Source organism: Lasioglossum baleicum, unplaced genomic scaffold (genome assembly GCF_051020765.1).
Source record: "Lasioglossum baleicum unplaced genomic scaffold, iyLasBale1 scaffold0065, whole genome shotgun sequence".
Classification (NCBI taxonomy): domain Eukaryota; kingdom Metazoa; phylum Arthropoda; class Insecta; order Hymenoptera; family Halictidae; genus Lasioglossum; species Lasioglossum baleicum.
In genome coordinates, this window is record NW_027469125.1 from 51,112 (window position 1) to 123,200 (window position 72,089).

The 72,089-nt window shown below is 41.1% G+C and overlaps 3 protein-coding genes and 1 long non-coding RNA gene across 4 annotated transcripts; 1 reads left to right on the plus strand and 3 right to left on the minus strand.

Moving 5' to 3' along the window:
• Positions 1-653: 653 nt before the first annotated feature.
• Positions 654-1,479, minus strand: LOC143219753 (uncharacterized). Its single transcript, XR_013011446.1, has 3 exons — positions 1,254-1,479; positions 789-982; positions 654-707 (listed from the first exon to the last, which is right to left on the minus strand). It is a non-coding gene; the product is annotated as an uncharacterized LOC143219753 (long non-coding RNA).
• A 2,287-nt stretch (positions 1,480-3,766) lies between these two features.
• On the minus strand, positions 3,767-4,842 carry LOC143219721 (uncharacterized). Its single transcript, XM_076445597.1, has 4 exons — positions 4,836-4,842; positions 4,469-4,557; positions 4,252-4,375; positions 3,767-4,155 (listed from the first exon to the last, which is right to left on the minus strand). The coding sequence occupies exons 1-4, from the start codon at positions 4,840-4,842 to the stop codon at positions 3,953-3,955; spliced, it is 423 nt and encodes a 140-aa protein (XP_076301712.1). The 3' UTR covers positions 3,767-3,952.
• On the minus strand, positions 4,540-16,206 carry LOC143219752 (uncharacterized). The gene is made up of 2 exons (XM_076445631.1): positions 16,053-16,206; positions 4,540-7,890 (listed from the first exon to the last, which is right to left on the minus strand). Exons 1-2 carry the CDS (start codon positions 16,181-16,183, stop codon positions 4,989-4,991), a joined length of 3,033 nt encoding a protein of 1,010 aa, XP_076301746.1. The 5' UTR covers positions 16,184-16,206; the 3' UTR covers positions 4,540-4,988.
• On the plus strand, positions 11,414-20,415 carry LOC143219722 (uncharacterized). The gene is made up of 6 exons (XM_076445598.1): positions 11,414-11,538; positions 14,147-14,249; positions 16,537-16,690; positions 19,773-19,959; positions 20,047-20,223; positions 20,311-20,415. Exons 4-6 carry the CDS (start codon positions 19,777-19,779, stop codon positions 20,413-20,415), a joined length of 465 nt encoding a protein of 154 aa, XP_076301713.1. The 5' UTR covers positions 11,414-11,538; positions 14,147-14,249; positions 16,537-16,690; positions 19,773-19,776.
• Positions 20,416-72,089: the final 51,674 nt, after the last annotated feature.

Sequence of the window (72,089 nt, forward strand, 5' to 3'; positions counted from 1 at the left end):
CAAACAATAGTTTTGGAATATTCAGCTGCATGTTGCCCGTCGGAAAAGCTATGTTCGCCGGCGTGACGTAACAGTATGGCTGACGATGCTGCAGCGTCGGTGTGCTCAAGAGTCAAAGTAGTGGTGCATACACACCGCTCGAGCGACGTGTATGTACAATGTACGTGTGCCTACGGCCTACGCCTACGAGCATCGCAAGGGTCCGGGATTCGCGTATAAAAGAAGTCCGTATTTATAGATACCCCGCTGGCTCGAAAAAAACATAAGTTGCTGCTTCTCTCCTTCTCTTGCTAGCTAAGACAGTCCCCACCACGTCCACTCCGCTAAAGGGGTAGCAGCAACATGTGTTTTTTGAGCCAGCGTCGCCCAGGTCTGGATTACGGGAAGGGGATACATAACGCAAAGGGTACGGGATACATAACACAACACAAGTGTAGTAAGATTTGTTAATATTTATTTCGTCATTATAAAGTTTCTTTAGTAACAGTTGTTGACTATAATACTTTTTCCTCCCGCGCTCCTCCGCGTCCCCCGCGCTCGCCGCGATGCCGCTCTCTCTCTCTCTCTCTCTCTCTCTCTCTCTCTCTCTCTCTCTCTCTCTCTCTCTCTCTCTCTCTCTCTCTCTCTCTCTCTCTCTCTCTCTCTCTCTCTCTCTCTCTCTCTCTCTCTCTCTCTCTCTCTCTCTTCTTCTCTCGCAATATTCTTGTCTGTAACATATAAATACAACATTAATGCAACGAAGACTATATAAAATACGTATATGTGTATGTAGTTAGAAGACAACTCACTAGTTGATTATCGGAGAGCTCCGGCTCCCTCCCAATGAGCACAGGAATATCCATGTTCGTCCAAGGATCATCCACGAACAGTACATTTTCTTCTTACTTCCGACTGCTGTAACTTCTTGGTTCCGCTTCCTGCTGTCTTCTTTCAAACTCTCTGGGTCTGTTTAGAGTCAGCAATTCCCCGCTGGAGGCAGTAACTAGAAATAAAATATGTTTTTATGAAAAAAGATATACTAATTACAGTAATAGGATGAGATGTACAGCTATGATTATGAATATAATAATTTATATAATATATAATATATAATATAATAATTTAATGTTCAATCCTAAGTGGCCACGTACGTCCCTAAAACGTACGGTTCACGTCCAAACGTCCTACGTCCATTCTGCGTACGTTTTAGGGACGTACGTGGCTACTTGTGGCTACTTGGGATACGTAGAGCGATTCTTTTTGTATCTACATACCAATCTTGCTGATGCAGCGGCCAGTGTTCCGATATGGTGCATCTTTTCTCGTGCATGCGCGACGATTTCAGGTTAGATTCGTAAAGCGGCCCTGCTCAAACGTCCAATTTGGTAAAACCTAAGAATCGGACATTCCTAAAACGTCCAAAATTTAAGTCCTAGAGACAATCTTGGAAAGTACTGAATGGACGTAGGATATTTGGACGTGAACTGGAACTGAAACGTACGTTTTGGGGTCGTACGTGGCAGTGATGCAAGAATCGAGGACGCGAGGACGCGAGGACTGAGGACGTTTCCCCTCCGGCACAGGACCCCCCACTCTGACGGACCGTGGACGTACCGTCCTCGCCGTTGCTTCTGCTGCGCACGCGCTACACACGAACGTACTTCTACTCTGCCCGTGCGAGTATCTGCTCGATTGCACGCGCGCTACACAACAAGCGTACCTCTACCACATCCTTAGACAATATCTAAGACCACGTCCGTGTGACTAACCTGCTCGACTGAACGATGCCGACGCGTTCCTTCGATTTTCACCAATTTTCACGTTGCCGAAGTTTCGAAAGCATGAGTCGGAAAGTCGGCATCTGGAGACAGCGCGCATTTGAATCCCGGGACGGCGCGGCGCGGTGCACATTTTGCTATAACTTTTGAACTAAAAAAGATATCGAAGCGAAATTTGGACTAAATTTTTTTTTAAAAAACCGGGTTTAGTGGTCTATACTAAAATATGTTTTGTATTTCTTAAATAATTTTTTTCGTTGATTTGGTCCAGAGGGCCCCCACCACAAATTGATTTTTAGTCGAACCATGCTCAATAAACAATTACGAAAAAATTAAGAAATATTCTACCTAATAGCACACATCACCGAGACTTTTTTCAAATTTTTCAGATCATGCAAACATGTTTTAAAAAATTGAAAATCTTTAAATATTCGAAGAAAATGCATATTTCGTATTGAAATTTTCGAGATACCAGTTTTATAAAAATTCAGTAGTCAGATATTATTGAAACAATTGTCCTCAATTTTTTTCAGAATTTTTTATAAATTGTATCGGTGTTAAAAAAATCCAAATCAATTTTTTCGATACCTCTTTACTTTTTTGTAGATGTATTATGTATTATTGAATATTTTTATATTCAGAAAAATAATGTACAGACTTAATAATGCAATACAAAACATTTTATTTATATTATATTTCAATATATGAGCGTAGCTTCCAACACTTTCGGTTGGCGTAGGCGGTAAAGTCTTCGGCTGCGAACTTTTTGGCATAATTCTTTTTTTCCTTTACACAATTTTTTTTTGTTCTTTGTTTACATTAAATTATTGTAGCAACATTTCAAATATATTTTCAAAGTGTTTTAAAAATGTTTTATGCAATAGTATCTCTAACTACGAAAATCCATCATGATGGCTCACAATTAGTTGCAATGTCTTTGACATTATGTACTACTTTCATTTATTGATTCTGCTGAATGTCAAATGGTATACAACTTCATATTTTACTATTGCCGTATGTTAGTTTCTTTTCATTTATCATTAGAAGAAATCTTAATTTTCAAACATTAGAAATTTGGTGTTATGTTATCTTTGCAATGGCAACTGATGTATCATAAGCCCACAAAGTTTGATGTCCTACGATTTCGAACCATTTGTAACTGTTGTAACACTCAAGAAACGGCAAAGTGCCAACGGAGAAATAGATGGTCATGTATGGTATTTATGTGTAAAGTGAGGTCTTTGAATTTGATGAACACAACAATAATGCTATAATTAGATGAAGAACAAAGAACAAAAAAATGTGTTTAAATGAAAAAAAGAATTATTCGGTGCGGGATTCGATCAAGGGCCAAAAAGTTCGCAGCCGAAGACTTTACCGCCTACGCCAACCGAAAGTGTTGGAAGCTACGCTCATATATTGAAATATAATATAAATAAAATATTTTGCATTGCATTATGAAGTCTGTACATTATTTTTCTGGATATAAAAATATGCAATAATACACATAATACATCTACAAAAAAGTATCGAAAAAATTGATTTGGATTTTTTTAACACCAACACAATTTATAAAAACTTCTGGAAAAAATTAAGGACAATTGTTTCAATAATATCTGACTACTGAATTTTTATAAAACTGGTATCTCGAAAATTTCAATACGAAATATGCATTTTCTTCGAATGTTTAAAGATTTTCAATTTTTTAAAACATGTTTGCATGATCTGAAAAATCTGAAAAAAGTCTCGGTCATGTGTGCTATTAGGTAGAATATTTCTTAATTTTTTCGTAATTGTTTATTGAGCATGGTTCGACTAAAAATCAATTTGTGGTGGGGGCCCTCTGGACCAAATCAACGAAAAAAATTATTTAAGAAATACAAAACATATTTTAGTATAGACCACTAAACCCGGTTTTTTAAAAAAAAATTTAGTCCAAATTTCGCTTCGATATCTTTTTTAGATCAAAAGTTATAGCAAAATGTGCACCGCGCCGCGCCGTCCCGGGATTCAAATGCGCGCTGTCTCCAGATGCCGACTTTCCGACTCATGCTTTCGAAACTTCGGCAACGTGAAAATTGGTGAAAATCGAAGGAACGCGTCGGCGTCGTTCAGTCTGCTCGACCTGCTCGGTAGTCACACGGACATGGTAGAGGTACGCTTGTTGTGTAGCGCGCGTCCAATCGAGCAAGCACTCACACGGGCAGAGTAGAAGTACGTTTGTGTGTAGCGCGTGCGCAGCAGAAGCAACGGCGAGGACGGTGCGTCCACGGTCCGTCAGAGTGGGGGGTCCAGTGCCGGAGGGGAAACGTCCTCGCGTCCTCGATTCTGGCATCACTGGTACGTGGCCACTTGGGCTTTGAGTCGCCAACCGCGACGACCCAGTATCTTCCAGTCTCTGCAACATACAAAATATCAATTATTGATAATCAATAGTTAATAATGTTAATATTAATGTTAATACCAAATGGTTAATAATGTATCGTATACTCACCGGCACCTTTCTGGCCCAGCTGATGCTCATTGTCCGTGTCGGCCGTCAACATCTCGCCGATCGCCACGTCTCCGGGTACCACACCTGTGGCACATTCGCGGCAAACAGTCCAGATGATTCGTGACTATAACAGAAACAACACACAAATAAATGGAAAACGAAAAAATGCTCATCAAACTTCAAAGTATGAAAAGTAAAATTTTATTTCTCTGCTTACATTGTCAGCTGATGGTGGATCTGCTGTCGCCTCGGAATCTTGCACTCCATTCTCGTTTCGGTCATCGTCACCATATGGGAATCTGTACTCTGAAAAATATATTTTAATTAATTTCGATATTTTTGCGGAACTGCAATTCTGCACACTTGTTTGCAAGTGTACAGCTCGACGTCGGATTGTAATCACTTTACAATGTTTTGTCGCCAGCTGATCGAGTCAGTGGCCTTGTACGAGTACGTTTAACTCGACGTCGGAAGGTTGCAACTGTTTTCGGTACTTTGGAATTATCCCGTCGACCATTTTCACTCCCCAAACACGAAATTATTATTAAATTATTATTAATTATATTATTTATTTTGGAACTTGCTTTTCATTATGATGGCGCGATAGGTCGACGGGATAATCCCAAAGTATCCTGTTTTCAATCACTGAAATGTATCAGCGATTGTGAACACTTGTTTGCAAGTGTTCAGCTCGACGTCGGATTGTAATAACTTTACAATATTTTGTCATCAGCTGCTCAAGGCGGTGGCCTTGCACGAGTACGTGCAACTCGACGTCGGACAGTTGCAACTCTTTTTCTCATTAATTCTGCATGTTCGTCAAGAAGATATTGAGGCTCCCGAATGGGCCTGCGTCTATGACGTCTGGGGTCGACTAATTCGGGCAGCATACAATTTAGATAAAAGCGCGACAATTTTGGCTCCATTTGAAGTTTCCAAAAATCGTCGTCTCTATGAACTCGAATTGATTTTATACCTTTCCTTGTCCACACACAAAATATGCAGTACTTTCTGCCCGTTATGTGCAATTGTCCTTGCACTTGGTAGAAGTACCTGTGTGTTTTGCGCAATGCGGTACCCGTACTATCTGTAAACATCGTCTTGACGGCTTGTACGCTTTGTATTGCCTCTTCTGGCGTTACATTTTCCGCAGTGTACGGGCATTTTATTTCGACTATTCCGTCGTCGTCGATCAAACCATCTGGTGATGCTCCCAAATAGGGTATCGATGCGTCGATGAAAAGGCCGCATTCTTCTATGGTTATACCTTCCCTACTCGCCAATTCTTCGCGAGCAGTATGTTCGTACTTCCGTCCGTATCTTATGGCAAGATTCTCGTCTAGCTTGCGTGGGTAGAGCAGATTCTCTACCAGCTTTTTACACAGCGTTCCTTTCAGTCGGCTGCACACTACGCCAAAGTTGGACGCTGTCAAAAGTTTTGACTTTTTCATCAGCCACTCTGCGCTTTTCCATTGTCCAACTGTATTCCGCTGAACGTTGTCCCTATCCTTTTGCCAATCGCTTAGCATTTTCAAATGATTTTCCCTTGCTAGAATATATATAGGTTCCTCCATGTCTGGCGCCTGTGCATTTGGTCCGTAATCAGCATCTTTCGTTGCACGGAACTTGTTGCATGTTCTCTTCGTAGTCCTCTGTCTTTGGTTATTTGCCAAGACTCTCTTTCTGCGTCGTTTCTCCATCTTTAGCAAAACTTTTGGCGGCTCGTTTTGAAACTCTCTCTGTAAACAAGACAATACATCCTTCGTGTTGTACTGAATTACAGCAGCGTGACATCTTGCAGTGTATGATCCCCTTTGGCCGAAATGTAATCTCTTTCCGCCAGTGTACTTCGGGATTATGGAATTGAAGCTCTCCACCATGTTATTGTTGGTCAGGTAGAGGAGACTCTCTGCATGCGCCGCCAGGCGTCCAATGATATCCTCTATCTGTTGATACACTCCTATGTTCGTTAAATCTGGAACAATGTTTTCTTCATCTTCCTTCGGTGTCCCATCGCAGAAGTATCTTATTTCGTTGCACCGTTTGTGCTCTCCAAAAACATGACTGGGTACATTCGTTATATCTTCATATAACTTCCTTATCTTCTCTGCTAGCGGCAAATCCTCATTGGCTCTGTGTTCTGCAGCTTTCACAATTCCCGTTCGCATCCGCCGAATACATGCTTCCACGATTCGCCTGTAGTACCCGGCTGGAGTCTTCTTCACAATTTCTTTCATTTTGTTGCAGAAATTGCGCAACAAATGATTCGTGCATTCTATTTTCTTCACGCGAACCAACGTCTTGTATGGATCACAGTCCAGAATTGTTTTGTAGACGCTGCTGTCGCCGTCACCAATGATCGTCGAATATATCAATCCTCGTTTTTCAATACTTGTCCTGAAGCCTTCTGCGATGGCGTCGCTCTCCATTTTGGTGGACGTTTCGTTTCTGCTCCAATTCTTGAAACATTCGTGTTCCCGCGGTTCTTGATCCTTCTTCGACGCTTCACGACAAATGCTGCAGTCTTTATTCCTGACTCCCACGAATAAAACTTTCTTCGTGTAATAGCCTATTATCACGCCGACACCAGCTATGGAGTCATATTTTCCTGTTCGGTAAGATCTCTTCATCCAGGTTCCGTCACACACGACAGGAATATGTGGAATTCCGTTTATGACATCGCCTCTTTCAATGGCTAGTCTTATCTCCTCTGCGGCCGCTGCTAACATTACCTTTTCCGCAGCAGCAATTACTTCAAGGACGACGACGTCATGACAACTCTGATATTTTTTCTTGCTCATCATGGGGATGTTCAGGGCCGCCAAAAATTCTTCCGCTTGTGCGTATCCGCCTCCGGTGGTTATTGTTCCGGCGACTACACCGTGGTTGATGTTCATCGCTTTAGTATCACCACGTTGGCTACGGACATTTGCTCTATGATCGCACATCGTGCATTTCAGAACCATAGTTGTTTCCAAGCCCGATCTAAACATCTTTTCTATTTGCAGATTCTTGGTTGTACATCCGTATTTTTTCGAATGCTCGCTTGCCTCCTGTACCTGGTGAAAGACGTGGCGCATGTCAGGTATGCTCAACCCTTCCGAAAGGGATGATACTTCCTCTGGTTCGGTCGTCGTTTCTTTTTCTACGACGAAGTACTCCTCTTCGTCGGTGGCAGTTTCTGCCTGCACGTTGCATGTTACTTCTTCCACGACGAAGTGCTCCTCTTCGTCGGTGGCAGTTTCTGCCTGCACGTCGCATGTTACTTCTTTGTTTCTTATGGACTCTGCCATGAAATTTTCGGTGTTTGCGTCGCACACCATTTCCACTTCGTCGGTGGCAGTTTCTGCCTGCACGTCGCATGTTACTTCTTCCACGACGAAGTGCTCCTCTTCGTCGGTGGCAGTTTCTGCCTGCGCGTCGAATATTATTTCTTCCACTACGAAGTACTCCTCTTCGTCGGTGGCAGTTTCTGCCTGCACGTCGCATGTTACTTCTTCGATTCCTTTGGACACTGCCATGAAATTTTCGATGTTTGTGTCCCACACCATTTCCTCTTCAAGTGCACTTGATACCGGTACTGCATTTTCCGCTGCTGTACAATGTTTCTCCGTGGCAAGCTTTGCTAACTGCTGTCTTCTGCAAATAGAATACAAAAAAAAACTTGTTGTAGGGATATGATCTCCCCTTTACAGATCTGTTTTTGAAAATGGTGATACTTAAAAAAATCGCGAAATTAAAATTATTTCAAGTGAACGCTGCTTCGCCTGTCGCCGAACTATCATTCACCCCTTCATCTTGACTCTTCGATTTGGGGCTGCAGTCTTCTTTCTTGACTTATGCACTTGTTTTTTGTTGTCTTCCACAAATGAAAGGATTCTTCCGTCTTCCGTGACGACACGTCCTCTTCGTAAATCTTCACGAAGGTAAATGCTCTTGCGGTCGCATACAAGAAAGTACACGGAGGGTGGCAAACGTAGCCGTCCAGCGGCTATACCGCGCGCTGGCGGCCGTCCGAGGCTGAATATCGCGATGCAGCGTTCATGTAAGATAATTTTAATTTTGACAACTTTAAATTATCAACCTTTTTAAAAACAGGTCCGTAAAGGGGACACTTGCGGCTATATACTCGTTTTTGCCCTTGAGACGAAGTATATGGTCGATGGAATCAATTAAAAAGCAATTATTTGCCTTCTCTAACATTCAGTGAGGAAAGCAGATGTTCCGATACTTGTAAAAGTAAAGCATATATAGAAAGACCAATTTTCGATGTTCCATTATCTTTTATTATAGTATAGTATAGTCAAAAATAAAAAACAAAGAGTCAATCAATTAAAAAAAAATAGTCGAATGATCCATCGGGCATAAAATTCGGCTCAAGGACACTTTTCACCATCTTACCCGGTTACAAAGGAATTAAATAATTAAACAATATTAATATTGGTAAAATAAAATTATTATATAAATTTTTTCTCGATCCCCCCTATTTGTAAAAACATTAAATAAAATATAACATTATACAAAATAGATATTTAAACAATTTTGTTTAAAAAAAACATTATCAATGAAAATTAATTAAAAAATGCTGTTTAACAAATGCAAAAACTATTTAATAACCTACAGGTAACAACGACTACTTTGATTCACCCCGATTATGTTAACATTTAAATATAATATGTTGTGCCATTCAATATTCTGAACCACTTTTCCCTACATATGTTACCGCTGCTCGGTCTTATTTTACGATATATTCGCGAAGAACTGGAGTTCCCACTCCATTCAATTTTGCCTGTATGTACATACTACGTACACGTCTGAGAGTCCGTGGCAAGCGTGTGCGTCAGCAATTTAGGGCTGCAGGCGAGCTCAAAAGTGCGAGCCGAGTGCGAGACGAGTCGAGTACTCGCACGAAACGAGTGGCTCGCATGAAGGAATCAACTCGAATTAAATTCAAGTGTGATACGACATTGAAGTTCTCGCAGTGCCACGTTTAAATTTTTATGTTGGATGTGTCTTATCGTTATTATTAATGTATATTTTTTCAGATTTTACAGACTTTGCGAACAGGTTTTAAAAAATTGGACATTACCATAAATTCTAAAAAATATCAAAGTTTGGGAGATACCAGGTATATAAAAATTCAGTAATGAGATATTGTTTAAACAACCGTTTTTTATTTTTTTCGGAATTTTTTATATAGTGCATCGTATTTTTAAAAAAATAAAAATTAATTATTCCGATATTTCTTTACCTTTTATAGGTGTATTATGTAATAGTGAACATTTTTAACAAACGTAAAAATGCAATATGAATATTGCTTCGACAATATATTTAGAATATCACTATAACAATTATATGGTTAGGAAAGAAGAAAAAAAGTGTTTAACGAAACAGAAAATCAATCGGTGTGGGATTCGTTCTAGGGTCCAACATTCGATTCGCAACGGGAGACCTTGCCGTCTGCACTAATCGTATCTGCTGGAAGTCTTGTTCACATATTAAAATATAGGCAAATAAAATATTTTTAAAATGATTTTTTTAAAGTTTGTATATTATTTTTCTGAATACAAGAATGTTCACTATTACATAATACACCTACAAAAGGTAAAGAAATATCGAAAAAAATTGATTTTTATTTTTTTTAACACCAAACCTAGCGAGGACTAAAAATTCTATTTATTTACATTTCGTGCAATTTTTATTACAATATGTACTTGTGTGGATAAAGAAGTTTATCGAATCAATGCACTATACAACGATGCACTACATAAAAATTTCTGAAAAAAATTAAAAACGGTTGTTTCAACAATATCTCATTACTGAATTTTTATACATGTAACTGGTATCTCCCAAACTTCAATAGGAAATATGCATTTTTTCGAATTTTTGGTATTTTCCAATTTTTTAAAACCTGTTCGCACACAAAGTATGTAAAATCTGAAAAAATATACATTAATAATCACGATAAGACACATCCAACTAGAGCTAGTACCTTTACCCGAGTATGTATATGGGATACCCGGGTACTCGGGTAATTTTCGTTTACCCGGGTATCTCATGGCTTACCCGAGTAGCCGACTATCTCATAAGTCACAGTTCTACATCCAACATAATAATTTAAACGTGGCACTGCGAGAACTTCAAAGTCGTATTAAGCTTGAATTTATTTCGAGTCGATTCCTTCATGTAAGCCGTTCGTTTCGTACGAATGGCACGCTCGGTGCGAGCCGAGCTAAGCTCGACTGGATTGATCGAGCCGATGAATAGTCAGCATGGTGCAACCGTTCATCAGCTTCAGGGACTGAAAACTGTTATGATATCGGTTCCGGTTCTGGAAACAGTTATGAAGAACCGAAATGATGTTATAACTGTTACGAGAATATCGGTTCTGGCTTATATCGGTTACGGTTACGGTTCTGGAGAACCGATATTATTTCGGTTCTATAACTGTTATTTTTCGGTTCTGGATTTCGGTTCTGGATTTCGGTTCTATCATTCTGTATTCTGTATTGTGTTCGGTCAGTTCGGTCTTATATATTGTGACGTGGCAGTTTTGCCAACGTCACCCGATGCCGTTTATCGGAAGACCGGGTCACCCTCTGGCAGCCTAATACGCGAGAGGCGCCGTGGCGAGCGCTCGCCCTGGGTGCGAACGAGACCCATGGGCGAGTTCTAATATTTTTGAGCGTCGCGCCAATTGCGCGACGCGTATCTGCAGGACCGTAGTCGGGCCCCAGGGGGGGACCCGAAGCACCTCTCCCGCCGAGGAAAACACAGAGACCGGCGCCGGCGACAATTACAACACCGCGAGGAAAGAGGAATCGACGGGGCACAGGAAAATCAACCTGGAGGCGCCGACAAGGACGGACGATGCCAAGCAAGGAATCTCAGCTGTCTTGCCGTCGCCTCATCCGGAGAGAAACCGGATCGCTGCCGGATTGGCTCCTGTCGATCACCTCTGCGGGAAGCAGCCAATACCTACGCGACGCTGCCGGAGAACCACCGAATCGCCGAGCGCCAGGGACCGTCACGCAGGGCTAGGCCCTGTCCGAAAATCTATCCGCGATAGGTCGAACTGCGTGCGGGGGGATCAGAGCGGCAAGGGGGGGACGCTTCTCTTCCGCGTTCCCGAGACACGCAGCGAAGGGTCACTCTTTCGTTGGCTCGAGGCATAGCAAGTCGCGAATAGAATTTGTACGACTCCGTAATAACAAACCTTTTGTAAACCTGACGAAGTGAGCTGCCGGTCCGAGGGACGAGGACACTGACGAACCATCGTTGCCCTGGGTAAGCTTTCGCCAGTTCTCGTTTCGATAGAGTGATCTTTCTCGCGTTGGCTCGGTAGTGTGTCGTGTCCGCGATCGCGTTGTAGAAGCACCGACGGAAATTCGTAGCTGCCGATACTCGAAACGGATTCGAAGTAATCCGCGAGGGGCGAGAATTCGGTGTGTAACGGACGCGCGGTGACTATATTTTACTGGTGCCCGTGCTAGAGGTCGGATGGCGAGGGCCCGCGTGTAGACTTGACCTCGCTACCCGCGGCCCAGGAGAAATTGGAAGCATCGGGCACTATTCGGTTTTCGGGGGATCCGCGCGTCATTGTCGTTATAAATCGAACCTCGAGTCGTCCCACGGTGCGACGCCGCCACGTGCTCTCGTCGTATTTCCGCCACTTGTTCTGCCGACGGGAAGCTTATAATAACGCGTATTCCATCCGAATTCGGGCGTAGAACGCGAAGATCGTGAACGCCGACGTTAAAATCACGTTGCTGCCGGATTCAGAGCGTAAAGAGAAGGACCGTAGACGGTCAAATCGCGCGTGCGACGGATCGCCGTCGCCGACCACCTGTCACGCGCCGGCTAACCTCAAAACGCTGCCGGTCGTTGTCGGCAGCCGTCCTGTAATCATCGTCGACCGAATAAAGTTGTGTTAGCCGAATCTCTGAGTCGTTATTGCGTGAGAAACCTTCTCGCCGCGGGGAATGCCTCGTGTTCCACCCGCGTAGAATCCTGCGACCATTCGTATTTCATCTTCGCGTAATATCGATTGTCGCGGGCTCGTATGGTCGTCTCTCATCGTGTTTGCTAGCGAATTTAGCGTGGCATCTTCTGTGCCTGGCGCCCGAACTTTGCGTAAGAGATCTCGAGAGACGACGAGCCTGCGTACAATTTTTGTCCCGGGTGGACCACGTTTCGCGCGGCCGAACGTGGCCCGGCGGTATCGCTTGTAAATACCCGGAGTCGCTATCGTTTCGCTAAGAAACGAGAAACGACGTGACAATATTTATTATGTAAGTAGATATTTTTCGTTATTTATAATTCAAACAATCTTTAAATAAATAAATTTTTATAATTTATTCCTATATTCGTTACTTAAATTGTTATTTCAATCATTTATTGATAAAATAATTGTTTAAACAAATTTTTATAATTTGTACAAATTTTTATAATTTGTTTCTATATTCGTTACTTAAATTGTTATTTCACTAATTTATTGAATTTCAATAATTTTGTGTACAGATTTTTATAATTTGTTTCAACAATTATTTTAACAATAAATTATTGAAATAACAATTTAAGTAACGAATATAGAAACAAATTATAAAAATTTATTTATTTAAAGATTGTTTAAATTATAAATAACGAAAAATATCTACTTACATAATAAATATACATATAAGACCGAACTGACCGAACACAATACAGAATACAGAATGAAAGAACCGAAATCCGGAACCGAAATCCAGAACCGAAATCCAGAACCGAAAAATAACATTTACAGAACCGAAATAATATCGTTTCTCCAGAACCGTAACCGTAACCGATATAAGCCAGAACCGATATTCTCGTAACAGTTATAACATCATTTCGGTTCTTCATAACTGTTTCGATCAGAACCGATATATAACAGTTTGAAACTGTTAGTTCCAGAACCGTTTCAGTCCCTGCTACAGAACAGTGACTCGGAAAAATATTCAGATGCTTTAAAAAAGACGATAACTTTTTAAATATCGTACTATACGATATGAAGTTTTTTGGGAAGCTAGAGCAATTAGTTTACTACAGGATGTGAAAAGAAATTTTTTCAAAAAAATGCAATTGTTCGGAATTGAAGAAAAAATACGGAAAGTTGGATTTTACAACTTTTTATGTGGGCCCCCCCTATATTGAGAACTCAAAAAATACGTTTTATAGATATGTGTCAATTATATGCACTGTGAAAGTTTCATCAAAATCGGTTGTTGCGGGAAAAAACGACAGGCATTGAAAGATGTAAAAATTCCTTAGATATACATAGACCGAAAATCGTGCAAATCTGCAATTTTTACCATGTTTAAACGTTTGTAGCTCATTGCAACGTCCACCGATTTTGACGAAATTTTCAGAATATGTTTAATTGATGCAGATCTACGAAACGTATCTTTTAAATTTTCAATAAAGGTCCACATAAACCAAGCAGCACATTAACAAATGAAGATATATTTTATGGACTCTTATTGACATCTGATCCGCACATATCAGCAATGCGAGTAAAATCGTCTAAGAAAAAAATACAAAATTTAGATCCGGAAGCTGAAGCATTGATAATTAAATAACAGACAAGGCAGGCTTTGAAATGCATGGACTATAAAAAATAGTGCTTCACGAAACCAATTGAGAATGAAGAGACTGACAAAGTTATTGATTATATGATTATATGCTGACATGTTATTCATTATATGCTATTATTGTTATATTATAAAACCGTTATTGTTATAGCATTTGTTTCTTAACCTACTAATAACCCATCACTGCTGTATTATTCATTTCAAATGTCATATCAAAAGTTATACAAGAATGTCACTAAATTATTATAAATTACACACAATATTATAAATATTATAAATTTTTGTAGGGATGCAAAAGCACGCGATCGACGGTTAGGATGTCCCGAGAGGCAAAAACGAATGGCGAGTAGGACACACGCGGATCACCGATACAATAAACAGCTGAGACAGGTGAATGCCCTAGCGAGAGTGTACGAAAGAGTGAGAGCGCGAATGTGCGAGAGAGAGAGAGAGAAAGCGACGACGCACAGTGCGGACAAACGTGGCATATCTCACTACACGTGTATATCACGATGTACGATAAATTCCTTTGGCAAAACGTTTGGTTGTCGATTGTTGCCGGCGCGCGGCCGGCTTCGCATATTCTCCGGCCTTTATTCTTATTCGCTGCCGTCATTTAGAACAGGGCTCGAAATTTTTTCATCGCGACGGCCGAGAATCGGAGACTATGCGTCCCGCGCGTCTCGCTCCCCGGACTGGCCCTAGTGCTCGGAACTGCTCAGACGCGTACCATTTCATAGGCGCTATTCGTGGTGCATCATGATGACACTCGTGTCAATAGGTTTCCTCATTACACGTTGTCAATGCGTTTTTTTTTGTTAGTGCTATCTCCTGTAGGCCTACTCTACTATGTCGCACGATAATTTCGGACAACAGCTGTAGAAAATTAATTAGAAAAATAAATTCATAAGATAAATTAAAAAATTTAAAATTTAGTAGGCCTACAGGGGATACCACTAACAAAAAAAAAACGCATTGGCAATAGTACCTCAAAGGTAATGCGGAAACCTATTGACACGAGTGTCATCATGATGCACCACGAATAGCGCCTATGAAATGGTACGCGCCTGAGCAGCTCCGAGCACTAGGGCCGGGATTCTCGGCCGTCGCGATGAAAAAATTTCGAGCCCTGTTCTAAATGACGGCAGCGAATAAGAATAAAGGCCGGAGAATATGCGAAGCCGGCCGCGCGCCGGCAACAATCGACAATCGACACTCGAGGCAGAGCCCGAGACGAGCTATGGATTGATGTTATTTAGAATAACGAATAACGAATAAAACTCCCGGGATTCATTCGTGACTAACGAATAACGAATAAAGCGTTATTCGTAAGCTACGAATAATTTCCAGCGAATAAAATCGTTATTCGTTATTCTCGAATAAATCCTGGGATTTATTCGTTATTCTTTATTCGTTATTCGAAATAAAATTTGCCCAACTCTGTCTAGCGATTCTGACTACTAAAAAACCCCGTCCTTGCATTATCGAGAAATCAGAAGTTGAATCCCGCATCCTTGCAATCCTCGCGTACGTATACATGGTCTAGCGGTGTATGAATGTTCACGCGTGAGCGTCGTTTGTTTGGAAAGAAATTGCAGCTACATTGCACGCTTCGCAGCAACGTGAGCCTGTCCCGGCGCGGCGCGGCGTTTGTTTACTTTCTCACTCTGGTCATACATATATAGGGTGACCTTTCAACTTTGAAAGACTACATACTCCTTGATTTTCGAATGCGTGGTCGGGCCGGCCCTCAACGCCCCCCCACCACCTAATCCTAACTAATTCTGATCGCATGATTTTTGCATTCTATATAGCCGTCATCTCCACAGCGTGTTTAGAAACAAAAAGTAAACAAACGCCGCGCCGGGACAGGCTCACGTTGCTGCGAAGCGTGCAAGAGTACGGAAAATTCAATACAGTATCAGCGATAGTTGTTTGTGAATAGAATCTCGAAAACTAAAATCGAGCGGCAATACCATGTATAGGAAAAAGTTGTTCAGAATGAAGACCCTAATGTAAATATTTGCCGAATTATTTACTCGCGACAGCCGATTTTCGAAGACTACGCCCCCTTGACCCCATCGCTTCCTGTGGTGCACCGTCAATGGAAATAATTTTACTTTGACTCGAGAGAATCTTGAAGAGTATGAAAAATTATGTCGAAAATCATGCATTATATGTATGTACACTTACCTATTTCGTTGTAATTTTCTTCTGCTGTATCTTTTTGTGGAGCATCGAAGTCGTTTTGTACTGCTTCTTCCTTTGGGTGCTCGACTGGACACCGTTTGCTCCGTAGGTTGCGATGAACTAGTACTCTCCATAACTAATAATCACTAATCACCCACTAATCCCTAACTACCGCACAATGCCGCGCAAAGACTAATACTGTGAATGGCTCAAAGAACAATTCACGTCTAAACGCGTTTGTGTTCGCCAGTTATAATGTGGTTATCATGAAGGCTTCAATTGTTCCGATATCGCGCACCGTTTTTCGTACGATGGATGGCCGGTAGAGGCGCTTGCAGCCTCAATAACCGGATACACGGTGAAAAAAAAAAAATTTGAAAAGATTTGTATGATTTGATTCTGAAAAATGAATGTATATATAACATGTGCATTTGTGTATATTTTGTAACTTGTAGAACACGTCCTGAAGTTTTTTTGTCCGGAACAGATTGTTTCGGTACTTCCGCGCCAATATTACTGCCTCAGATATGGCGGCTCAGATATCGCGCATGCGCGAGCAAAATTGTGCAGAATCGCAACACCGTCGGGAAGATTCGGCCATTTGAACTTTGACTCTGTGACGGACAGTTCCAGACACAAAAGTAAGTATAACAAACCTCGATAATTTTTATAAAGTGTTTTTACATTTGTTTGTTGGAAAATACAAAAGATAGTTACAAAAATGGCAAAAAGTAATGGAACAGATTCGGAAATATATTGGATAAATGTATGAATAGATGTCTCAATTCGATCGATAATTGTGCATAAAAGGCCACACCTCGCCGTAACCACGAAGATCTTTCAATATGTTATCAGGCCGAAGATTTCGTTCAACCTTTTCTGACAGAAACTAGAAAAAAGCGAGCTAATAAAAACGTGGTAAAATATGAAAATTCGTGAATTCGTGACTATCCGTAAGTAAATTGTAGAACGTGCTCTTGCAGAATCAGTGAATAATAATGATTTGGAAAGCGTACGTTCGGTGTCATTTGAGTGGAAAATTGGTCATTGCTATCGAGGCTAGATGCATAATGAAAAATAGATGTTCTAATAAATAGATTTCAATAATTACGGTACAATCATGGCTTGTTCGTCTAGTGGTAAATGAAGGATTACATATATCGTGGTATTTAGAAATTATTCTAATATTTAGTTATAGTGAGAACCTTGTTTGTGTTACTTTGAAAAAATAATAAAATTTGTATTCATTCTCAAGGTTTTAGTTATGTTCTCAGCGCTTTTGAAACAATTCTGCTTTGCAAAATGTCGAGAATTTATCTAATTTTAATACCTTTGAAAGAAAAAATTGCAACTCTTTTCTACGTGTAGAGAAATTACATTTCTCTTTTCGCGCGCGGGCGGTACCATCAGCTTACTGAAATTAATTACTTAAATTTTACTTTTATTGTTTATATTTCTAACGAGAATTGTAATACAAGATGTAATACAACTCTTGTAATGTAAGCTGTAATACAAATGTTGTATTACAATTCTTGTTATAAATATAAACAATAAAAGTAAAATTTAATGGTCATTTGTAATTCTGATTCGAAATCTGATATGCTTGTGTCTGCGGATTCCTCATAAAACATGTGCATCGACATTGAAGCGTCACGGTCAAGTTTGCTTACAAGAGAACAAATATGTATCGTTGAAATACATATAAATAGACCGATGGTACCGCACGTGCACGTAAAAAGATATGTAATTTCCCTACATGTGGAAAAGAGTTGCAATTTTTTCTTTCAAAGGCATTAGAATTAGATAAATTCTCGACATTTGGTAATTGTGCATAAAGGGTCCCACCTCACCGATTTTGATAAAATTTAAATATGTTGTAAAACTCAACATTCTGAACAACTTTTTCCTATACATGTAACCGCCGCTCAGCTTTCGTTTTTGAGAGATTTGCGAAAAACTGCAGCTACTACTACATTGAATTTTGCCTATACGTGCACGCCAGTGCTGTGCGTATGCGTTAGCATGATGCGACCACTCGTCAACTGTTTCTACAGATATATCACTACGATCGTTGAACGATCTATATACCGCGTGAACTTTTCAAATCATATGATGATGATGAAGAATGAGTACATATTATATTACGACGACACCACACACATCCACAGAGTGTTTCTGAGCGGACAACCCGAAAAATCCATTTTCACGCATACGGAAATATGGGAGTAGTCTTTCAAAACTGAAAGCTCACCTTAAAAACCAAGAAAAAAATAAACAGAGATCGTTCAACGATCGTAGTGATATATCTGTAGAAACAGTTGACGAGTGGTCGCATCATGCTAACGCATACGCACAGCACTGGCGTGCACGTATAGGCAAAATTCAATGTAGTAGTAGCTGCAGTTTTTCGCAAATCTCTCAAAAACGAAAGCTGAGCGGCGGTTACATGTATAGGAAAAAGTTGTTCAGAATGTTGAGTTTTACAACATATTTAAATTTTATCAAAATCGGTGAGGTGGGACCCTTTATGCACAATTACCAAATGTCGAGAATTTATCTAATTCTAATGCCTTTGAAAGAAAAAATTGCAACTCTTTTCCACATGTAGGGAAATTACATATCTTTTTACGTGCACGTGCGGTACCATCGGTCTATTTATATGTATTTCAACGATACATATTTGTTCTCTTGTAAGCAAACTTGACCGTGACGCTTCAATGTCGATGCACATGTTTTATGAGGAATCCGCAGACACAAGCATATCAGATTTCGAATCAGAATTACAAATGACCATTAAATTTTACTTTTATTGTTTATATTTATAACAAGAATTGTAATACAACATTTGTATTACAGCTTACATTACAAGAGTTGTATTACATCTTGTATTACAATTCTCGTTAGAAATATAAACAATAAAAGTAAAATTTAAGTAATTAATTTCAGTAAGCTGATGGTACCGCCCGCGCGCGAAAAGAGAAATGTAATTTCTCTACACGTAGAAAAGAGTTGCAATTTTTTCTTTCAAAGGTATTAAAATTAGATAAATTCTCGACATTTTGCAAAGCAGAATTGTTTCAAAAGCGCTGAGAACATAACTAAAACCTTGAGAATGAATACAAATTTTATTATTTTTTCAAAGTAACACAAACAAGGTTCTCACTATAACTAAATATTAGAATAATTTCTAAATACCACGATATATGTAATCCTTCATTTACCACTAGACGAACAAGCCATGATTGTACCGTAATTATTGAAATCTATTTATTAGAACATCTATTTTTCATTATGCATCTAGCCTCGATAGCAATGACCAATTTTCCACTCAAATGACACCGAACGTACGCTTTCCACATCATTATTATTCACTGATTCTGCAAGAGCACGTTCTACAATTTACTTACGGATAGTCACGAATTCACGAATTTTCATATTTTACCACGTTTTTATTAGCTCGCTTTTTTCTAGTTTCTGTCAGAAAAGGTTGAACGAAATCTTCGGCCTGATATCATATTGAAAGATCTTCGTGGTTACGGCGAGGTGTGGCCTTTTATGCACAATTATCGATCGAATTGAGACATCTATTCATACATTTATCCAATAATATATTTTCGAATCTGTTCCATTACTTTTTGCCATTTTTTTAACTATCTTTTGTATTTTTCAATTCTAATATTGTACGATAATATGTATATTGATTTATATTTTGTTCAATTTTAGGAAAATGAACAAAATCGAAAAGCCTGAAGGGGAAGAACGGGAGGAGGCGGCGACGGCGACGGCAGCGGCCACGGCAGCGGCGACGGCAGCGGCGACGGCGACACCAACGGTGCCGACACCGCCGGCTGAAGAATATTTTAACTTGGCGACGGCCGTCGCCAACTTGAATTTGCGGCATCGCATGCCGGTGAGTAACTATTCACTACTATTAATTAATAGTGTGTATGTTACTACATTGTTATTAATAATGGATATTTTATATGTTACAACACAGGTACATAATAGGCCGATGAGCGTGCCGGGCTCCATGCCGGGGGCCATGCCGTGGGCCATGCAGGAGGCCGTGCAGGGCACAATGCCGGGGGCCATGCAGGGCGCCATGCAGGGCGCAATGCCGGGCGCAATGCAGGGCGCAATGCCGGGCGCCATATTCCTTACGAAGCAACAATTGGTGAGTTATTACAAATGAACTGTGTTATTTTTAATCTTCGATGTACTAAAGTAATACCTATAATAAATAAATATTGCTTTGTTGCAGACAACCATAGCAAGGGAGTGGCGGCGCCAATTTTATTCCGGCCGCGGAGGACGCGGAGGCCGCGGAGGCCGCGGACGCGTGGTAGTCCACCACAATTATTATTAAATAATACTTTTTTTAATAAATATATATACAGAAAATATATAGTCTCTTTAATTTAAATCGAGCGAGCTTCGCATGCCCAGCGCACTCTTTGAACAGTTCCTACATTTGAGATAGAGAGAGAGAGAGATAGAGATAGGAAAAAGAGTAAAAGAATATAGAGAGCACACGTGCAGAGAAAGTAAATGAAGATAGAGATAATTAGTGTTAATAAAGTTAGTGTAAATAAAGAGAGTGAACAATAGACTCTAATTGTCGTATCTTTACAGAGAAACAAATTTGGTCTGTTGTTTTAATTACCAACCCAGGATACAATATTTAGACATTATAAAACGACAATTAGAGTCTATCTATACCCGATCTGCTAATTTCGCGCCATACAGTCTTCCACTACTTTCCCCCCAATAGTTCCCCACTTTCGGACGTAGACGTAGATACGGCCCTGACGAAACTCGCGCATGCGCGCGAAAAGCGCCAACGATCCCATCACTGAGGCCGTAGGCACACGTACACGTCGCTCCAGCGGTGTGTATGTAAGCACTATACACAGTCTCACTCGAGCACACCAACGCTGCAGCATCGTCAGCCATACTGTTACGTCACGCCGGCGAACATAGCTTCTCCGACGGGCAACATGCAGCTGAATATTCCAAAACTATTGTTTGGAAACCTAAAGGAATGACTTTTGAAGCAAACAGCGCACCAGATTGATGTTTCATCTAACGGATTTGATTACGAAAAAGCCCCATCGTTGCGTTATCGAGAAATAGAAGGGCAATCGTCGCGAAATCTTGTCATGCTCGTAGGCCGTAGGCACACGTACACGTCGCTCGAGCGGTGTGTATGCACCACTACTTTCACGCTTGAGCACACCAACGCTGCAGCATCGTCAGCCATACTGTTACGTCACGCCGGCGAATATAGCTTCTCCGACGGGCAACATGCAGCTGAATATTCCAAAACTATTGTTTGGAAACCTAAAGGAATGACTTTTGAAGCAAACAGCGCACCAGATTGATGTTTCATCTAACGGATTTGATTACGAAAAAGCCCCATCGTTGCGTTATCGAGAAATAGAAGGGCAATCGTCGCGAAATCTTGTCATCCTCGTAGGCCGTAGGCACACGTACACGTCGCTCGAGCGGTGTGTATCAGTGTGTATGCAGTATGCACCAACACTCTCTTGCTTGAGCACACCAACGCTGCAGCATATCGTCATCCAAATCGTGACGTCACGCTTGCTTACGAATCCTACCTTACCGACAACATATTTTCTGCTTCCTCTGTTTTACCGATACAGTGATTGCTGACGAGTCGTCAGTGACGACGACAATGATAAGTAACCATCACTGGGAAGCGGATGTCAACGCCCGTAGCGGAAAATGTCGGAACTGTATTTTTACATAAACCTCACTTTGGGACGATTTCCAGTCGAAAATGTCTTACAGTTTGTTTAATACTCAAGTAAACAACGTAATAGATGTTGCATTGACAATGTATATGCTCCTGCTAGTTCGCTGTTTGCTTACTTTTTCCATAAGAGCCCTAAATCTCTTCATATTCATGAAAATGAAAGCTCTTTATAATTTACGAAAATTCGTCAGCTGCAACGCTGCAGAATAATGAAAATTACGCGTCGTAATCGTAAAAGAACGTCTTTTGAAGCAAACAGCGCGCTAGATTGATCTTTCATCTAGCGATTTTGACTACTAAAAACCCCCGTCTTTGCATTATCGAGATCTCAGAAGGCCTTTCCCTGACCCTTGCAACCTCTCGTACGTATACGTGGTCTAGCGGTGTGTGAGTGTATCAACACATTCACGCGCGAGTGTCGTCTGCTAGGAGACGGCCCCCTTAAGGGTGTGGGTCCCCAGTTGACCTTGACAACTTTTCGATGGTCACGCCAAAAACGAAAGAGCGGCCGCTAGTAGAACCTAAGTAATAAGATTTTCGTCCAGTAGGGGAGCTGGGTACATTGTCTGCCGACCTTAGACCATATATACCAATAGACCCGGCATAGGTATAGTATGTGTATAGGAAAACCGAGAGTACAGCTTGGAAAAGATAAAGGACGATGTGACGTCACAAGATAAGTTTTAAGCAGTCTTAAGATAATTTCAAAATGGCTGAAACGGCAGACCGACGCCGACACTACGCCATCATACACTTGCTCCGTGTAAATTTTGTGTAGCAAGCTGGTAGCAATACATCGATGGCAAGAAATAGAAATTAAATTGAATGTTATTTCTTCCCTGAATGATTGTAATAGAGCAGAAATCATGTATTGACATTTTCAATTTTTCAACGAATTTGAATTTCATCTACTCAATTTTTTTGTAAATGCATAAAGATCCGTAGTCTAGCAATGCAATACCTAATCACAAGCGAGGTAAATGTAAATTGTGTAAAACTAGCAGTACTACCTTAAAATGTTGTAAATGTGATCAATTTATATGTAAAAAAACCATTTTGTAACCTGCATAATATGTCTTCAAAATCAAATATCGCGCGATTCCTAAAATAGTTAATATATATAATACTATTATTACTTTATATCTTAATAAAACATACAGAATAAACGTCTGTATCTCAAATACAGTTTATAATAGATAATTTCATGATACAATGTCAAATTCTTTGAAATTATCCTGTCCATTCTTCCTGCGTACTGGGTATGTGCATGTACATGGCGCACCCGGTGATCCCCCTCACCCCCCACATAAGCCAAGCGTAGGCACTGTCGATGAGCATAGCTTATACATCTTTCGAGAACGTGACGTCACACCGTCTTCATCTTTTCCGAGGGCCAAATTATCTGCGCCGGGTCTATAGGTATATATGGTCTAAGCTGCCGACACTGCATCAGTAAATGTTGCTGGTAAGTCAGGAGCAATAGTGACGTCACACAGTGTCGGTGTGCTCGAGTGAGAGTGTGTAGTACACCCTCAGCCCTCGGGCAGCGTATACGTGTGCCTAGCCGGATCGCAAGGGTCCGGTTCTAGTAAAAGTACGTCTCGCTAATGCACATTTGGAGCCCCTACGTAGTCTCAATCGCTAGATAAAAGATCAATCTACTGCGCATGCTGTCTAAGATGGCCTACTTTTACGTTTTCGAGGCATAATTTTAATTATTCGGCAGCAAGATGTCTGTTCGGGAGGCTCTGCAAGCAGGCTTGACTTTGACCAGCCATACCGCGCGGCGCACTGACACAGTAACCGCTCGGGCAGCGTGTACGTGTGTCTAGGCGGATCGCCAGGTTTCGGGAAGCTTCAAATCATTTTTCGTCCTTCGCCGCCTCCTGCACTAGGTATACTATATCTATATCTATACCATGTAATACCTTCCTATACCTGGTATATCATAGAGCACTATAAGGGTCGTTACGGGGAGCGAGACGCGCGGGAAGCACGAACACTGGTTGAACAATGCTGGCGTTGCCGACAACTGCTGCAAACCATTTCTCGTCCTCCGCTGCATCCTCCGCCGTATCTACCGCCGCATTATAAATTGTTATTATTATTCTATACATTATAAAAATTCAAGCAATTATTTTAACAATTAATTATTAGATTGGAACGAAAGTTCGTAGCGTTTTTAAATAAAAATTCTAAGATGAAATTAAGATATTTATGTATTCATAGGATCATTGAATAACAAATACATTATAAAAATTGATTTATTTATTAATAGTATATTTAAATATATATATGGTTTGTACGCGCGCCGGTGAATCTCCGGGGAATGCAAAGTGCACATTTTATAATTTATAATTTATTATAATTTATTGTAAATGTAAAAATTATACGGGCCGCCTCTTCGGCCTCCGTCGCGCCGCGCGCTGCCCCGCGTCCTATCAACTCTTTGAAGACTTCCTTCAGTGCCTGTCTCCTTAGTATTTACTGCAACATCTAAAAAAAATTAATGATAATAAAAATAACATAGGAGGCCTAGTTGGGACCAGGGATTGAAAACTGTTATGATATCGGTTCCGATTCTCGAAACAGTTATGAAGAACCGAAATGGTGTTGTAACTGTTACACCACGAGAATATCGGTTCTGGCTTACATATGTAAATATCGGTTACGGTAACGGTTTTGGAGAACCGATATTATTTCGGTTTTATAATTGTTAATTTTCGGTTCTGGATGTCGATTCCCGATTTCGGTTCTGTATTCTGTATTGTGTTCGGCCTTATACATATGTATATTCATTATTCAAGTAGTTCTTTATTGTTATTCATAATTTAATAATTTTTAAATTAGTAAATTTTTATAATTTGTCTCTACATGCATTATTTGAATTATCATCTGAATAACAATTTATTGTTGAAACAATAGTTTAAAGAAATCAATTTTCATAATGTATAGTTTGTTTCTATATTCATTGTTTAAATTACCATTTCCATAATAATGTTTATTTAAACAATTGTTTTAACAACAAATTATTATTGGAATAATAATTCAATTAATGCATGTAGAGACAAATTATAAAAATTTATTCATTTAAAAATTGTTTAAATTATGAATAACAATAAAGAACTACTTGAATAATGAATATATAAGGCCGAACACAATACATAATACAGACCCGAAACCAGAACCGCTATCCAGAACCGAAATTTAACAATTATAAAACCGAAATAATATCGGTTCTCCAAAACCGTTACCGTAACCGATATTTACATATGTAAGCCAGAACCGATATACTCGTAACAGTTACAACACCATTTAGATTCTTCATAACTGTTTCGAGAACCGGAACCGATATCATAACAGTGTTCAATCCCAGGTCCCAACTAGGTATTCTATGTTATTTTCATTATCATTAATTTTTATTATATGTTGCAGAAAATACTAAGGAGACAGGCACCGAAGGAAGTCTTCAAAAAGTTGATAGGACGCGGCCGAGGAGCGTCGTACCATTTTCATTTCTACCAATAATAATAAATAAAAAGACAAATTATAAAATGTGTATATTTGAATTACCCACAAGTTCCTTTGAGTTCCCCTGCTATTCCTCTGCGCGAGTACAAAATATATATTTAAATACTTATATTATAATTATTATTAAATAAATCAATTTTTATAATGTACATGTTATTCTATAGACGTATGAATAAATATCTTAATTTTATCTTTGAATTTTTATTTAAAAACGCTACGAACTTACGTTCCAACCTAATAATTTATTGTTAAACTAGAGGGTTATTGTTGCTCGCTCGCTTCGCTCGCTCGCGAGTAGGGTTGTTTTTGCTCGCTCGCTTCGCGAGCTCGCGGATAGGACTGCTCTTGCGAAAGGGTTAGTGGTACGCATGGCTAGTAGTACCTATAGCTATTAATGTTTTTTTGATTTGGTGTGTGACTCTCCACGAGCCACACAAAGAACTTCCCGATTCGTTAGTTGCAGTATATTATTATCATTATTTTTAGTACGTTTTAAGAAGATTATACGTTTTCAGGGAAATTCAATAGTTTTCTACTTATCAAAATGTTTGCTATATGGCGTCACATTAAACCAGCATCGTATGCTCGTTGCTCGCTTGGTTCCTTGTTATAGCATACTAATGTTGCAAAATAAATTGTCTTAATTAGTTTTTCGCAAACGATACAACTCCTCATTATCCGGGTTTGCAGTAGTGATCTTGGTTTTCTTCGATACTGTTAATTTAAATTGTCCCAAAATATATAAACTGCGCTCAATTTTGAAACTCTGCTCAGTGCTACATACAATATTTGTAAAGTTCGCCTTTCTGATTTTTTAAAATCCAAACATACTTTCTCGTATGTTTGTCCCTGACTTTTATGAATCGTAATCGCTTCAGCAGGAACCACTGGAAATTGACTACGTGTGATTTGATATTTTTCCTCACTCGACATATTTACTTGATTCGATATTTTTATTATTGGTGTAAAATTTTGATCAATATTTGTGCATTTTTCATATAATCACGATAACGAGTTCTTACTTTCACTCCTACTCTGGCCAATTGAAAATCTAACCACAATATAGACGGAATTTTAGTATTTTCTTGAAAAGTAATAAATTTTAATATTCCGCATGTGTGCTCCATTAACCAATCCGTTTTCAACATTAATGTTATTAATAATTATCATATTGTTTATATTAATTTTCAATTTAATCTCAGTTAATAATTCGTTTTGAACTGATTGTTTTTTTAAAGATTGTAATATAAATTTTTTTTGTACTTTCATCGATATTCTTTGAAAATGTATTCTCGGGAGTAGAGATGATTAACTCACTCTTGCATTGGGATAATTTTCGATTATTGTAAGCGGAAACATTAGCGTAAGGTACAAAAAAAAATTTTTTTTTAAATTAAAAAAATTTTTTTTAATTTAAGAAAAATGAAAAAAAAATTTTTTTGTGTAATTACGTTTGTTTCTTCGGTGGAAACTTTCCATTCTCTCGTATAAATTGCATTGTAGAATCAACTCCGTTCGAAAAAAACTAAAAATCTAAAAAACTACTTGACCAATATGGACCAAAATCTAATCAGCTCTAAGTTACGACGGGGCACATCGATTGCATCATTCATCATTCTGATCGCGTTGTTACTTTTTCAGAAAACGTTAACGAAAAATTTGATACCATAGAAACAGACATACGCACACACGCACACACACACACACACACACACACACACACACATACGAACATTTTGCTTAAAATAGTCTAGAATGACTGCAATGACCATGAAACGTGAAGATCTGTTAAAAAATCGATTTTCGATTTTCGGGGTCATTACAATAACTTCCCTATAAAATCGGGAAGTTAATTAATTGTTTCAATTTTTACAATATGTAGGATAATAATAATAATGCGGCGGAAGATACGGCGGAGGATGCGGCGGAGGACGAGAAATGGTTTGAAGCATCTCAAAACCTTGCGATCCGCCTAGACACACGTACACGCTGCCCGAGCGGTTACTGTGTCAGTGCGCCGCGCGGTATGGCTGGTCAAAGTCAAGCCTGCTTGCAGAGCCTCCCGAACAGACATCTTGCTGCCGAATAATTAAAATTATGCCTCGAAAACGTAAAAGTAGGCCATCTTAGACAGCATGCGCAGTAGATTGATCTTTTATCTAGCGATTGAGACTACGTAGGGGCTCCAAATGTGCATTAGCGAGACGTACTTTTACTAGAACCGGACCCTTGCGATCCGGCTAGGCACACGTATACGCTGCCCGAGTGACGAGTGTGTGAGTGCGCCGCGCGGTAAAGACATCTTGCTGCCGAATAATTAAAATTATGCCTCGAAAACGCAAAAGTTGGCCATCTTAGACACCATACGCATTAGATTGATCTTTTATCTAGCGATTGAGACTACGTAGTGGTTCCAAATGTGTATAATAGAGAAATGGTTTGTCAGTTACACACTGACGCTGCATCATCGTGAGCCGTATAGTGACGTCACGTTTACGTATGAAGCCTAACTTACCGGGAACATGCTTTTTTCTCGTCCACTGTTTTACCGATACAGCAGAAACAGATATTAGCGCCCCGTAGCGAAAAATGCCGGACCTATACTAGTATCCTAACCCTCCGTTGAGGGGTATGTTTCGGTTTTAGTAAAAGTGTGTGTTTAAGGGGCTAGTATACCCTCGATTTGTAACTAGAAAATACCTAGAATCTTACTAGAAAAATGGCTCGAAACATGGGTTTGCTGGTTTTCACTTAGTGTCCTCATTTGAGCAAATTTTGGGCTGGGTGAGGGCTCATTCGAAAGAGGAAGGTTCACCGCATGGGGCTCTGGTGATCCCATCAGTCAAAAAGTCTTTTGGAGACAGAAAAATGCATTGAAATCTGCTGGTTTTTTTCCTAGATTTTTACTCTACTTTGGACACTTATATTATTAGATATAAACATATTCTCGTTAACCTCATGACCAGAGCCCCCTGCGGTGAACCTTCCTCTTTCGAATGAGCCCTCACACAGCCCACAATTTGTTTTAATAAGGTCAATCAACGTCTGGATGCAAACCCATATTTTCGACCCAAAATCTAGTAAGATTCTAGGTATTTTCTAGTTACAAATCTAGCATATACTACCCCCTTAAGGGGGAACTATACCCTCGGAATGTAACTAGAAAGGAACTAGAATCTTACTAGAAAAATGGGTCGAAACTTGAGTTTGCGCGCCTCGACTTTTCGTCCTTATTTGAGCATATTTTGGGCTGGGTGAGGACTCATTCTGTAGAGGAAGGTTAAATACAGGTCGCTCTTCTCATGATTTAACGAGATTATGTTTATATCTAATAATATGAGTGCCCAAAGTAAAGACAAAATCGAGAAAAATAACCGCAGATTTCAACGTATTTTTCTGTCTCAAAGAGACTTTTTTGACTGATATGATGAGAAGAGCGACTCGTGATGAACCTTCCTCTATCAAATGGACCTTTGTGCAGCTCAAAATATGCTCGTATAAGGACAAAAAGTCGAGGCGCATGATTTCATTCACATTAGCATAGATTTCCCCATGAATACAGAGGTCCTCTCGGATGCAGAGCCAGTCTAGAGCCAATTTTAGTTCAGTTCGTTTAGACGAGATGGCGCCTAGTCAGGAGGACTGTCAATCAGTGCTGCGATATCGTGCAACATTTCACTGCTGCACTGCTATCAACTTGGAATCATAGCAAAACTGACACAGACCAGGTAGATAGTCTCATCGGTGGCACTAATATTAGTGCGACCTGCCCTGTATAGCGGCATTCGCGACGAGCTGAATAGAATATGGAAATAGCAAGCAACTCCATCTCGTGTTCATTAGGCAGTTGCGTGTTTAACAATGTTACCAAACTTTTTTTTGCACAGAGGTTTATAACATTGATAAATAGTTCCTTTCTAGTTACAATCCGAGGGTATAGTTCCCCCTTAAGGGGGTAGTATACCCTCGATTTGTAACTAGAAAGGAACTAGAATCTTACTAGATTTTGGGTCGAAAATATGGGTTTGCGCCCAGACGTTGATTGACCTTATTAGAACAAATTGTGGGCTGTGTGAGGGCTCATTCGAAAGAGGAAGGTTAGACGCAGCGCGCTTTTCTCACGAGGTTAACGAGATTATGTTTATAACTAATAATATGATGGCCCAAAGTCGAGAAAAAATCTAGGAAAAAATCCCGCAGATTTCAATGCATTTTCTGTCTCTAATAGACTTTTTTGACTTATGAGATGAGAAAAGCGCGCTGCGTTGAACCTTCCTCTTTCGAATGAGCCCTCACACAGCCCACAATTTGTTCTAATAGGGTCAATCAACGTCTGGGCGCAGATCCATGTTTCGACCCATTTTTCTAGTAGGATTCTAGTTATTTGCTAGATATTTGCTATTTACTAGAATCTTACTAGAAAAATGGGTCGAAACATGGATCTGCGCCCAGACGTTGATTGACCCTATTAGAACAAATTGTGGGCTGTGTGAGGGCTCATTCGAAAGAGGAAGGTTCAACGCAGCGCGCCTTTCTCATCTCATAAGTCAAAAAAGTCTATTAGAGACAGAAAATGCATTGAAATCTGCGGGATTTTTTCCTAGATTTTTTCTCGACTTTGGGCCATCATATTATTAGATATAAACATAATCTCGTTAACCTCGTGAGAAAAGCGCGCTGCGTCTAACCTTCCTCTTTCGAATGAGCCCTCACACAGCCCACAATTTGTTCTAATAAGGTCAATCAACGTCTGGACGCAAACCCATATTTTCGACCCAAAATCTAGTAAGATTCTAGGTATTTTCTAGTTACAAATCGAGGGTATACTAGCCCCTTAAAGACTGCCAGCAGAGAGTATATGAGAGTGCTCACGCCGGGTTTTGGCCGTGCCCATATAGTGCTGCCCCCTACTCTAGTACTTAGCCTGGATCAGCTCCTACATCATCTTTATCATGGACAAGATCCTACATCATCTTTAGCATGGACAAGATCCTACATCATCTTTAACATGGACAAGATCCTACATCATCTTTAGCCTGGATCAGATCCTACATCATCTTTAGCCTGGGCACCGACGAGATACTGTTAAAGACTGCCAGCACCGACGAGATACTGTTAACACAGACTTAAGATTTGTACAGACGTCTCATGCTATTGTTCTGTCACGCCGGATTTGCTGGGGCCAAAGCGGCCCCAATACCACTTCGGTGTCGCGCCCAATGTTACCGATAGCAACGTATTAGCAAGTACCGGATATTCTGTATACCCAATTTCTACTACGGATACTTAATATGATTTAAAGATTACAAATGTATATGGCGCGTGTATTTGAATGGTAAAAATTATGTAGTAGGATAATTATGAAGTACTACATACAAGTAATGTAAAGTAATAGATTCATGAGCATTAATATCTTTGCGTACATTTATATGATTGTTAAGAATGTGATCCCGTTTCTGTTAATTACAAAATTACAATAAAATTTGATATATGCAATAATATCTGATAATTCTACGCAGTTATTCAATATAGTTATGCAAGTTTGTTTCTTGCATTGTTAATTTTTTTAACAAACTTCCACAAGTTTATGGTGTTTACTTTGATTATTTCTGCATACGTTCACATGTATAAATTTTATTTGATTTACAACATTATTAAACATTATATATTTAGCCCACTTTGGGCAAAAATCGCTTCCGATTTTTTATATCTGGCCCGATTGAACTACATTTTTTTGGTTGTATTCGGAAAGGATTGAGCTATTATAAAATAATTTTTTCAGCCTCGATAATCGACTTTACAATGTCGAAAAATTTAAATACTTTCTTTTTTTACGTTTTTTAGATGAGGGGCCAGAGTGATTTAAATTTTGAAAAAATATGGTAAAAATATATTCCTTGAAGTTTCCCCTTCAAAAAGAGCACTTGGAAACGATGGCGATTCGAAAATTGGTGTTACAATGAGCTGGGAAAGTACGCGGTGTACCCCCGTTTCAGGTAGAGGCGAGTCGAGCGCACCGCTATTATGGTCCGTTGTCTATACCGCAGGCCTCGAGAAAATACCAGCAGACTGTTTACGACTAAATGATCCTAGTTATACCTCGAGAACAATATTCCCTAGTAGCATTTACGGTTGGCCAACGGTGGCCAACGGTTGGGAGTTTGTTGGGGAATGGTGGGGCATGGTTAGTGGTTTTGCCGATAAATCCCCAACCTAGGGCCAACGAAGAAAAATTACGTCAGTTTGCCGACGAATGCCCAACGTTGGGCCAACGACGAATAACCAACATAGGGCCAACGACGAATACCCAACATAAGACCAACGACGAATACCCAACGTATAACGACGAAAAATTATGACAGTTTGCCGACCAATACCCAACGTTGGGCCAACGACGAATAACCAACATAGGGCCAACGACGAATACCCAACATAAGGCCAACGACGAATACCCAACGTATAACGACGAAAAATTATGACAGTTTGCCGACCAATACCCAACGTTGGACCAACGACGAATAACCAACATAGGGCCAACGACGAATACCCAACATAGGACCAACGAAGAAAAATTACGTCAGTTTGCCGACGAATACCCAACGTTGGGCCAACGACGAATACCCAACATAGGGCCAACGACGAATACCCAACATAGGACCAACGATGAAAAATTACGTCAGTTTGCCGACGAATACCCAACGTTGGGCCAACGACGAATACCCAACATAGGACCAACGATGAAAAATTACGTCAGTTTGCCGACGAATACCCAACGTTGGGCCAACGACGAATACTCAACATAGGGCCAACGACGAATACCCAACATAGGACCCACGATGAAAAATTACGTCAGTTTGCCGACGAATACCCAACGTTGGGTCAACGACGAATACCCAGGACCAACGACGAATACCCGTCGTTCAAGATATATGTAGCGTCGATCGTCATTTGGCATTTGTCGATTTTCACTATTTCATTCTTCTGTGCTGTGTCGAACTGTCGAAGTGGTCGTTCTTTGTGTCGCGTGTTTTACTTCATTTCATTAACAAAAAATTTTGATAATGTACAAAGTGGTGGAATTTAATTCAACACCATTAATTTAATTCAATTCAGCACCATCGTTCGGTAGAACAGCAGCCATATGGATGCAGCTACGCCAAATATTTGTAAGTATATTGTTAAATTAGTAATGAGTGGTTTAGTTTAACAATTATTTATACCAATACTTAATTATACGTGTTACCACGTATTGTAGATACTTTCTAAAGAATGTGTGTAATTTATGCATGCATTCAATTGCAATTAACAATTTTGTTTCCTTTTGCTTTTCTTGTTGTAAGATTAATTTCTATGTCATGTTTCAGATTTTACTGATGCACAAGTGTTCGATGGATCATCAGCCATGGATGCAGCTACGCCAAATATTGGTAAGTATACTGTTAAATTAGTAATGAGTGGTTTAGTTTAACAATTATTTATACCTATACTTAATTATACGTGTTACCACGTATTGTAGATACTTTCTAAAGAATATGTGTAATTTATGCATGCATTCAATTGCAATTAACAATTTTGTTTCCTTTTGCTTTTCTTGTTGTAAGATTAATTTCTATGTCATTTTTCAGATTTTACTGATGCACAAGTGTTCGATTGATCATCAGCCATGCAGCTACGCCAATATCTATAACTGCGAAAAACAGTTGTATTTTAAGTACGTCTTTATCCGATTCTTGTTTCACCATCTTAAGCGGAACTGTTGTAATTATCAGAACTATTGAAGAGGTGTAATATGAATGTGGGTGTGTGTGGGTGTGTGTGGTGTCAGGCTGGCCCTTTCCACCCCCCCCCCCTGTTTTCTCTCTAACACCACACACACACACCCAGTGCTTAACACGCACTCAGTGTTTTTAAAAAGAAGGTTTCCGTTAAGAAATTAACATTTGCACCAATTTTCACTATCATATTTGTAATAAGCACGTGAAAATACGTAAGAATCTAGAGTATAATTTAGAAACAGTGGGTGCGTGTTAAGCACTGGGTGGGTGTGTGTGGTGTCAGGCTGGCCCTTTCCGCCCCCCTGTTTTCTCTCTTATCTCTACAGCGTCAAAATGTAAACAAACGCCGCACCGAAACAGTCTACGTTGCAGCGGAGCGTTCAGGAATACGAAAAATTGAATACAGTATTCGCGATAGTTTTTTTCAAATATCTCGAAAACTAAAAGCGACCCCCCTATATTGGAAACGGAAAAAGTTGTTTAGAATGTGTTGCTGCATAACATATATAAATTTCATCAAAATCGGAGAGGGTGGTGCTTTTGTAAATAATTACCCCGAATTTTTCCGATTGGCGCGTGACGCGTACGCAACATCTTAGCGACCAGGATCGTCCCTACTAAGGTCCTTGGGCCCCAGACCATAGCGCGAATAATCGTATCGGAGGTTCTCCTCCTTTTGGCTGCGATCGCACCACCCACGCCGGAGCTTCAGCGCGATGAGGCGACGTCGGGATCACGAAAGGTCATGATAACCAGCTGTTTGTTGTAAGCTCCTGTCCCTTCGACGCCTCCGGGTTGATTCCCCGGGTGCTCTCGGTCCAAATCGTTATTGCTCGTGTACGGGGCTTCCGCAATATTGGCCAGTTCTTTTTCTGTGGGTTCGTCTGGTGCTCTGTATCTGTCCCTCGGGAAACTTCGGTCGCTCGTGCCTGTAATACGGCCCTGTAAACTTGGCCGTTCTCGGCACGTACGACAGATGTCAATCATCGATGATCGATAAGTACGGGATTTCCTCGAGGAATGCTCTCGAATCCTGTGATTCCGTGTCGTGACTCGTGAGAGGGCGGCTCTGTCCCTTTTATATGTCACTTTTGTAACCGTAATTAACGGAAAAGTGACGTCGCAAGATTTGCAACGTCACAATATATACATAATTTAATATTAGTATTAGAGTGAGTTATTTTTATAAATAGAAGAGTAAGATTCAATTATATAAATTACTTAGATTATATGGGTTTATTATATACAGGGTGTCCCAAAACCCCTTCGACTCCGGGAAATGGGAGGTTCCTTAGGCCATTTGAAGCAACATTTTCCTTTGCACCAATGTCAGCCGGGGCTTTGTTTAGGAGTTATTAACGAAAAAAAACGGACCAATCAGAGCGCGACCTAGACGCGCGATGGCACGTTCAGCCAGGCGCACCAGGAGACGAGCGTGGTGTAACGCCGCGATGCCGCAACAAACAAGAGTTTCTCGAGATTATGTGAATCTTCCCCGATTTGGATGAGCTTTGGATATGTTGTCAAGACCATAATTCTGAACAACATTTCCCTTTACAGTTTTTGTCGGCCGGCTTTAGTTTACGAGATACATAATTGTAAAAACTTGTAATTGTAAATCGATCGATGTACTATCTTCTACCCGATTTGGATGAGCTTTGGATATGTTGTCAAGACCATGATTCTGAACAACATTACCCTTTACAGTTTTTGTCGGTCGGAAGAACTTTACTTGTCAATTCATATGGGTGGATCTCTTTACCCGACTTACGGCAACTTTACCCGAACGAGGGAAGAAGCAGAAACTGATTGTATTAAAAACTCACTTATTCAGCCGTAAATCCATTTGCTGCTTCGAAATGTGTGTCACTGGGTCACTCGGTGACGAACTGCACAGATGTCTTCACGTATACGACAGTACCGAAAGCTAAGGGACGTACGGCCAGGTCGACGAACTGCACAGCCGCTGGTAGAAGGCCTAAGGGATGGGCGGTTAAGTCGACGATCCAGAATTTCACTTTCACTTTCGAATCGATAAATAATTCGTATGTTTATTTCACACAGATGCCTTGAAATTTTTCCACACTCACAATCACTGTTCACATTTGTCAACACATAGTTATGCACTAATAATAATTGCCATATCCCTTGTCCTGCTGCACAAATCACAACAATCAGGTAATGCAATCACTAGACTGCGGATTTCATGCATTTGTAGCAAACATGAGTAGGTGCATTTTAAGACACTAGCGAGATTAAAATAATTTCAAAACACCAATGTATTATTTTCAACTTCTTAAAATGATCACAATCAAATATCTGTCTGGCTCCTGTCCCTTATAATAGCGGCAGCCAACTTTCATTTTACATAAAGATCCGCAGTCTAGTGATTAGATTAAATAATCGTTTAATTAGTTTAAGCAATTATCATTAGTGCATAACTATGTGTTGACAAATGTGAACAGTGTCATCCAAATCGGGGAAGATTCACATAATCTCGAGAAACTCTTGTTCGTTACGGCATCGCGGCGTTACACCACGCTCGTCTCCCGGCGCGCCGGGCTGAACGTGCCATCGCGCGTCTAGGTCGCGCTCCGATTGGTCCGTGTTTTTCGTTAATAACTCCTAAACAAAGCCCCGGCTGACATTGGTGCAAAGGAAAATGTTGCTTCAAATGACCTAAGGAACCTCCCATTTCCCGGAGTCGAAGGGGTTTTGGGACACCCTGTATATGGTAATTGATACCCTAAGGTTAAGTCGAAATTAAATGTAAATTTTACTTTATATAATTTAATAAATTCATTTAAGTAAATTACAAAATCATTCAATTCAGTCTAATAATTAAAATTATTAGAAAAATAAATAAAGTATAAATTGATATTAGAGAAAGATTATTTAATAAATTTAAAATAGGAAGAATTAAAATAATTTCTACATCAAAAATGAAAAATATTAAGGTTATAATATAAAAGTGAATAGAAAAAGGAAGCCGTGCTCTAGTAATAGGATCAAATCCACATTCAAATGGTGTAATTTTTTCACGATCTTTTTTTAGTGTCTTTGATAATAAAAAATTAATTAAAATAATTATTAATGAAATGATAAATGAAATAATAATAAATAAAATTATATTTGTTGAGAATAAAACAATACTTTTGGTTTGGAACATTTATAATATTATATTTGGTTAATATAATGAACATTAACTTTCTGAACACGTGTGTCTCATTCATAACCATACATCGATCTACGAACTAATAGATCTCTCTAACAGGTGTCACTCATCCACACACACTCTGGCGGTCGGCGCACGCACTCAGCATAATACATGCATACTTCCATATCCAACACGCTTCCTTAGGCTTGTATTATGCGCTTCCTCAGTTTCATTACTGTCTATTATATAATACCTAACATATTCCTAAATTTAACAAATTTAATTTTACCTAGCGACTTTGTAAGTAGGTCTGCTACATTTTCCTCTGAATCTATCTTTATAATGTCGATCGTTTTGTTTATATAATTTTCGTTTACAAAATGAAAATGTACTTCTATGTATTTGGATTTCTTTGTCAAATTTCCGTTCTTCGCAATTATTATCGCACTAGAATTGTCTTCATATATTTTAATGGGAGTTACTAAATCTATCTTAAATGTTTTTAAGATTCCTTTTATCGTTTTCACTTCTGTTACGGCCTCTGATAAAGCAATGTACTCTGCAAAGGTTGAAGATTTCGCGACAGAATTCTGTTTATGTGATCTCCAAAATATCACATTTCCATACACACGTATAATCACTCCGGACGTAGATTTCCGATCTACATTATCTCCTGCCCAGTCCGCATCAACGTAACAATCGACAACCTCAGCATTACAATCTTGTTTGTATACTAATTTTAAATCTTTTGTTTTGTATAAATACTTCAATATTCTTAACGCATATTTGAAATGTGTCTGATCGAAACAATTTTGAAATCTGCTTAGGTAACTAACACTAAACGCTATATCCGGTCTCGTGCCGGATCCAATATATAACAAAGCTCCTATGAGATTACGATACATTATATTAGGATTGATTTCTTTAGCTGGCTCTAACTTTAGATTAGTTTCCATCGGCGTGTTATATAGTTTCGCATTTTCAACTCCGTACTTCTTTGCTACAGTCTTTATATAATTCTCTTGACTTAGAGTCATTACATTTTTGTCTAAATAATTATAATCGATGTCTATTCCTATGTAGTTCTTTACCTTTCCCAGATCCTTCATTCTAAATTTGCTTGCTAACTTAGTTTTAATATCACCAATCGTTTTTCTATCTTTGACACAAATGAGTAAATCATCAACATACAATAAGACATAAGCCTGTGCATTATTATTCGCTTTGGTATAAATACAATAGTCGTATTCATTTCTCTTGAAACCTAATCCTCTAATATAATCATCAAAGCATTCGTACCAGGCTCGTGGACTACCTTTTAGGCCATACAAAGCTTTACGTAATCTATATACCTTCTCACTATTATTTTGAAAGCCTAACGGTTGCTTCACATACACCTCCGAGGTAATCTTACCATTTAAAAACGCAGCTTCAACATCCATTTGTTCCACTAACAAACCGTTGTAGCAGCAGTAGGACAGCAGTAGTTTCAGTGTCTGCATCCTAGTTACAGGGGAATAGATGTTTTCCAGTTCTCCCTCCTGTTCGAAACCCTTGACAACTAGTCTTGCCTTGTAGAGTCCTCCTGACTTCTTGCATACACCCATTTCACGTCTGTTTCACGTAATGCTGTCTTGTCAAGTGCATATACCAAATCCCATGTTCCATTCTTTTCTATGTTTTCCATCTCCTTTTCCATTGCTCTTTTCCAATGCTCTGCTTCATTGCAATTTATCGCTTCCTGAAACATACTAGGTACACTTAAATCAGTATAATTTGCATAAATGTGTGGGTCGCCAAATCTATCTGGAGGTTTGCGGTTCCTTCCTTACTTCCTTAATATTATCTCTTCATCCTCGAGTTTAGGTTTTACTTTATTTAGTGTTTCATCTTCTTCTTCTTTTTTGTCTTTTCCATCTGAATCATCTGCTGTTTCTTCTTTACATTCTATTTCTTCCCTTTCTTCTTCTCTTAAACTTATACATGTTACGTCCTCTTCTACAACATCTACGTGTCTGGCTACAATTACTTTATCATCAATTAAGACTCTATAACCGACTTCGGTGTATCCCAATAAAACTCCTAGCATGGCTTTCTTATCCCACTTCGAGGTTCTTCTGGCCTGTGGGACTCGTACAAAAATTTTACTTCCGTACAGGCGTAAGTTCTTAACTGATGGTTTTGTTTTTGTTGATAATTTTGGATCGGGATTTCCGAAATAAACGTTCACGACCATTTGCAACCACTTTCGCGACAATAACAATATTTTATTTATTATATATGGTCCTTAATTAATTGGATGTACATGGATATGCTCTACTTGTCTCACCATTCACGCACAATGCCAACGGCTTGCTCACTCGTTACACACGCCATCTTTGTTCTCTGTGCAAGACGGAATAGCAACTCGCTACGTGGAGCTGCTCGCGCATGCGCTTCTTTCAATATATATATATATTTAGATATGTGTAGCGCACGAAATTACACATAATTCAACACACCTCCTTAATTTTGTGCTCTATACGTTCATTAATCTGTTTTATTTAAATTCAAAAGTAATCTAATTTTCTCGAATTTACTTCTCCCCAAAGCTTTCGTTAAAATGTCAGCTATATTATTTTCTGAATCCACTTTTATAATATCAATTTCCTTGCTTTCGTAACATTCATTTACAAAGTGGTAATGAACTTCGATATACTTAGAGTTTTTTGTTAAGTTTCCAAATTTGGATATTGCTATAGCCCCAGAGTTATCTTCGTAAATCTTTGTTGGTATTTCGGTATTTACCTTAAAATCTTTCAACAATTATCTTACAAATATAATTTCGCTAACTGCTTCTGATAAAGCTACGTATTCGGCGGCTGTCGACGATTTTGTCACACTGCCTTGTTTTTTTGATTTCCAGTATATCACGTTTCCGAAAAGTCTTAGTATGTATCCCGTAGTGGATTTTCTATCAACTTTGTCCCCAGCCCAGTCAGCGTCAACGAAACAGTCTATCACTTCCGCATTCGCGTTTCTTTTGTATGTCAATTTTAATTCTTTAGTCAGAAACAAGTATTTGAGAATTCTTAACGCATATTTATAATGAGTTTCATCATAATTATTTTGAAAACGACTTAAATAATTTACGCTATAACTAACGTCCAATCTTGTTCCAGTGCTAATATACAATAATGCTCCTATGAGATTTCTATATTTAATATTGTTTGAGGCTGACTGTGCGGGTTCCAAACTTAGGTTTTGTTCCATCGGCGTACAATACAGTTTACTGTTTTCAATATTATACTGCTTAGCTAATGATTCTATATAACTACTTTGATCTAGTTTCATTTCACATTTCTTATAATTGTACTCTATGTTAATCCCTAAGTAAGTCTTTACTTCACCTAAGTCTTTCATTGCAAATTTATTAGACAGTCCGTTTTTTACTTCATCGATTAATTTTTTGGTTTTTCCACATATTAGGAGATCGTCTACAAATAGAATTAAATATATAATGTCTTCGTTCTGACGCTTCATGTACAGGCAATAATCGCTTTCACTTCTTCGAAATCCTAATTGTAACATGTAATGGTCGAAACACTCATACCACGCTCTTGAACTCTCACGCAATCCATACAATGCCTTATTGAGCTTACATACTCTTCCACTCTTATCGTCGTAACCTACAGGTTGCTTTACGAACACTTCTGATTTTACAGCTCCGTTCAGGAATGCTGTTTCGACATCCATTTGCATAATCATCAAACCATATTGACAACAATAAGATAATAGTAACTTTAATGTTTGAACTTTTGCTACTGGAGAATACACGTCTTCCAGTATTTCTTTCTGTTGGAAACCCCGAACAACTAATCTCGCCTTCTTACGATTATCAGATTTATTCGTAAACACCCATTTTAAATCTAATACTTTCTGCTTTTCCGGTTTCTCTACTAAATGCCAAGTTTTATTTTTAGTTAAACAATTCATTTCTCGATCCATTGCTTCTTTCCATAAATCAAAATCATTACTTTTCACAGCTTCTTCATAAGTACTAGGACTATCGGCGCTCACAAAATTTACATAAATATAGTAGGAACTTGTTTGACCGTATCTCTCAGGTTTCTTTCTGTCACGCTCTGACCTTCTCAATTCATTTTCTATATCATTAACTGTTTCTTGTGGTCTATTACTCGAATTTCTAGTTTTTTCTGTTTTTATCTTTTCGATTCTATTTTCTTTTATTATACCATTGTTGTTTTCGTTTGATTCAGAGTTTTCATCAAAACTTTTTTCTGATTCATTATCTGTTTCATTTTCACCTTTAAATCCTACTAAATTCTCATTTTCATCTATGAAATCTACGTGTCTTGTGACTATAATTTTGCCGTTTACCAAAACTCTGTATCCAACGTATTCATAACCTACAAGTATACCAATATCTGCTTTTCTATCCCATTTCGAATGTCTTTTTATTTCAGGTACCCTCACGAAAACTTTACTTCCGTACAATTTTAAATTGCTAATATTTGGTTTCTTTCTAAAGAATATCTCGAATGGAGTTTTATTTTCACGAGTATTTGTAATGATTCTGTTTTTTAAGTATGCTGAGGCTTTTACTATTTCTGGCCAATACTCAATGTTCAATTTTGAATCAGATAGTAAACATCTAGCGGAGTTCATAATTGTTCTGTTATAACGCTCAGCTGTTCCATTCAATTCGTGAGCATAAGGTGGACAAGGTTCTACGAAAATCCCCTTTTCGCTTACTAAACTGTACATATCTTTATTCATGTATTTCTTGCCATTGTCACACCTTAGTCTCTTTATTTTCTTACCAGTAAAATTTTCAACTTTGTTTATGTAATCACGGAAGCATTTGTGAACTTCGCTTTTTGATTTTAATGTATAGATTAGTGCGCATTTGCTGTAGTCATCTATAAAAGTCAAAAAATATTTTGATCCATCATACCCAGTATTAGTGTGAGGCCCATTTAAATCAGTATGTACTAATTCTACAATTTCATTTGCTTTACTGCGGTTATTTTGGAAAGGCAAATTGTGCATTTTATTTTGAATGCAAGTCCCACATTTTAAATGTATTTGTTCAAAATTTTCTGGCATTCCATCAACTAATTTTTCCTTACACATCGTATCTAAATAATTGAAATTTACGTGCCCCAAAATTCTGTGAAATTTTTCTTTCAGAGTCATCCTTTGTACGCTATTTGCATGAGCTTCTTGTTTAACAACGTAACTATTTAATTTATATAAGCCATATTCTTTAAATGCAATTCCAATCAAGTTATTGTACTTGTTATAAATCTTGGACTTATTTCCTATAGAGATAATCTTGTTTTGATCTGTCACTCTCGCATAGCTAATTAAGTTTCTATCCATTTCTTTTACGTAAAATACATTGGACATTGTTATTTTAATTTTCTGTCTATTTACCACAAAGTAAGTTAAAATTTTCCCAACTTTAGTTCCTTTTAAGATTCGACCGTCTCCAATTTTTACATTTATCGGAATTTTCAAATTTTCGCATTCAAAAAAGTAAGAGTCATCATTTATTATGTGGTCTGAACACCCACTATCTAATATCCAATCTATTTTGCGCGTCTCACTAGTATATACTTCTACATTGTTTCTACTATTATTAATATCGCGCTCTACTTGTGTTAAAAAGGATCCAGCTCCCTGGACGTTGTAGCCCTCGTTGTAGGAGTAACTTACGCCATGTTGACTGGCCCCGTCATAATGTGGTTGCCAACCTCTGCCTCGTCCACGATGAACATAACCTCGTCCTTGTTGAACATAACCTCGTCCGCGTTGGCCAAAACCTCGTGCGCCGCGACCTCTGTTCTGCTGCGGCTGTTGATATGACCCAGACGGCTGATGATCACCTCCTCGCCATTGCGTTCTACCTTTGTACGTGTTCGTACAATTTCTCATCACGTGACCGTATTTTCCACAATTGTGGCACTTAATGTCTTTTTTCTCAACTTGAAATACACTCGATCTTTTCTTGCCAGTTTCACTCTGGCCGCGCATTTCCCACATAGAAATTTTATTTTTTAAAAATTCACAAGTACGTTCGCTTTCTCTTAATGAGTCGATTAAATCACCAACATAACTTAGCGAATCTGGTAGCGTTTTAAGCATATAATCGAGTTTTTCCTGCTCACTCACGTTTGCACCTGCACTTTTCAAATCGTTTATCACCTTTTCGAACTCCATGAAGAAGGAACTTGATTCTTCGAAGTCCGTCAGCTTCATCCTATCGAGTCTATTTCTTACACAAATCTGCAATGCTGTCGATTCCTTCAAGTATATTTCGTCAAATTTTCTCATTATCTTCAGAGCAGTATCTAGTTCACTAACGAATTCCAGTTGTTCATTTGTTACACTACAGTAGATATAGTTCATCGCTTTCAGATTCTTTTCAACCCAGTCGGCTTGTGTATCTGTGTCCAATTTTTCTCGTGTAGCCGGTTCTTCACACTTTTTCCATTTTAAATACAATAATATCCTTTTCTTCCATATCTTGTAGTCACGTCCATCGAATACTTGAATTTTTATTTCGCCTTCTTTCGACATTTTGATTCGATTTGTATTTTCGCTGATTTCTGCAAAAATGGTTTTTCTCAATATCCAGATTCTTCTTATTTGATCTTCCAATGAGCTTTTCAACTCTTCAAGATTTATTTTCGGTATTTTCATCAATTTCTTTGTAATCACTCCCGGCTGCACGTGTCTTCATAACCTCATTGTTCGGTAACCACGTTCTCCGCTACCATGTTGATAATTTTGGATCGGGATTTCCGAAATAAACGTTCACGACCATTTGCAACCACTTTCGCGACAATAACAATATTTTATTTATTATATATGGTCCTTAATTAATTGGATGTACATGGATATGCTCTACTTGTCTCACCATTCACGCACAATGCCAACGGCTTGCTCACTCGTTACACACGCCATCTTTGTTCTCTGTGCAAGACGGAATAGCAACTCGCTACGTGGAGCTGCTCGCGCATGCGCTTCTTTCAATATATATATATATTTAGATATGTGTAGCGCACGAAATTACACATAATTCAACAGTTTTAAAGACTATTTCATAAGGAGTTTTCTTTACCGTCGTGTTAGCCAGTGTTCGATTCTTCAAATATGCTGCAGTTTTGATACATTCAGGCCAGAACTTTCTGCTCACCTTTGCTTCACTCAATAGGCACCTCGCCATGTCCATGATCGAGCGGTTAAATCTTTCAGCTGTTCCTTTCAACTCATGTACATACGGTGGACAAGGATTAATGCATATTCCCTTTTCTCTGGCAGAACGAATAATCCGTGAATTCATATATTCCTTGCCATTGTCGCATCTTAGGTATTTTATTCTTTTTCCGCTCAGGTTTTCCATTTGATTTACATACTCCACAAAACAGTCATATACCTAATCCTTGGACTGGATACAATATACTTTTCCTAATTTACTGAAATCATCAATAAAAGATAGAAAATATTTTTCCCCACAGTTTCCAGTTGTATTGTGAGGACCATTTAGATCAGTATGTATTATTTCCAAAATATCTTTGGCTTTGCTCCTGTTATTCTGAAATGGTAAATTACACATTTTATTTTCTATGCATACGGCGCATTTTAAATACTCTGATCCCAATTCAATAGGTAGATCGCTCAGTAGTTCGTTCTTGCTCAATATATTCAAATAATTAAAGTTTATGTGTCCAAGAATTCTGTGCCATTTTTCCTTTGGTGAGAGCGTTATCTTTTTATTATCACTTATTATATTAGTGTATGCCCCCTTTCTATTATGATTACCTGTCATACACCTCATTTTATACAGGTTCCCCTCCTTGACTGCTACTGCTATTAATTTGTTTTGTTGATTGTATATTTTGGAGGTATTCTCTTTTGACACAATTCTATTCTTTTCTGTAATCTTTGAATAACTTAACTACGTGCATATCTCTGACAAAAAATACATTTGGAATTTTTACCTGCGACATCTCATTTTTTACTGGGAACATAGCTGTTATTCGTCTAACCTTGGTTGCTTGTAGTACTCGCCCATCACCTATTTTGACACTTACTGGAGATTTTAACGTGATACACTCATCATACCATTTATCTTCGTTTATAATATGATCCGTGCATCCGCTATCCAGTAACCAGACCATTTCCTTGGTTTTAATTTCCTCTTCTACCCTGACCTGCGATGTGTTTACTTGTACTATGAAACTAGTTCCTTCTTGTATCGACCCATCATTTTGCATTCCACTCCTGTAACTGTTATACGCTCCACGCTGAATTCCTCTGGATCTGTATGACCGTCCACGGTTTTGCTGTGGTCGTCCTCTGCCACGCTCGTATTGTCCAGGCTTCCAATGTGTCTGTTGATTTCCTATATTCGTTTGACGACAATATTTTTGTACGTGGCCTACTCTACCACATCCAAAGCACTTATATTGTTTGTTCGTCCCTGCACTTGATTGTATTGCAGAGAAAGCATTCGTCTTATCTACTTGTACACTTTCCTCTGCTTTATTTACCCCTTCTTTGAACTTTATTTTCAATTTTCCTTTGAGATATTCTACATTCCTTTCGTTTTCAGGTAGCACATCTATGAGATCCCCAATATAACTATATGATTGTGGCAGTGCTTTAATCATATAGTTTAACTTTTCCTGTTCAGTTATATTTGCACCAGCTGACTTTAATTCATTTATAGCTTTCTCAAACTCATCAAAGAAGGTTGTTATATCTTGGTAATCCTTTAATTTTATATTCTCCACATTATTTCTACTGTGACGTGGCAGCTTTGCCGACGTCTGTCCGAACCCTTTTAACCGAGACCGGGTCACTCGCGAGCCGATACGAATCGAAGCGAGCGTAGCGATCGATCTCCCTGGAGACAACCGGCCTCCAGCGGCGGAAAATTTATCGCATTTGAATGTCGCGCCGCTGGGCGCGACACGGAGTTTCAGGACCTGCTCCCTTGCAAGGGGAGCCGACACCTATCCGCAGCTGCTAATTGGCGAAAGCCATTACGGGAAGACGCCCGGCCGACCTATCACGCAACGGCGCGAACGAGGAAGACAACGGGGATTGGACCGAGCTCGGATTCACCAACCCGGAGATGCCGACGAGGAAATGACTTCGTAGGGACGTTCACCTGCCCAACCTTGCCGACTCTCACCCGGGAACAGCCACGAGAGCTCACCTGGAATAGCTCGGGTCCATCCCATCGCCCCCGCAGCGTTATCGGACGCGGCCCCGAGAAAATGAACAATTGTCGGAGGCCCGGGTCCGAATTCCCTGAATTCGGCCCTGTAGCGAGGAGCCACGCGATAGGTCCGGCCGTCGTAGCAGCGAGGATAGATGAGGAAGTAGTGGGGGACGCCCCGTTTCCGCGTTCCGAGCCGACGCGAAGTGTGTCACTAGGACGAAGGACCCAGTTGCACTTACACGTGTTTTGAAACCGCGTAGTCGTCAAAAGTATTGTGTTACGACCGCCATTATCGGGCTTCAGCCGTGCCGTTTGGTAAGTACCGGTCATATTGTTGCGAATAAAGTTCTGTGATTGCTCGTGTTGGCTCGGGACGTCTTTTGGAAGGTTCTGTAACCTATTTGCGCGGGCTAAGTGCTTCGGCGCGTCCGGGGTCCGAAACGAGTGTTCTCGCGCCGGCGCCGAAGCAGTGTGTCGTAGCGATCCCGAGTGGTTTTGCGGGACGTAGGAAATTCGATTGCGGCCCTTTAGATTCACGATCCTCGGAAGTTCCACGGTGGGACGACGCGACGCGCCCGCTTCGATCTCGCTACGTGTTTGCCGTCCTCGCCTAGTCTCTTCGCACTGCGACGCGTATTCTATCGGGGCTCGGCGGAAATCATGCCTTTCCAGGCTTGTATCATTCACGCGGAATCCTGTGACCGCCGAGTCCGACGCGAACCGGGAATATTACGCGCGAACGACCGAACACCCGTCGAAATCGATCGAGATCGCGCCGGCGGCCATCTTGTTTGCCACCGGCTCTCGCCGGTGGCCTGTCAACGTTAATTCCCGAGATAATAAACGATCTTTGTCTGCCGTAAATGTCTCGGTTCATTCTTTCCCTGTGAGAAACGTTCCCATCGCGGGGAATGCCCCGTCCTTCATCCCACGTGTAACCTTGGACCTTTCTACCGCTATCCCAGGTCGCGCAATCCTCGTGTGTTCGGAAAAGTGGTCCCTCGGGTTTGAATCCCGATTGTGGTCGTGCGGCGCGAGTGCGTGCCTGGCGCCCGTAGGTTCCATTTCGAGCGCTCGAGGGGGGGACAATTTCGAATACGCGAGTGATTGTTTGTCCCGGGAGGACCACGTTTCGCGCGACCGAGCGTGGCCCGGCCGTCAGGCCATAATTTCCCGAGTCCGGTCACCGATTCTGTCGAGAACCGGTGAACGGCGTGACACTACACACAATCTCTAGAGCAGTGGATTCTTTGAGATACATTTCATCAAATTTTGCTATTATCTCAAAAGCAGTATCCACGTTGCTTATATATTCTAATTGTTTGTTTGTTATGGCACTGTATATGTAATTTACTGCCTTAATATCCATCATATTCCACGTGTTCAGGTCATCGGCCTCAATTTTCTTCCTTTCTACAACCACATTGCACAGTTTATATTTTAAAAAGGTCATTATCCGTTTTTTCCAGTTTTTATAATCCGCTCCATCGAATATAGGAATAATAATATCATCGCACTTCATGTGTGCCATCTCGAATTCTCTCGAATGTATCACTGTTCTGAATAACCGATTTATAGAATTTTCCACAGTTCTAACCTAAAAACACCGTCTTCCTTGTTCTTCGTAGTTTTCAAACTTTGTAAAACTGGTGTACAAATTTTCAACCAAATTATCAACCACGGTTTGCTACCATGTTGAGAATAAAACAATACTTTTGGTTTGGAACACTTATAATATTATATTTGGTTAATATAATGAACATTAACTTTCTGAACACGTGTGTCTCATTCCTAACCATACATCGATCTACGAACTAATAGATCTCTCTAACAGGTGTCGCTCATCCACACACACACTCTGGCGGTCGGCGCACGCACTCAGCATAATACATGCATACTTCCATACCCAACAATATTATAAATTATATATATATTTTTTAGTTAAATCTTTTAATTGGAAATTAAATAATTTTTTTATACTATATATATATATACAGGGTGTCCCAAAATTCGTGAAAATCCCGAAAGGGGGTGGTTCCTGAGACCATTCTAAGAGACATTTTCCTTTGCACCAATGTCAACTGCGGCTTTGTTTAGGAGTTATTAACGAAAAACACGGACCAATCAGAGCGCGCCCTGGCCCGGCGCGCCACGCCGCGCCGGCAAGCGAGTGTCGGTGGTACGCCGCGACATCGCAACGAACAAGAGTTTCTCGATAATGTGAACCCTCTCCGATTTTGATGAGCTTTGGATATGTTGTCAAGACCATGATTCTGAACAACATTTCTCTTTAGACTTTTTGGCGATCGGCTTTAGTTTACGAGATAAGTAACTTGTAATTGTAAATCGATCGATGTACTATCTGAACTATCTCCTCTCCGATTTCGATGAGCTTTGTTTAGGATGACGGGTAGTTCAGTGTGTAACAAATATGTTTCGCGTGGTTAACAGACAACGAATATAAATGTTTATTTATCAAAACAATAACACATAACAATAACGAAATAAAACGAAATGTAACAATAACAACAATAACGAGAAAACTAGATTATAACGTTAACGACTATCACGTACTACAAAGTACAAAGATATAACGTCACGTAGCGCGGACAACTCTAGAGCGATGCGTTCTCAACGAGTGCCACAAGCTTTCTGGTCTACTGGTAAAAATCCTTTTTGGTGGGAGGATTAGCAACGTGGGAAAAACCGTTAAAATAAGGGGAGGAATTCTCCGTTCCTCAAGAGTAAGGAGAAAGTTTTCTTCCCCAAAACAATTCAAAAATCGTCGTTGCCAAGGACATTGCAACGGTTGGGTCAGGGTTCTGGCAATCGTCACTTTTACGACCGAACCCTCAACGCAACCGTCCAACGTGCACACTTGAGAAGGATGGAATTTCCGCGTCCGGAAAGTCCCTCTTTCCAACGCACCATGTCCACTACATTTGGATACGTTGTCAAGACCATGATTCTGAACAACATTTCTCTTTAGACTTTTTGGCGATCGGCTTTAGTTTACGAGATAATCGTAAAAAAAGAGAAGAAGCAGAAACTGATTGAATTAAAAACTCACGTATTCAGCCGTAAATCCATTTGCTGCTTCGAAATGTGTGTCACTGGGTCACTCGGTGACGAACTGCACAGATGTCTTCAGGTACACGGCAGTACCGAAAGCCAAGGGACGTACGGCCAGGTCGACGAGCTGCACAGCCGGTGGTAGAAGGCCTAAGGGATGCGCGGTCAAGTCGACGATCCAGAATTTAACTTTCACTTTCGAATCGATAAATAATTCGTATGTTTATTTTACACAGATGCCTTGAAATTTTTCCACACTCACAATCACTGTTCACATTTGTCAACACATAGTTATGCACTAATAATAATTGCCATATCCCTTGTACTGCTGCACAAATCACAACAATCAGGTAATGCAATCACTAGACTGCGGATTTCATGCATTTGTAGCAAACATGAGTAGGTGCATTTTAATACAGTAGAGAGATTAAAATAATTTCAAAACACCAATGTATTATTTTCAAATTCTTAAAATGATCACAGTAAGAATCAAATATCTGTCTGGCTCCTGTCCCTTGTAATAGCGGCAGCCAACATTCATTTTGCATAAAGATTCGCAGTTTAGTGATTAGTTTAAATATCACAGTCAAAAAAACAGCTATTACATAGCAACCGTTAGCTTTGAATTTACAAGTCTTTGGAGATGTTCTCTCTACCGCGGCTCGAACGACACTGATTTTCGGCAAGATTTTTCTAAAGAATTTAGGAAGGGCATTTAGAGTGTCGAAATTCGAAATGCACGCTGTAGCACGAGAACGACGGGACGGTTGGACGAAAAACAGGATACGAGAAGGACCGCTTTAAGACTTATGGCAATCACATGTTTAGGTTTTCCTGTAGATTGGTACGCAGAGTCGATGGGTAACCGTTCGAAAACGTCGTCTGTCCTTCTTTTTGAAAGTTTCTTAAGGAAGGTATAGAACAATAGGGATGCTACGCTGACCTGACATTTTTACCGCTTGCTGGGTAAAAGGACGGATGACGTTTTCGAACAGTTACCTATCGACTCTACGTACCAACCTGCAGGAAAAACTAAACATGTGTTTGCCACAAAGCTTACAGCGGTCCTTCTCGCATTCTGTTTTTCGTCTAACCGTCCCGTCGTTCTCGTGCTACAGCGTGCATTTCGAATTTCGACACTCTAAATGCCCTTCCTAAATTCTTTAGAAAAATCTTGAGGAAAATCAGTGTCAGTCGAGGCGCGGTAGAGAGAACATCTCCAAAGACTTGTCAATTCAAAACTAACGGTTGCTATTAGCTGTGTTTTTGATATTGATATTTAAACTAATCACTAGACTGCGGATCTTTATGCAAAATGAATGTTGGCTGCCGCTATTACAAGGGACAGGAGCCAGACAGATATTTGATTCGCACTGTGATCATTTTAAGAAGTTGAAAATAATACTATGGTGCTTTGAAATTATTTTAATCTCTCTACTGTATTAAAATGCACCTACTCGTGTTTGCTACAAATGCATGAAATCCGCAGTCTAGTGATTGCATTACCTGATTGTTGTGATTTGTGCAGCAGTACAAGGGATATGGCAATTATTATTAGTGCATAACTATGTGTTGACAAATGTGAACAGTGATTGTGAGTGTGGAAAAATTTCAAGGCATCTGTGTAAAATAAACATACGAATTATTTATCGATTCGAAAGTGAAAGTTAAATTCTGGATCGTCGACTTGACCGCGCATCCCTTAGGCCTTCTACCACCGGCTGTGCAGCTCGTCGACCTGGCCGTACGTCCCTTGGCTTTCGGTACTGCCGTGTACCTGAAGACATCTGTGCAGTTCGTCACCGAGTGACCCAGTGACACACATTTCGAAGCAGCAAATGGATTTACGGCTGAATACGTGAGTTCTTAATTCAATCAGTTTCTGCTTCTTCTCTTTTTTTACGATTATCTCGTAAACTAAAGCCGATCGCCAAAAAGTCTAAAGAGAAATGTTGTTCAGAATCATGGTCTTGACAACGTATCCAAATGTAGTGGACATGGTGCGTTGGAAAGAGGGACTTTCCGGACGCGGAAATTCCATCCTTCTCAAGTGTGCACGTTGGACGGTTGCGTTGAGGGTTCGGTCGTAAAAGTGACGATTGCCAGAACCCTGACCCAACCGTTGCAATGTCCTTGGCAACGACGATTTTTGAATTGTTTTGGGGAAGAAAACTTTCTCCTTACTCTTGAGGAACGGAGAATTCCTCCCCTTATTTTAACGGTTTTTCCCACGTTGCTAATCCTCCCACCAAAAAGGATTTTTACCAGTAGACCAGAAAGCTTGTGGCACTCGTTGAGAACGCATCGCTCTAGAGTTGTCCGCGCTACGTGACGTTATATCTTTGTACTTTGTAGTACGTGATAGTCGTTAACGTTATAATCTAGTTTTCTCGTTATTGTTGTTATTGTTACATTTCGTTTTATCTCGTTATTGTTATGTGTTATTGTTTTGATAAATAAACATTTATATTCGTTGTCTGTTAACCACGCGAAACATATTTGTTACACACTGAACTACCCGTCATCCTAAACAAAGCTCATCGAAATCGGAGAGGAGATAGTTCAGATAGTACATCGATCGATTTACAATTACAAGTTACTTATCTCGTAAACTAAAGCCGATCGCCAAAAAGTCTAAAGAGAAATGTTGTTCAGAATCATGGTCTTGACAACATATCCAAAGCTCATCAAAATCGGAGAGGGTTCGCATTATCGAGAAACTCTTGTTCGTTGCGATGTCGCGGCGTACCACCGACACTCGCTTGCCGGCGCGGCGTGGCGCGCCGGGCCAGGGCGCGCTCTGATTGGTCCGTGTTTTTCGTTAATAACTCCTAAACAAAGCCGCAGTTGACATTGGTGCAAAGGAAAATGTCTCTTAGAATGGTCTCAGGAACCACCCCCTTTCGGGATTTTCACGAATTTTGGGACACCCTGTGTATATATATATATATATATATATATATATATATATATATATATATATATATATACAGGGTGAGTCACCAAACGTTACCACCTCAAATATCTTTGTTGTTTCTAAAGATACGTAAAATATGGTAAGGACAAAGTTGAATGGTACAATGGGGCTGACACGATGCAAAAAAAAAATTTTGTTTTTATGTCATTTTTTCAGAGATATGAAGGTGACCTTCATTTTTTTAAATGGAATGAGGTATTTTTTAATACATCAATCGATGCAGCTGGACATTCGTTATAATAAAGTACTAACCTATGTATGTCGAAAAGTTATTAGTTCAGGAGATATTTCAATTTAAATAACTCTAAAATACCATTACTGTCGTACTACGACGTCAGTGTTTACTTACTTATGTAACGTCTTATCACGACAGTAATGGTGTTTTAGAGTTATTTAAATTGAAATATCTCCTGAACTAATAACTTTTCGACATACATAGGTTAGTACTTTATTATAACGAATGTCCAGCTGCATCGATTGATGTATTAAAAAATACCTCATTCCATTTAAAAAAATGAAGGTCACCTTCATATCTCTAGAAAAAATTACATAAAAACAAAATTTTTTTTTTGCATCGTGTCAGCACCATTGTACCATTCAACTTTGTCCTTACCATATTTTACGTATCTTTAGAAACAACAAAGATATTTGAGGTGGTAACGTTTGGTGACTCACCCTGTATATATATATATTAATATATTCATCAATAAATTAAGATATACAAAATAAGTAAAATAATATCTACAAAATGTTAATATCAAGTTGCAGCTTCAAAATGAAAATGATGGATTTTAGAAAAATGATCTATATTTATACGAATTAAGCTTGTAAATAAAAATATAATTCCTAATATTACATGAAGGCCATGAAATCCGGTAGTTATAAAAAAGTTGACCCAAAAATTCCATCGTTAAAGGTGAATGGGGCTTCTGAATATTCAATTATTTGAATAAATGAAAAATAAATTCCTAAAATAATAGTTAAGATAAGAGGAGTAATATAGTTATTTCTGTTATTAGTTAATAAATTATGACTTCATGTGATTGTAAATCCGGATGAAATTAACATAATAGAATTTAATAAGGGGATATCATCAGGATTAAATATAATAATGTAATGGTTCTCCTTCCGGCGGAGATGTCGTCGCGGCGTCGTACCCTCTCGTGCTGAAATAGCTCGTTGCGCTGGGTTCGTTTATCGGCGAGAGAATCGACGGAAGCTGAAAATAGACGAGGTGCGCGGGACGTGAAATAACGACAACGTGTTTACGTATTTTCGGGCTCACTACTCGTACATTCGCGGACTCTTGTGTCTCGTAAACCGTATTACTGATCCGTGTTTCTAAGGACGATCCTAGCGTGATCGTTCATCGCGACGCGACGCGTGCGCGTGGACCTGGTGCTCGTACCGACGACTGGGTTCAGATAGGAACGGTCAGGAAACCCGGCCACGAGTCGGGAAATTCCCCGTGGCGGTTCTACGGTAAATGAAGAGGATGCTGCCCCTTCATTTAGTCGTCTCCGGTAGCTGTCGGAGTTCTCGGGATGCTGCCCAAGAGGTTTGTTCAGGATGCTGCCCGAACGGCAGAGAAGGATGCTGCCCTCTCTGTTTGGCGTGTATGCTGTCACGCCGGTGGGAACTACCGATGTCGAGGAGGCCGATGCTGCGGACAACTCGACGTCGAGAGCGTGGGAACTAGGAAATAGTACCAGTAATACGTACCGATACTTGGGATGTGCCCAGGATGCTGCCCAGGCTGATAAAGAGGCCCGTGCCTCGTTTGCATCGCCTTTTATAGGCGGAGGTTGGTGGTGGGGGATAACGGATGTGTGACGTCGACGCCTGCACCGTACAGGTCTGTTACACCCCCCTCCCCCTTCGGGACAGCGAAACGTACGAGAGCGAGCACCCATTTATTGAATAAAACGGCCATTTTCGTTGTAATATGTACATTCCTGAAATGAGTAAAACGTCTTACGCCTAAGGGTAGGTGACAAATAAGACGACACAGGGAGTGACCGAATAACAGTTACGTATATAATGGTATCAAAAGATAATCAATTACAATAGCGCATGCACCGTGCGTCCGGTGCGTCTGGTACCACGTTGTAACAATATAATACTCTCTACAATATATGCCCCGTTGTGGGGTCGGCGGTCAGACTATTCCTCTTATTGCTTTGGCATACATTGCACTTATTTTCTTACCCGGTACTTGTCGGTTGTTACACCCCGGACGTTACCAACAACAAAACAAAAAAAACTTATTTATCCGGGTGTAACGTGGTTAATACTGGCTGTCGTTATCTATCACTATACTACGCGGTCGTGGATGGTGATCTGTATAATACCGTCTCCCCCCCGCAAACAAAATATACATTTTTGGATCAGTCCCCGTCCGGCTGGTTGCTGCTTGTCGGTGCGGTGCCGTGAAAAGAACACGATCCTCCTCCCCCCCTCTTAACAATGTAATAACGGCGAAACAAGAATAACTGTTTTGGCTCCCGTTTGCCGGGGCGGTCTGGCGGCGCGGGTTAAGAGAACTAGAAAGAGAGAGAGGAGGGAAGAGAGAAAAGAAAAAACGCTTTTTCCGGTGCGGCTGAACGAATCGCGGTTGCTGTCGCGGTTGTCGTTCTCCTAGGGGACACAAAAAAAACGCCAGCCGAACGTACTAAATTAACGCTATACTATTTATGTTACCGAATCTACCTAACCTAATGTATGTATTTGTGTTTAATTCTAATACCCTCCCCCGGCGCGGGGAGGGGGGGGGGACCGCGGTGCGTCCGGACCGGTCACTCACCTGCGTCACTTCGGCGCTTACACCGGCGGACGCGTCCGTTTCTCTCGAAGAAGAGCATCCATCTCTCGTCGTCGAGTGATGCTCGGTACTCCCTCTTCTGCACGAACTTGTCGGGCACCTCCACATAGCGACCGGTGGGTAGCTGGTACCACGTGGTCGGACAGGGCGCGTGTACCCCGGTGTAGGAGATTGGAATCGGTGCTCCCGGCGCTGTCCGCCATGGTGCTACCGGTTGTCCCCCGTTTCCCGGGTGCTCCTCCTCCGGTAGCTCGGGATCCGTTGCCGTCGCCAGTATTGGCCGGATCGTCGCCTGTGTCGGCCCTCCTGCCGGGGCTGCCGTCGGTGGCAGGACGACTGGTTGCAGCCGCGTGTTGGTGGGCCTCGTCGGGGTATTGGGCTGGTGTGGCCGGCTCGCGTCCCTGATGCTGCAGGGATCGCGCGGCCTCCGCGTTGTTGGCGAGAGGGCTGTTTGTTCGCGCCCCCTCGGTACGGAGAGGTCCAGTGGCCGTGTGTCGGTGGCCGCGTCGGTCGTACCGGTGCGTCGTGACCTGGGCGGCTCGAAACCCCCTGGCTCGGGGATTTCCGCTGCTTTCCGAGGTGTCCCGTCTGTGGTTCGTTCTCGGCGAGGCCTCGGTGTCATGGCCGTGTGGCGCCGCGCCCTGGAGGTTGACCGGCGGTTTCGTTCGGCCTTGGACCAACGGCTTGTCGGGCCACCATTTCGCCGGTTCTGGCAGCACTCCCCGTTGTGGTTGGATAGACGGCGGGTGGCCGGCTCGTTCCCGATGTTGTTCGATTGTTAATGATGGAAGTGCAATCGCCGCGGCGAGGCCACTGGCCGTCTTGGCCCCTGGTTGTGTGTCCACGATTCGCACTGGTGTGGGGAACCACGTCACCGCACGTATCTTGGGCGTGTTCGACTTCTTCCGGTTGGCCGCCGCGGCTGCCGGCGGCGGGATGGTCTGCCGCGTCTCATCGTCCCTTGGTGTCGGGGCGGCTCTGGTCGTGGTGGGTGATGCCTTGGACGTGGCGACTGGTCGAGGTCGAGTGGCCTTCGGGGCAGTCACCTCGATTTTCCTCTCCGCGGCCGTGCGCGTGTGGACCTCGTGTCGGGCGGTGGTGTCCACCCTCTCCTCGGCCGGTGGTGTCCACCCTCTCCTCGGCCGGTGGTGTCCACCCTCTCCTCGGCCGGCGCGCCTGTGTGCACGGCCTGACGGACGCTGGCCCCCGTCTTTTTCTCGGCCGCCGTTCGTGCACGTACGGCCTGGCGGACGGTAGCCGCTGACGTTACTTAACTGCTGTCGCCGCTTGTTGACGTCAGTTCGGGGGCGCCGGTGACCGTAGCTGCGGTCGTCGGCGACCGCATGGCCCACTCCGGGATCGTCGGGGTACGGGGCCTCTGTTTATCGTTCGACGGTTCGTCGAACAGGAAACAAAGGTCCCCGTAGAACTCGTCCATCTTCTTCCCTGCCATAGCCCTGGCGCGTTGCAGTGGCTGCTGCAATCTGCGCTGCGATTCTGGAGCTGCTTGCCTGTGATAGAGATTAATAGTGTTCGTTATTCTCCGTGGTCGGCCGCGCCGACGTGGTGGTGGCGCCGCATCGGGGTTGGTGCTTGGAGCTGCTCCCTCTGCGGCGGCCTCCGCCGTATTCTCCTCGGTCTCCCCGGACCTCTCGTCATCTTTCGCATGGGGCTTTAGGTCTTGCACGTGGATGTGCCGTGCCCACTTCCCTTTGGCGTCCCGGAGGTCGACGATGACCGGAGACACGATGCGTCCGACCGTGTACGGACCGCTGTACTTCGGCGCGAGTTTCGCGGCGATGTCCGCTCCCTTGTCCGACAGTGTATACTCTTTTTTCCAGACGCTCTCGCCAACGGCGGGTTTCCATTCGCGGTGTCGCAGATTATAGTACTTCTCCTGGCGACCGAACGATTTGGCCAAGTGCAGCTTGGCCAGTTCCTGGGCCTCGCGGAGGTTCCTCCACCTCTGTGATGCTGGTTCGGTGGTATCTTCAGTCGCGGGCTGCCCGGGCGGTCGCAGCTCTCTCCCCTGGTTGAGGTACGCCGGACTATACCCCGTGGACTCGTGCCATGCGGTGTTAATGGCGAACCGTGCCTCGTCCAGTTTTTCGTCCCACCGCTCATGTTGGTCTCCGGTATATTGAGCGAGCATGGTCTTAACGACCTTGTTGGCTCTCTCGACCGGATTGCAGTGGGGCGAGTACGGCGGCGTGCGTCGATGTTGTGTTCCGGAGGCTCGAAGCATTGCGGTGAAGGGTTCGCCAATGAATTGGCGTCCGTTATCCGTAATGATGATTTCGGGAGCTCCGTGCCGGAGGATGACATCCTTCTGAATGGCCGCGGCGACGGCGGCGCTGGTGGCTTTTCGAAGTGGCGTGAGTTCAACTCACTTCGAAAAACGATCAAGTGCGACGAGCAGCCATATGTGGCCCCGGCGTGAACGTGGCAAGGGAACGACGAGGTCAATTGAGACCGTGTGCCATGGTTGCGTCCCTGGGTTCGCGTGCAGGTGTCCCGGTGGTTGCTGCGGTGGCGTCTTATATTGCTGGCAGCTCGTGCAACAACGGACGTGGCGGGCTACTTCCCTGAACATTCCAGGCCAATAATATCTCTGTGCAAGCCGGACGATCATTTTTGCTATGCCAAGATGCCCGGCGGCGGGATCGTCATGGTGTTGGCGGAGGAGGGCTTCCCTTTCCCCCGCTGGTACACATATCTTCCAGGCGTTGCTGGCCGTCGATTCATTGTAATCGAGCTGGTGTAACAGGTGTCGAAACAGTTTCCCCTCGCGTATCTGGTAATCGCGAACGGACGCGGGGTTCTGGCGGACTGTTTCGATCTTTTTCTGGTACCACGTGTCGGTGCGCTGTTTGGACTGGAGCAGATTTACCTCTGGTACTGGAGTGTTTCTGGAGAGCGCATCGGCGACGTAGTTGAGTTTTCCGGGACGATATTTAATATCGAAATCGTACTGCTGCAGTTCGAGGGCCCATCTTGCGAGCCGTCCCGTTGGGTTGTCGATCTGCTGCAGCCAACGGAGTGCTTGGTGGTCGGTCACGACGGTAAATTGGTATCCTTCGATGTACGGCTTCATTTTCCGGATGCCCCATACTACAGCGAGGCACTCTTTCTCCGTCGCACTGTAGTTTCGCTCGGTCATGCTGAGGGTGTGGCTCGCATAGGCGATAACCCTTTCCTCGTCATCCGCGCCTTGTGTCAGGACCACCCCTAGTCCGTAGTCGCTGGCGTCCGTTTGGAGCGTAAAACGCTCCGAAAAATCTGGGCACGCCAATATTGGGGCGGCAACGAGTCTCTGTTTCATTTCCTGGAATGCGGTTTCTTCGGCCTCGGACCACTTCCATTTCGCGTTTTTCCGCGTGAGTTTGGTCAGTGGTTCCATCAGTTCGGCGAAGTTGGGTACGAACCGACGATACCAGGACGCCATCCCGTGGAATCGTCGTACGTCCCGGATGTTTTTTGACGTCGCAATTTTGGCGATCGCGTCCGTTTTTTCCGGGTCGGTGCGTATCCCTTGTTGGTCGACCACATGTCCCAAGTATCGGAGGCTGTCCACGCAGAATCGACATTTATCTGGGTTCAGCCGGAGGCCGGCGGCTCGCAGGTGTTTGAAGACCTCACGCAGATGCTGCTGGTGAGCTTCAAATGTCGGGCTGACGGTGATAATGTCGTCTAAATATGCAAATGCATATGGCTCTAACTCTGGGCCGATGATTCGGTCTAGCAGTCGCTGGAACGTTGCTGCCGCCGAGTGCAGCCCCTGGAACAACCCTTTTCCGGGCACCGTGAATGCCGTCAGTGGTCGGCTACTGTCTTCCAGTGGGACCTGCCAGTATCCGTTCTTCAGGTCAAGCGTTGTCAGGAACTTGGCGCCGCGCAGTTTGTCGAGCGTCGCTTGTATATGCGGTAGCGGGTACGCGTCTTTTTCCGACTTTTCATTCAGTTTCCTGAAGTCGACGCAGAACCGTGGTTTCCCGTCCTTCTTTTTAACTACGACAACGGGCGAGCTCCAGGGGCTGCTGGAGGGCTCGATCACTCCGTCTCGTAGCATTGCTTCTACCTCTGTATCGATGACTACCTGCATTGCCGGATTCCGTGGGCGATACCGTTGCTTTATCGGCGTCTCGCCCTTCAGCTTAATTCGATGCTGTATGAGGTTGGTACGGCCGGGCACTGTTTTAAATAGCTCCATTTCGGCGGCAATGAAATCGTCCAGCCGCTCGCGGTCACTGGTACTGGGGGTGCATAAACCCGTCTCTGGAACTTGTCTTGTTTCGGCGAGATACGCCACGGGCCATGAGGCAATGTCGGCCGATGGTCGTAATTGGATTCCCAGCGCGGCAATTGTCTGGATGCCCAACAGTACCTGCGGTCCCATCTTCGGTAGTATGGTAAACTCGTGTTCCCACTCGTATCCCATAGTGATGAAAGGAAGTCGTAAAGTGCCATTGGGACGTGTATTCGACCCGTCGGCCAGGCCGACCAGGCCGTTCGTGGTCCTTGGGGTGATGCCCTGTTCCCGGGCCCATTCCTGTACCACTTCGTTGACGCACGACAATTGTGCTCCCGTGTCGAGGAGCGCCTCTACCTGCCGGCCAAGGATCAATATTGATAGCAGTGGCCGGGGTGTGTAATTTATTGCTGGGGCTTGTGGTCGTTCGATTGCGACACGCCCCTCGGCGCATTTCCCGACGAGTTTCCGGCGTACTGGTTACCTGGCGGATGACACTCCCGGGTAAGCACTCCGTCGCGTCCGCACCGTGCACAGAATCGGCGGTATACGTTACGACACTCAAAGCGATTATGGCCCCGTTGTTTGCACCGCCAGCAATGCGTAATGGGGCTGTATGCACCGTCCGCTGGATTCACTTGTTGCTGACCCGCATTGTACGTGGCCGCTACGTCAGGAGTACGGTGTTCCGGACCGGCTTCGTAGGCGGTGCTTCGGACAGGAGGTCTCTGCATCTTGCTTTTTCGTTCAAGGGCCCTCTCGATGCGTTGTACTTGGCATAGTAGGTCGTCCAAGTCTTTGACATGGACCGGGTTAATTACGACGGTATGTTCCGGCAGCATGTTCTCATAGACCGTCTCCAAGTAGTCGGTGGTCGGTATCTGGGCCCGTCGCATCAACGTGATGAGAGCGTTCATGTATTTGTGAAACGGTTCTCCCGGCTTCTGCACGCGTTCTCTGACCTCTCGTTCCCGCTGTAGCTGCGTCTGGTTTGCGGCGAAATTAGCGATGTACTTCGTCTTGAAGTCCACCCACGTATCAATCCCGTGCTTATTGTTGCGGTACCAGACCTGTGCGTCTCCGCGCACAAGTTCGGTGACGCCTCGGAGCAGTTCCGCGTCGGAGAGGCAGTACGTCTCCTGTAATTCCGCGAGGCGTTCTACGAACGCGTGCGGGTCTATGCCGTCCGTGGTACATGCCCATTTTCGCATGCGGTCCATGTTTTTTCCGGGGTCGTCTGGGGATGTGATGGTGATGATGTTTTGCGTGGGTGGCCCACCGGACGTTGGTTTCGGATCGTCCATTCTGAATAGTCTTTCGGGCAGACAAAACAATTCTTCCGTCTGTGCACGGATACAGCTTTCCCAGTGCTGTCGAAGTTCCTCCGGTGTCCCGGTGGTCGGTAGGCGTAGGCGTCGCAGTTCGGCGATGATTCGGTGCACTTGTATTTTGGTGACTTGTACAGGGCCCTGTGGCATGCCCTGTTGGATTCACTCGGTCCTTGAATTACGTGGCGCGTTTCAAATATGCCCGCGCGGTCGCAGTAACGCCGTGTGCCCCAAGATGGCGCGCACTCTCACTCTTGTTCATCGGCACTGTCACTGTCGGTCGACGCTAGGTGTCGCGGAACTGTCACGCTTGTCCGATTTCACTGGTCACCCTGATCGAACGCGAGATGTCGCGCACGATACATCATTTCCGACCGGCGAGGCATCCGTACGTTAACCTCGAATTTTGCCACGTGGCCGTTATTCCGACGCATGTTTTTCGCACCAGGTCCCTGTTCGGGCGCCATGTAACGGTTCTGCTTCCGGCGGAGATGTCGTCGCGGCGTCGTACCCTCTCGTGCTGAAATAGCTCGTCGCGCCGGGTTCGTTTATCGGCGAGAGAATCGACGGAAGCTGAAAATAGACGAGGTGCGCGGGACGTGAAATAACGACAACGTGTTTACGTATTTTCGGGCTCACTACTCGTACATTCGCGGACTCGTGTGTCTCGTAAACCGTATTACTGATCCGTGTTTCTAAGGACGATCCTGGCGGGATCGTTCATCGCGACGCGACGCGCGCGCGTGGACCTGATGCTCGTACCGACGACTGGGTTCAGATAGGAACGGTCAGGAAACCCGGCCACGATTCGGGAAATTCTCCGTGGCGGTTCTACGGTAAATGAAGAGGATGCTGCTCCTTCATTTAGTCGTCTCCGGTAGCTGTCGGAGTTCTCGGGATGCTGCCCGAGAGGTTTGTTCAGGATACTGCCCTCTCTGTTTGGCGTGTATGCTGTCACGCCGGTGGGAACTACCGATGTCGAGGAGGCCGATGCTGCGGACAACTCGACGTCGAGAGCGTGGGAACTAGGAAATAGTACCAGTAATACGTACCGATACTTGGGATGTGCCCAGGATGCTGCCCAGGCTGATAAAGAGGCCCGTGCCTCGTTTGCATCGCCTTTTATAGGCGGAGGTTGGTGGTGGGGGATAACGGATGTGTGACGTCGAGTTTCCGTATCTGTTAAGATGGCGGAACCTCGACGTCCGTTTCCCGCCGAATGTGTCTCGGAGCGCGGGATTGTATGTCGTGACGCGTTGTACGGACGGCGCGTTCGGTAGTCCTCGGCGTCGGTCGGCTGTGTTCGGCGCGTGTCTAGTGGTAACAGGCCTGCACCGTACAGGTCTGTTACAATAATATTTTTGGGAGGTCATATTATTCCAATTTCAATATTTGGTGCAATGGCACAATGTAAATAAGTTCAAAACTAGAGGGTTATTGTTGCTCGCTCGCTTCGCTCGCTCGCGAGTAGGGTTGTTTTTGCTCGCTCGCTTCGCGAGCTCGCAGACAGAACTGCTCTTGCGAAAGGGTTAGTGGTACGCATGGCTAGTAGTACCAATAGCTATTAATGTTTTTTTTATTCAGTGTGTGACTCTCCACGAGCCACACAAAGAACTTCCCGATTCGTTAGTTGCGGTATATTATTATCATTATTTTTAGTACGTTTTAATAAGATTATACGTTTTGACGGAAATTCAATAGTTTTCTACTTATCAAAATGTTTGCTATATGGCGTCGCATCAAACCAACATCGTAGGCTCGTTGGTCGCTTGGTTCCTTGTTATAGCGTACTAATTGTTGCAAAATAAATTGTCTTAATTAGTTTTTCGCAAACGATACAACTCCTCATTATCCGGGTTTGCAGTATTGATCTTGGTTTTCTTCGATACTGTTAATTTAAATTGTCCCAAAATATATAAACCGCGCTCAATTTTGAAACTCTGCTCAGTGCTACATACAACATTTGTAAAGTTCGCCTTTCTGATTTTTTAAAATTCAAACATACTTTTCTCGTATGTTTGTCCCTGACTTTTATGAATCGTAATCGCTTCAGCAGGAACCACTGGAAATTGACTACGTGTGATTTGATATTTTTCCTCACTCGACATATTTACATGATTCGAGATTTTTAGTACTGGTGTTAAATTTTGATGAATATTTGCATTTTTCATATAATCACGATAACGAGTTCTTACTTTCACTCCTACTCTGGCCAATTGAAAATCTAACCACAATATAGACGAAATTTTAGTATTTTCTTGAAAAGTAATAAATTTTAATATGCCGCATGTGTGTGTGTGTGTGTGTGCTCCATTAACCAATCCGTTTTCAACATCAATGTTATTAATATAAGTCCCTCAATATTATTAGGCTGAAGGTTCGTATATTAACAGTAATATGTTTCTCTGTAAACAAAGATTAAAGTTTTATTCATTATTTTACAACAGTTATTTACATTATTTACATGATTTACAGTCTTACCTGTAAACAAAGAAACGACAATTACAGTTTACACTTATCTCTTTTGTATTTATTTCAATCGCTTTTATTCTAATATCCTTATTCTCAAATTTCGCTTGTTTATCTTTGGCACGTGTGCTCTATTACGTAATCACTATCTTTTTCTCTCTCTTACTCTGGTATCGGTGTCTTTCCTCAATTCTTCCAATCATTGTGTTTCATTCCATCTAGCGGTTGTTCATTAAACGGCGCGCGGAGCATGCGAGGCGCGGCGAAATTCAAATTAACGAAAGTATACTTTCGTTACATCTCCCCTCCCCGGAGTGAAAATTCCCAAAATTTTCAATCTTCTTCCACGTCTGATACTGGGAATAATTTTGATATGTGGAACAAACTCGTTTCTGATTTCTTCTTTCCAGTCTTAATTTTATATATTGAATTTGATATTCTTTCGACTATGTTGAATGGTCCAATTCTTAGATTATCTAGCTTTTTCCTATTCAGTTTATTTCCGTTTTCTATATATACTAGTTCGTCTGTGTTGAACACATGGTGTTTTCTATTTCTATCATACAACCTTTTATTGTAATCATGTGATGTTTTTGTTCTTTTTAAAGCTGTTTCTTTATCTTTTATCCAGTCTTCATTATTTACTTTTTCTTTTAGTTCTTCTGGTAGGATGCTTGTGTTTGTACCATCTAACAGATATTGTGGTGTAAAACTAGTGACTGTATGTTCTGTCCGATTATATTTATCTACGCATTCTCTTGCAATCGTTGTCCACGCTTTGTTATGTTCTTTCTCATTTATTCTACATCTTATTTTATTGATTAGCGTCTGATTGAGTCTTTCATTCAAGCCATTCGAGAACGGTGCGTTTACTGCTGTGAAGACTATTTTAATATTACTGTTTCTTAGGAATTCTTTGAACTCTCTTGAGTTTATCCCTGGATACTGATCCGTCAATATCATTCCTATCTCGTCGGTTTCCAGCACGTTCTGAACTAACTTAATGAAATCCGTAGCATTTTGTGTTTTAGATGTTAATATAAACGCGTATCTTGTGAAGTGGTCAACTAACAAGTGAAGATACTTTTTTGTTGATCTTTGTCCTCCGAAGCCTCCAATGGTATCTATTGACATTATTTCGAATGGTTCTGTTGCTGGTCCCAAGTGTGACATCAGTCCATATTTTATTTGACCTCTCGATTTGTTCTTTATACATACTTCACAATTCTTACATATCTTTTTTATATTAGATGTTAGATTTCTAGCTGTATAATAGGGACATATTTTGTTCATCATCTGTCTGATTCCTATGTGACACCATTCGGTGTGTATGTCTTTCATCATTTTCATACTTAATTTTTCGGCTAGGATAATCTTTTCTCTATTTCTAATCTTTTTGTAGAATATTCCATCTTTTTCTATGAATTTTGTTTTCATTTTTTGTATTATTTCGTTTTCTTTCTGATCTTTTTTGATGTCATCAAGTTTTATCAAATTTACTATTTTCAGAATTTCATCTTTATTTTCAGTGTCTTCTAGTACCGGATTTCGACTTAAACTATCTGCTTCGACGTTATCTTTTCCCGGAATGTATTTAATTTCGAAATTATATTGTGACAAATAATACGTCAACTCCCCAAGTTCTTCATCCGTTCTAGCTCTTATGTTCAAATTTTCTAATGGTTTATGGTCTGAAAATACTGTGAATCTTCTTCCAATCAGCCAGTGTTGCCAATACTTTACCGCTTCTTTGATTACCAGGCATTCTAAATAAATCGCTTTTTTCCTTTTCTGTGAATCATTTAATTTTTTTGAAAAATACGCTACTGGCTTTTCTTTACCATTATTTTGTACCTGTTTAAATACTGCACCAATACCTTCTAGTGATGCATCCGTGTAAATTTTAATTGGTAAATCCTTATCAAATATTTCCAACACTGGCTGAGAACATAGTAATTTTTTTATATCCGTGAAGGATCTTTCACATTCCTCAGACCATATAAATCTCTCATTTTTCCGTAATAGTTTGTGTAACGGGTTTAGCAATATCGAGCTTTTCGGTATGTACTCATGATAGAAGTTTATTTTTCCAAGAAACTGTCTGATATTCTTTTGGGTTTTCGGAGTGGGAAAATTCTGTATTGAAATTAAATTATCTTTCACTGGTCTTACTGTATTGTGTTCTATTATATGTCCGAGGTATTTCACTGATTCTGCTGCAAATGTGCATTTTTTAAATTTTAGTCTAAAACCTTCGTTTGCTATTGCTTTTATTACTTTTTCTATATGTTCTATGTGTTCTTTGAATGATTCTGAGAAAATTAATATATCATCTATGTAGTTTTCTGAAAAGTCTTTTAAATGGTGCTTTCTTAAGATGTTGGATAAAATTCTCTGGAAAATTGCTGGTGATGTTTTTAAACCGAAAGGTAGGCACGTCCATTGGAAGTGCCCCTCTTGTGTAACAAATCCTGTTTTTTGTCTATCTTCAATGCGTAGTGGAATTGACCAGAAAGCGGAATTTATGTCTAGTGTGGTGAAGTACTTACAGTTTCTTGTTTTCATAATTAAATCATTTATCAATGGGAATGGTTGAGCTTGTGGTGTAACTATTTTGTTCAATTCGCGAAAATCTATACACAATCTTGATCGTTTGTTTTCCTCTCTTTTGAATGCTAAAGTTACTGGTGCTGCAAACGGGCTGTAAGATTCTTCTATTAACTTATTTTCCAGTAATTTTGCCACTTGATCTTCTATTTCCTTTTTGTCTTCTATAGTGCATCTATATGGTCTCTTAGCACAATATTTATCAACCAGCAAGTCTATCCGAGCTTCATAGTCTGTAACTGTGCCTACATCGTATTTATTTTTTGCAAATGCCGTATTATACTCTTCAATCAGTTTTTCAATTTTTATCTTTTTTATACTATCCAAGTGATCTAAATTCATTTTGAACTCGTCTTCATTTACATGTTCGTTAAAATTTATTTTAACTTCTTCTATTTCTTCGTTTTTATCCAATGTATTCATCTTTTTCTTTATCTGTATTTCTTTCTTCTGAGATATTTGTAGATTTTCGTCCTGAATTAGTTTGAATTTTTTTATTATATCTAAGCCAATAAGAAAATCTTCAAAATCATCTCTCTCTACAATAAACACATCAACGTATTCTTCTTTTTCAAAGATTTTTATTTTTATGGTTACTAAACCTTTCGTTTGTGTCACACCATTGACTGTTTTTAAAAATGTCTTATTTATATCTTCTGTATTTTTTTTTATTTTAACTAGTCTTGAATTTATTAGAGAGACTTGGGAACCTGCATCGTATGTTCCGTTTACCTCTAGTTTTTCCTCTAATAATATTTTTACTTTTATCAATGGTGTGATTACTCGTTTTTTTGTTCTGTATTTAGGTCTACTTCTATTACTGAGTTGCTTCCAATTATTCTAGTTTCATTTCCATTTTTCTTTTTGAACCAGCATGACTCCTCTGGGTGATACCTGATACCTTTGTTTAACTTTTCACAATTTTTACATGGTTTTTTTTCTTCAAATTTCTTCTTGTTCTCTTGTCTTTCCTCCCTCTTTTTTATGAAACTGTTTTTACTCACTAAACCTTCACATTTTCTGATTTCATGTAGTAGTTCAACTGTGCTTTCACACTTTTCTCTATCTATTTTATTTCTGATAAATTCAGGTAATCCTGCTGCTATAAGCATCACTTGGGTTTGTGCACTAATATCATTGTCCATGTCTAGCAGTAGTTTTTCTTTCCGTATAGCATATTCCATTAATGAACCTTCCTTATACCTGTAATTTATAGCATACATTCCTGTACTCCATCCTTTGTCTGCAAATGTTTCTAAAAACCTGTTTTTCCATTCATCCCATTGAGCCTCCATTGTCAACGTTGTTAAAGTTGCTGAGTGCCAATCTAAACATGGTTTTTCAAGGAATAACCTCAGTATCTCAATCTTAGTACTATCTTCCCTGATTTCAAATCTCCTACATTCTTTTTCAAATGTGTTTTGTATTTGAATGTTTGCATGTAAACTTCTCAATCATGAACTTCTCTGCTACATGTTTCAAATTCAATTGACCCTCTTTCTTTTCTGTGGGTTCCACTGCCCTATCTTTTCCTACTATTTGTTCTAAATATACATCCTTAAACATTACATTACCCTCTGGATCCAAATATATTGTCTTCAATCCTTCTGTAAGTGTAATCCACACCGTCCTCTCTTGACCTCTTTGAGTGAAACTTTTCCTCACTCTCTTATAAACCTCTGTTTTCATCAATTCTTCATGTTCACTTATTAACATCATATCTTGTGTCAATGCATATTCTTTGACTTCATCTGTTTTAATTGAGGTTATGGCGATTACATTTGTTTTCTTATCCTTTGGTGATGCCACAGATTTGAATACAAACTGCAGTCTTTTCGCCATTATAAAGAAAATTGTCGTTTTATAAGTCCCTCAATATTATTAGGCTGAAGGTTCGTATATTAACAGTAATATGTTTCTCTGTAAACAAAGATTAAAGTTTTATTCATTATTTTACAACAGTTATTTACATTATTTACATGATTTACGGTCTTACCTGTAAACAAAGAAACGACAATTACAGTTTACACTTATCTCTTTTGTATTTATTTCAATCGCTTTTATTCTAATATCCTTATTCTCAAATTTCGCTTGTTTATCTTTGGCACGTGTGCTCTATTACGTAATCACTATCTTTTTCTCTCTCTTACTCTGGTATCGGTGTCTTTCCTCAATTCTTCCAATCATTGTGTTTCATTCCATCTAGCGGTTGTTCATTAAACGGCGCGCGGAGCATGCGAGGCGCGGCGAAATTCAAATTAACGAAAGTATACTTTCGTTACATTAATAATTATCATATAGTTTATATTAATTTTCAATTTAATCTCAGTTAATAATTCGTTTTGAACTGATTGTTTTTTTAAAGATTCTAATATAAATATTTTTTTGTACTTTCATCGATATTCTTTGAAAATGTATTCTCGGGAGTAGAGATGATTAACTCACTCTTGCATTGGGATAATTTTCGATTATTGTAAGCGGAAACATTAGCGTAAGGTACAAAAAAAAAATTTTTTTTTAATTAAAAAAATTTTTTTAAATTTAAAAAAAATGAAAAAAAAATTTTTTGTTTGATTACGTTTGTTTCATCGGTGGAAACTTTCCCTTCTCTCGTATAAATTACATTGTAGAATCAACTCCTTTCGAAAAAAACTAAAAATCTAAAAAACTACTTGACCAATATGGACCAAAATCTAATCAGCTCTAAGTTACGACGGGGCACATCGATTGCATCATTCATCATTCTGATCGCGTTGTTACTTTTTCAGAAAACGTTAACGAAAAATTTGATACCATAGAAACAGACATACGCGCACACACACACACACACACACACACACACACACACACACACACACACACACACACACACACATACAGACACACACATACACATACGAACATTTTGCTGAAAATAGTCTAAAATGACTGCAATGACCATGAAACGTGAAGATCTGCTAAAAAATCGATTTTCGATTTTCGGGGTCATGACAATAACTTCCCTATAAAATCGAGAAGTTAAAAAAGAGATAAAAAAAATAATTCTGAAATAATAAATAAAATTATTCCAAATTTTAATAGCTTTAAAACATTTAATGAATGATATCCTTGTATAGTTCTTTCTCGAATTACATCTCGTCATCATTGAAATAGAATTATTAATAAGTTTATTAAATTAAATAATATTAAATAAAAATTATTAGAGTTAAATCAATAGATTATTCTTAATTGTTTGGGATTGGCCACGCGTGTCGTAGGATCGTGACGCACAATCCACCACGCAGCCCGCGTATTGGCTGATCCTTGCGACATCGCGAGGATCGATGATCGATTAGCAGCGCGCCGCGCTATAGGCTATCGCCGTCGGATCGATTATCGACTGGGCTAATAGAGTTTCTATTGGCCCAGCGGTTCGTAATCGCAAAGTCATCGTTCCGACGGTGAGAGAGAACTTTTCGCTGCTGGTCGATCTAAATCAATCGTTAATTAGCATCGCTACCAAAACGTCGCGCGTCGTTGCACCCGGTTTTCTCGGCTAGTTCGATTCGAATCCCGCTAAATTCTCAGCTACGCTGCTGTGAATCATTCAGTCTCACTAGAATTACTTTGTTCAGTTCTTTATTCGCTCTAGTCAACTTTACAATTTGGCTAGAGATCTGTACATAGTGTTGTATAAAGTGTTTTTGTCGCGACTAACCGCAAGACGGGAATAAAGTGTGCTCGTCCGAATTCTGTGAGTGTTCTTATCCCGTCCAATCCGAAACATAATAAAATATTTAAAATTCTTCAAGAAGATATTAATGGCCAAGGACTAATTGTAACTATGTGAAAAGGATGGTTGTTTTAGAATCGCGGTCTTTTCCTATTTGAAGCGATACCGTGATTCTAAGGTAAATAACTGAGGGGGGTCGACGAGACGGGCCGAACGAGACGTTTCCACAATGAATTAGGAGAATCAAGGCAAAACGAATATCGTGTTGTCAAGTCGAACGTGTACTGATCGATTAGCTGGGCGCGTCGATCCACCGCGTCCGCTCCCCCCGCCGCATCCGCGAGACTCGAGCTGCTCGATCCACCCGTGGAGCTCGCGGGGAGCAGTGGGACGACGGCGCGCCGAACTGATCGCTCGCACGGAGTCTCTTTATTAAATACAGAATGAGGTACAACGTGGCGCAAATACATTATATGATAAACAGTTGTAATAAAATGAAGTCGAAGGGATCCCGTTATAAAGATATAAAAGTGTAACAGCACATCAAGAAATAATCTTCGACAATGGTTATGAGAAATTTTCATTAATTAGATTCATTAAAATAAAGTAGGGTTAAAATTGCAAATACATAAGCTTGAATAATAGATACAGAGATTTCTAGAATAATTAATAAATATTTTGAATTAAAAATAATAAAATTATATAGGGTACTGATTCTAAAGTATAATAGATCCTAATAGTGATAAAAGAAGATGGCCTGCTAATATATTTGCAGATAATCGGATAGCAAGAGTTCATGGACGAATAAAATTTCTAATAGTTTCAATTACAATTATAAAAATTATTAATATGTTAGGGGTATTTATTGGGAGTAAATGGGTAAATATTTTATTAGTATTAATTATTCATCCATATAATATAAATCTTGTTCATAATGATAAAGATAATGAAAGATTAATAGATAAATGTCTAGAAGGGGTAAAAATATATGGTATTAGTCTTAATAAAAATATTATTAGTAATATTATAATTGTTAAAAAAATGATAATATTGGAGGCAATTTTTTTTTTGGAAAGTTTAAGAAATTCTTGAAAAATTATATTATATTGTAACGTCCGAGGTCGGGCGTTAGAAGGAAAAATGGGAACGATTCGGATTCGCGCTTTCGATTTCTCGCTCGCGACTCGCGGTGACGTGGGAGAGTACCACGCAGATCCCGGTCCGAGTGAAATTTTATCGGTATTTTGATATTCGATCTCGAGAGAGGTTTTGATTCGGGATTTAGGGGGGCGCCCGAACGGCTGGACCAAGTCCGCCTAATTCGGGTTGGATCGTTGGCTCGAACGGCTGGACCAAGTCCGCCTAATTCGGGTTGGATCGTTGGCTCGGACGGCTGGACCAAGTCCGCCTAATTCGAGGGAGAAAAGGATAGCGGGTTCTTGTAGGTACGCGATTTTCACTTCACTCGCACTTCGTTCCTGTCGCACGCACACACGTCACTTTTTGAGTAGATTGTTGTAAAACCGTACGTGAATCGTAGGGAGAATTTGGTAAACGGAGGCGTTCTCTCAGATCACGGGTGTTAACTATAAATACTTTATAGCGTCCCGATTTGTTCATCAATGAGAACTGGTTTATGGAATTCGGAACGTTGTAAGCGTAGATTAGAAAAGCTACGCGAATATTGAATAGATATTCTGTGCTACGTTCGTGACTCTAGATTAAACAATCTCGACCGACTGACTGACGATTTTGAAGTGCTCGAAATAAATTAATGAATTTGTATCTGACTGACTAAGAGACTAAGAGACTAAGAGACTAAGAGCCTAAGAGCCTAAGAGCGACTAAAAAAGGGGCCCTCTGCTCTCCGGTCCTGGCTTTTATAGGACTGTTGCCAGGTGGGTTTGTGGTGGGGAGATAATAGGAAGAATTTCGTGGTTGAGAGAGCAGGCAGTGGATCAGTGGGGGAAACAATAAGATCTTATGCCTGAGTGAGCAGGCCTTGAAATTGTTATTTCCAAAATCATTGAGGCTTGACGAGATCGCATTCCAAAGTGATGACGTCAGATGAAATCTTGTCAGACTTTAATATTAATTAATTATGCGTTTGTTTGTGACGCAAATATAAGGAGCGAGTCCGGTGACGGACGTTAGGACGTTACAATATATTAAAAATCAAAATATTCTTAGTCGTGAAGGGTATAATCAATATAAGATCAATTAATATTTTAAAATTAATATGGTATTAAATTTATTTTCAATTTTTGACCCTTCCACAAATAATTTTATATCTTTGAATTGATTAGTAATATTTATTCCTTTATTTTTATTTAATTGATCTTATTGATTATACCCTTCACGAATATACCCTAACCGAATACGGTTACGACGGACGTCACTATCGTTGTGAATAAAGTAAATTAAATGGTTCTCGTTGAACTACAAATTCTGCAGTGAATTTTATCCTGAAGTCCTAACCACGTGTTTCAAGTAAAACTTAGAGTAGGCTACGTTCTTCGGTACCTTCCCCGAAGCTTCTGATTCTCTCCGAGAGTATCCATCTACACCAGGCATGGGCAGAAATAGCGCCGAAGCTAGGGAATTCTCGGTGGACGCCTACTTCTCCCGCCCGCGCGTCTCGCTCCCCGTAGTGGCCGTCGTCCCGCGGAGCTCCTCAGGCCCGTACCTACCGCACGCCGTATGCACTGCGCGTGGCGCGTTGGGGCGACTCGCGTACCCATAGGTTTCCACATTACCCATGAGGTACTATGGTCAATGCGTTTTTTTTTATAAGTGGTTTCCCCTATAGGCCTATTCCACTGCGCGACACGATAATTTTGAAAAAATAAATATGGAAAATTGTCATGGGTAATGTGGAAACCTATGGGTACGCGAGTCGCCCCAACGCGCCACGCGCAGTGCATACGGCGTGCGGTAGGTACGGGCCTGAGGAGCTCCGCGGGACTATGACCACTACGGGGAGCGAGACGCGCGGGCGGGAAAAGTAGGCGTCCACCGAGAATTTCCTAGCTTCGGCGCTATTTCTGCCCATGCCTGATCTACACACATCCTACAAAAGTGTAGGGGCAATATGCGCTTCCGCGCATTGCTACGGCGCTCGTGTCGCCTGGCAATAGCCGCATGCGAGCGGCATAGCGAGTCACCCCTCTAGACGACTCTGCGTTGCTGCCTAGAGCGTTTTCCCGCCTAGGCGCCATTCGGATTTCTCTTCTTGTACAGACAGAACGCCAGTGTACAGCGTCTTACAGCTCTTAGTCTTCGTACTGATAATTCGACTTCTTGGTACTTTGTAGGCAATTACATGCCT

Coding starts and splice junctions, on each gene's coding strand:
- LOC143219752 (XM_076445631.1), bottom strand. CDS start 16,183: ATGGAGAGTACTAGTTCATCGCAACCTACGGAGCAAACGGTGTCCAGT. Junction 7,891..16,052: donor AGAAAATTACAACGAAATAG/GTAAGTGTACAT, acceptor TTCTATTTGCAG/AAGACAGCAGTTAGCAAAGC.
- LOC143219722 (XM_076445598.1), top strand. CDS start 19,777: ATGAACAAAATCGAAAAGCCTGAAGGGGAAGAACGGGAGGAGGCGGCG. Junction 19,960..20,046: donor ATTTGCGGCATCGCATGCCG/GTGAGTAACTAT, acceptor GTTACAACACAG/GTACATAATAGGCCGATGAG. Junction 20,224..20,310: donor TCCTTACGAAGCAACAATTG/GTGAGTTATTAC, acceptor GCTTTGTTGCAG/ACAACCATAGCAAGGGAGTG.
- LOC143219721 (XM_076445597.1), bottom strand. Junction 4,376..4,468: donor ATCCACCATCAGCTGACAAT/GTAAGCAGAGAA, acceptor TTTCTGTTATAG/TCACGAATCATCTGGACTGT. Junction 4,156..4,251: donor GCTGGGCCAGAAAGGTGCCG/GTGAGTATACGA, acceptor TGTATGTTGCAG/AGACTGGAAGATACTGGGTC.